Below are 72,089 nucleotides of genomic sequence, written 5' to 3'. Positions count from 1 at the left end.
ACATACACACACACACCGACAACACACACACACACACACACACCGACAACACACCCACTTGGATGGGGTGAGGTAGAGTTCCACCTGTGTAACCACTCCTATATGATTCCTTCTGTCCACGGCTTCAAGTTGTAGTGTAGACCTTTAACCTCCTTCCACAGTTTCTCATTGAGCAGTGTGTAGGATGACCCGGTGTCCAGGATGGCTCCTCCTGTCCATGGCCCTATGGACAGGGGTAACACCAATTGGTGCGGTATTAACTGAAAGGAAGGGGATGTCGATGGGGCGGCGTAGGCAGTGACACTTGGGGTTTCATCTCTGGTCAAAGCACCCAGAGTAGGATGGTCGTTCCTGCGAAGGGAGTTAGGTGTGTTTGCCTGTTGTGATTTGTGGTTTCTGGAAGGGTTTACTTGATATGGTCTTGGACATGTAGCTGAAGAATGTCCCTTTTGGCTACATCTCCAACAGAACATGGGAGGGGTTTTGGCTGGAGACTGTGGCTGTTGTTGATGGTCTGGCTTGGGTAACGGTTTGGGTGTCTGTTTCTTTCTCTGTTCATATTGCTGTTGGCATTCTCTGTCCTTCTCGAACTGCTGTCCCAGGCGAACCAGTCCATCAACAGTGGTGACTCTTTCTCTGAGTTGACTGGCTAGTAGTGGGTTGATGTTCTTCAAGATCAATTTAATGACCTCTTCCTCCTCAATACCAGGTTTCCACCTTCTGCACAGGGAGTGGTAACCGTATGCAAAGTCACGGATACTCTCCTTCTCTCTTTGCACTCGATTAAAGACTCTGTCTGCCAGCTCATCTGTGTAGTCCTCAGACAGAAATGCAGAGGAAAACTTGGCCTCAAAGTCAGCCCAGGAGGTAGTGGTGAGACGTGCCACATCCCAACAGTCTCGAGCTGTACCATGCAACACATTCCTCAATGTGGCAAGGAGTTCTTCGTCAGCCAGGGGATTGAGGGCAAGAAAGTCACGACATCTTTCCAGATACATTAGCGGATCAGGACTGTCATCTTTTTTCCCAAAGGTGGGAAATTGCAATTTAATGGGCATCGCCCCCACATGACGTCTACTCAAATCACCATGAACAAAAGAGCTAGGAGGGATTGAGGAAGTAGAGGGTGAGGGAGTTATCGGACCATGAAAATGAACACCAGGATGCATGGTGGATTGCATCCTGTAAGGGGTGGCTGCAGCATGGCCTTGTCTTAGCTGTTCTGAGGTGCCAGCTTGGCCCTCAGTGGTCTGAACAGAAGTGGACACCAGAGAAGCTCTGTGCAAGGAGTTGTGCCTAATGGAGGCCATGTCAACAGACACGTCAGCCAACATTTTAACACAATTAGAAAGCTCTTTTTGCAAGTGGTCTACAGTGTTAACCAGAGGAGAAAAAACTGAATTAACGTCCTTGAGAACCTCAGTGTGATGATGTTGCAAGCGCCACTGGAGAGTGGCAGTGAGTTGGGTTTGTTGGTAGTCAAACTGCCTGTCCATGGCACCAGTAACATCCCGTCTTCCACTCTCACTGAGCTCTGTCAGTGTGTGGGTTAGAGTGCTCAGTGAGTTTCTGAATTCCATGGCACTCTGTTGTTGCTCTTCACTCAGACATTTGAATTTATGGTGGATTAGAGTTTGGAGATGTTGTTGAGTCCGACGAATATCAAGGATGTCACCTTGAAGTTGTAAGACTACAACCTCTGGAGATAAACCAGACAATGGAGGAAGGTTGGGCGTCAGAGGGAAGGCTAGCTCAGTACTTCCACACAGATCCATGTCAATAAGGGAGTAGCTGGTTAGACCTCCTGTGGCCTGTGGTCCAGACCGAGCCTTCAGATTCCCAGGGCTCTGGCCCAAATCAACTCCATTGACATTATGATTTGTATTGTCGGCTCGATGGTCAGACTGGCCCTGTGTATTCCCATTGACAGGTATGATATGGATGAGCACATTTTCTTGGGGTGAATCCATTGTTTTAATTCCACACAAAAGATTTGCTTTGGTTATTTCTCAATGTTGAGGTCCCATCTGGGGTGCCATTTTTTATGTAACGGTTTTGACTTGAGGTTATAATTTATAGGGGTGCCAGGTAGGTTGTGCCTACCAGAGAAAATATTAGTTTCTCCTTTTAGTTTGATAGGGAATGAGTCCCATCTGGTCCGTCAAGTCTACACCAATACAAAGGACTCATGTAAAAGTCAGGATGGAAATACACTTTTCATAAACCCTTAAAACAATGGAAATAACTTCAAAACAACTGTATTCTTTTGCGTGGTTGTATTAACAACCTAAATGATCACACACACACACACACACACACACACACACACACACAACAATATAACAATAATGAGCTTTATAAACAGCTCTGGTTCCTCCAGAAATGTCCTGTACCTCAGGCCTAAAAAGAGTCCAGCCCGGTAAACAAGTTCAGGGAACTCAAGTGACCTTAGTCACGCAATGGTTGTCCGTTCATACAGTGTAGCGTAAACCCTGTGTCAATCATACAATGAAAAGAACAAATATTTTACCACACATTTCAATAAATCCTCAACTACAACTAACTACCTAAATCATCACAGTATACATCACACCAAAACAAATGAAATACCGTATACAAAAAAGGTTGTAGTCCGTCGGTCAGTCAGAGAAGCCAATCCGCCGACAGATCTCCAGCGGAGAAAGGCCACGAAAACCAACGGAGAGGTGTAGTCCACAGATGCAAGAGTGGAGCCGACCTTGGGTAGATTTTCTATTAGGCTACACAAAGCACACTTTTAAAGCAGCACAACAAACGGAAGAGAGACGCTTCAGAACTGAGGGTCGAACACATCCTCATTCATGTTTCCATCACAACTCCTCTTTTGCACAGCTGATGCTGGCTATTTAATTGGGAATTAAAGGGGAAGCGCCCTATTGGAAGAAGCAGTAATTAATTGAGAATTAAAGGGAAAGCGCCCTATTGGAAGGAGAAGCACTGAGACGGTTCAGAAACATTCAGGGCCGTCACAACGTGTAGGTGTCACAGAAAACAAACCTGGAATTTTCCGAATCAGACCAACCAGCTCTTTCCGCCCATCAACAGGTAGCTGAGTAAAAGGGCTATCCAAAATATCCAGTGTCTCTGAATTTTTCAATCTACCCTGCAGTATGCAATCATCGGGACCAGGAACATTTTCGTCCTCATGCACAGACCTAGTATTACAAGAACCAAGGGAAGTAACGGTATCAGCCAAACGAACAGTTTTACCATCCTCTGTAGACTCCCACTTTCTCATCAGAACATCCTCTTGGAGAAAATAACCATGTGCGACATCTCCCAACTGTTCCACAGGCACAATTTGGTCACGCAACTCTTCTAATGTGGGGTCAGTCCGTGGCGCATTGATTAGATCGGAGCGGAATACAGATAACGGGATAACAGGGAAAACAGTGAGAGACTTCTTTGTGGTATTCTCATTTACCGGAGCAGGGACCGGGTCACCATGGCTCATAGACCGCGTCACTGCACCCGCAGAGAACACCGCTGGGAAACTCTGCGCACTCTCATCAGGAATCCCTACAATTGACGGTTTAGTGGAAACCACTAGAGATGGAAACACGACAGGCCACACACGCTCACCAGCCAAGTTATTCCCAAGGATAACGTCGATACCCTCAATAGGCAACGAAGGACGCACCCCCACAACAACGTCACCTTTCACCAGTCCACAATCCAATATCAGTTTATGCAATGGAACTGACAGATTGTTCAAACCTATTCCCCTAATTAGAACACTATTCCCAGAATCAGTCTCAGCAGAGAAAGGTAACACAGATTCCAACACAAACGATTCCGAGGCACCTGTGTCTCGTAGGATCTTCACTGGCACTAGGTTCTTACTTCCTAACATAGACACAAAACCCTCCGTAATGAAAGGTAAATAGCCTGGGTCAATATGGACTTTCACATGCCCCTGGGCCTGAGACAATGTGTCAGGAGTAAACTGATGTGGAACAGACGCAGCTAACGCCGTAGGCCTAGATTTAACGTTAACCTGTTAGGGCTAGGGGGCAGTATTGACACGGCTGGATAAAAAAACATACCCGATTTAATCTGGTTACCACTCCTACCCAGTAACTAGAATATGCATATACTTATTACATATGGATAGAAAACACCCTAAATTTTCTAAAACTGTTTGAATGGTGTCTGAGTATAACAGAACTCAAATGGCAGGTCAAAACCTGAGAGATTCCTTTACAGGAAGTGGCCTGTCTGACCATTTCTTGAACTTCTTTTCCATCTCTATCATTTACTAAGGATCTCTGCTCTAACGTGACACTTCCCACGTCTTCCATAGGCTCTCAGAGCCCGGGAAAAAACAGAATGTCGTCATTCCAGCCCCAGGCTGAAACACATTATCGCCTTTCTCAAGTGGCCGATCAAGGGACACTGGGCTTATGCGCGTGACCCCGACCGCCCCCGCCTTTGGGATTTTTTCCTCTGTTTGCCGAAAAGGAGATTCCCTGTCGGAATATTATCGCTTTTCTACGAGAAAAATGTCGTAAAAATTGATTTTAAACAGCGGTTGACATGCTTCGAAGTACGGTAATGGAATATTTAGAATTTTATTGTCACGAATTGCGCCATGCGCGCGACACTTCTTTACTATTTCGGATAGTGTCTGGAACGCACGAACAAAACGCCGCTATTCGGATATAACGATGGATTATTTTGGACCAAACCAACATTTGTTATTGAAGTAGCAGTCCTGGGTGTGCATTCTGACGAAGACAACAAAAGGTAATCAAACTTTTATAATAGTAAATATGATTATGGTGAGTGCTAAACTTGCCGGGTGTCTAAATAGCGAGCCCGTGATGCCTGGGCTATGTACTTAGAATATTGCAAAATGTGCTTTCACCAAAAAGCTATTTTAAAATCGGACATATCGAGTGCATAGAGGAGGTCTGTATCTATAATTCTTAAAATAATTGTTATGCTTTTTGTGAACGTTTATCGTGAGTAATTTAGTAAAATGTTAGCGAATTCCCCGGAAGTTTGCGGGGGGTATGCTAGTTCTGAACGTCACATGCTAATGTAAAAAGCTGGTTTTTGATATAAATATGAACTTGATTGAACAAAACATGCATGTATTGTATAACATAATGTCCCAGGGTTGTCATCTGATGAAGATCATCAAAGGTGAGTGCTGCATTTAGCTGTCTTCTGGGTTTTGGTGACATTATATGCTGGCTTGAAAAATGGGTGTCTGATTATTTCTGGCTTGGTACTCTGCTGACATAATCTAATGTTTTGCTTTCGTTGTAAAGCCTTTTTGAAATCGGACAGTGTGGTTAGATTAACGAGAGTCTTGTCTTTAAATGGCTGTAAAATAGTCATATGTTTGAGAAATTGAAGTAATAGGATTTTTAAGGTTTTGAAAATCGCGCCACAGGATAGCAGTGGCTGTTACGTAGGTGGGACGAATTCGTCCCGCCTAGCCTAGAGAGGTTAACATACCGCCACGTTTTCTCCCAAACACAAGTTCAAGATCCCGGATGAGCCCCCACTTGTTACGAACCGGCTCTGAGTTCGCAACAAAAGGGAGACAACGTGGAGACAAGGAGTATCAAAATATATATTTATTAACTAAAATAACTAAATAATTAACAATGGCGTGTGTGTAATCAGTAATCAGTAGTGTAAGTGAGTGTTTTGCATACCTGAATGTAATAATGCAGGGTCTTGAAAGGTGCCAAAGGAAATAACCAAAAAGCCACAAAACTACACAACCAAAATCAACAAAGTGTCTGCATGGAGAGAGTCTTCTCAATAACTGTGGAAGAGGTCTCTTTATCCTGGGACACAGCTGGGCCCACGTGCTTCCCATTTAGCTGACGACCCTTCCAACTCCGCCCACCGGCATCCTAACAAGGAAACAAGAACAGAGAGAATACGGCAGACAGAGTGGGAGGGTCGTCACACACCCCCCCATAAATCTTTAAGAGATACCCAGACCGGACAAAGAAATATTACAACTATTAGAAATCAGCCTTACTAGCAATCACTTTTTATTTAACGATCACTATTACCTGCAGGTGGAGGGAACAGCTATGGGCAAAAAATTCGCACCTGCTTACGCCAACATATACATGGCTGAATGGGAGAGAGAGGCACTGGCCAAGTGTTCATATTTTTTATTACCGGTTTTTAGACGACATAATAGGAGCCTGGCCCCACGACATCCAATTATTCACAGACTTTATGAACATTCTCAACAGCCATCATTCATCAATTAAGGTTAAATACACAATTCATCCGCAAGAAGTCAACTTCTTAGACACAACAGTGTTTTTCAGTAATAACAATCAACCACAGAAAACACTACACACTAGAGTCTACTTCAAACCAACAGACACACATGCTTTACTTCATAAACACAGTTACCATCCTAAACATACATTTAAGGGAATAATAAAATCACAAATCATACGGTTCTACAGGATATCATCTTGCAAGCAAGACCTGGATTATGCAATAAATACACTATTCAATGCACTCAGAAGAAGAGGATATTCAAAACGATTTTTAAGAACCATTAAAAACAACACATTGGCAGCCCTCTCTCCCATTCATCCAACCCTCACAGACCACATCAAACCATCCACCTCTCTTAATCTCAACCTCAATCCTACTCCTAACCTTAACCTGTTGGGGCTACAGGTTAGCAATGAACCCCGAGCCTGTAGCTCAGTTGGTAGAGCATGGTGTTTGCAACACCAGGGTTGTGGGTTCGATTCCCACGGGGGGCCAGCACAGAAAAAAATGTATGAAATTGTATGAAATGTATGCATTCACTACTGTAAGTCGCTCTGGATAAGAGCGTCTGCTAAATGACTAAAATGTAAAAAAAAAAATGTAAAAATGATTGCTAACAAGGCTGGAAATTCAAAACATCAAAAATCTAATAATTTCAATTTCTCAAACAATCAACTATTTTACACAATTTAAATGATAAACATCTCCTTAATCTAACCACATTGTTCGATTTTCAAAGAGGCTTTACGGCAAAAGCATAAAGTTAGATTATGTTAGGACAGTACATAGCCACAAAAGTACAAACATCCATTTTCAATTCAAGGTCAGGCATCACCAAAAGCAGAAACCAGCTTGAATTATGCACTAACTTTTGTCAATCTCCATCAGATGACACTCCTAGGACATTATGTTATACAATACATGCATTTTTTGTTCCATCAAGTTCATATTTATATCCAAAAACAGCATTTTACAGTAGCGTGAAATTCAGATTTTTTTCTTCTCTGAAATGCTTCCGGTGAACATAACAAAATTACTATTCGAAAACATTGGTAAATTATAATATTGTCATTCAAAGAATAATATATTATCATCTCGTAATTGCTACCGAATGGCCAGATCTCAAAATAACTTTACTGGGAAATCACATTTTGCAATAAACGGGGTGCTATGCTAAGAACAACAGGCTATGCTATACAGTTAGCATCATCTAAAATCGATAATAACATTGTAAATACCCCCTTACCTTTGATTATCTCCATCAGAAGGCAGGATCCCAGGTCCGGAAGGCATTCCAGGTCCGGAACAAATGTGGTTTCTTTTGACAAAGTTCATAATTTATGTCCAAATAACACCAAGTACTTAGCGTTCATTATGCTCCCACAAAACGTGGTGTGGGGCTGGTAAAATCACGCCGAAAAGCTAAAAAAAACTAGTAAATTATCTATTTATGTTCGTTCAAACATGTCAAATGTTGTTTAGCATTAATCTTTTGGTCCATTTTTAACGTTAAACATCAGTAATATTTTCACACAACCTATCCTATGTCTAGATAAAAAATGATGACAAACTCACGTCTCTCAGATTTATGCGCAGGCGCAAAAAAATGAAGTGATGACATGTCAACTTCCTTGGATTCTAATTTGCTCTCTGTTTATCATAGACGCTTCAAACAACTTTATAAAGATCGTTGACATCTAGTGGAAGCCGTAGGTGTTGCGAAATGAATCCTTTCTCACTATGGTATCTATAAAACAATGACACTAAATAGTACAGTCACAAAATCCCAATTTTTTTGGATCTATTTTTCACAGGTTTTTGCCTGCAATATGAGTTTTGTTATACTTACAGACACCATTCAAACAGTTTTAGAAAATTCAGAGTGTTTTCTATCCGAATGTGTTAATAATATGCATATCCTAGCTTCTGAGTTGGTGTAGGAGGCAGTTAAAAATGGGCACATATTTTTTTCAAAATGTCTCAATACTGCCCCCGAGCCCCAACAGGTTAACATCTCCCCAAACCCCACGCCTAACCTTAACCTCTCCCCAAACCCCACGCCTAACCTTAACCTCTCCCCAAACCCCACGCCTAACCTTAACCTCTATGGGCTAGGTGGGACGCTAGCGTGCCACCCGTGGTGCACTCCATCAACAGCAGGTGCATTTCAAGAGCGGCAAATTTGAATCCAAATAAATGTCAAAATTCAATTTTTTTATAACAGAACTCATTTGGCAGGCAAAACCCTGAGACATTTTCTGACAGGAAGTGGATACCTGATGTGTTGTATTACCTTTAAACCTATCCCATTGAAAAACACAGGGGCTGAGGAATATTTTGGCACTTCCTATTGCTTCCACTAGATGTCACCAGCCTTTACAAAGTGTTTTGAGTCTTCTGGAGGGAGATCTGACCGAACAAGAGCCATGGAACGATGATGTCCCATTAGACACCTGGCGCGCGAGTTCATGTTGGGTACCCTCGTTCCAATACGTTATAAAAGAGTATGCATTCGTCCACCTTGAATATTATTCATGTTCTGGTTAAAAAAGGCCCTAATGATTTATGCTATACAACGTTTGACATGTTTGAACGAACGGAAATATATTTTTTCCCCTCGTTCATGACGAGAAGTCCGGCTGGCTTAGATCATGTGCTAACAAGACGGAGATTTTTGGACATAAATGAGCTTTTTTGAACAAAACTACATTCGTTATGGACCTGTGATACCTGGAAGTGACATCTGATGAAGAGAATCAAAGGTAATGGATTATTTACATAGTATTTTCGATTTTAGATCTCCCCAACATGACGTCCCATCTGTATCGCAACGCGTATTTTTCTGGGCGCAGTGCTCAGATTATTGCAAAGTGTGATTTCCCAGTAAGGTTATTTTTAAATCTGGCAAGTTGATTGCGTTCAAGAGATGTAAATCTATAATTCTTTAAATGACAATATAATATTTTACCAATGTTTTCTAATTTTAATTATTTAATTTGTGACGCTGACTTGACTGCCGGTTATTGGAGGGAAACGATTTCCTCAACATCAATGCCATAGTAAAACGCTGTTTTTGGATATAAATATGAACTTGATAGAACTAAAAATGCATGCATTGTCTAACATAATGTCCTAGGAGTGTCATCTGATGGAGATTGTAAAAGGTTAGTGCATCATTTTAGCTGGTTTTATGGTTTTGGTGACCCTGTCTTTGAATTGACAAAACATTACACACAACTCTTGTAAATGTACTGTCCTAACATACTCTAAATTTATGCTTTCGCCATAAAACCTTTTTGAAATCGTAAAACGTGGTTAGATTAAGGAGATGTTTATCTTTCAAAGGGTGTAAAATAGTTGTATTTTTGAAAAATTTGAATTTTGACATTTATTTGGATTCAAATTTGCCGCTCTTGAAATGCACCTGCTGTTGATGAGTGCACCACGGGTGGCACGCTAGCGTCCCACCTAGCCCATAGAGGTTAAGGAATACCTAGGATAGGATAAAGTAATCCTTCTAACCCCCCCCCCCCCCTTAAAATATTTAGATGCACTATTGTAAAGTGGTTGTTCCACTGGATATCATAAGGTGAATGCACCATTTTGTAAGTCGCTCTGGATAAGAGCGTCTGCTAAATGACTTAAATGTAATTGTAATGTAATCTGGAACAGTGTTGTATTTTCCTTTCCTGTATTCTACTGCAAAGGTGAACTCTTGCAACCGTAGAGCCCATCTGATAAGTCTGGTGCTTGGTTTGTTGGTCTTGAACACCCACACAAGGGAGGAATGGTCAGTGACCACAGTGAAGTGTCTTCCCTCCAGGTAGTACCTCCACTTTTCCAAAGCCCAGACAACTGCGAGGCACTCTTGCTCGGTTGTGGAGTAGTTCCGTTCTGCTCCATTCAATGTTCGACTGGCGAACGCTAGCACTTCTTCAATGCCAAGTCCAGTCTGTTGGACTAGAACAGCACCAAGTCCAACATCACTTGCATCAGTGTAAACAACAAAAGGGCAATCAAAGTTGGGATGACCCAAAATGGGAGGTGTGACGAGGTGTCGTTTCAGGGTTTCAAAAGAGGTCTGGCACTCTGCCGTCCATCGGAATTTCGCACCTTTTCGCTTCAATGCGTTGAGGGGTTCTGCCACCTGGGAGAAGTTCAACACAAACCGATGGTACCATCCAGCCATCCCAAGGAACCGTTGAAGGGCCTTGAGTGTGGTTGGGACAGGGAAATCTTGTACCGCCTTGGTCTTTTCGGGATCCACATGAGTGCCGTCAAAAGACACAATATGGCCAAGGAACTTCAGGGAGGTTTGGCAGAAGTTGCTCTTCTTCATGTTCAATGTCAGACCAGCTTCCCTTAGCTTGTCCAACACTGCTTGAAGATCTTGAAAATGTTGTTCTCTGGTCTGGGAGTAGATAATTATATCGTCCAGGTAGACGAAACAGATCTTCCCTTTGAGCTCACCTAACGCAATCTCCATGAGTCTTTGGAAAGTGGCAGGTGCATCCTTTAATCCAAAAGGCATCACCTTAAAGGAAAACAAGCCCTCAGCACAGACAAAAGCAGTCTTGTCCTTGCTTTCCTGGTCCATCTCAACCTGCCAATAGCCACTATTGAGGTCAAGGGTAGTGAACACAACCGCGCCAGACAATGACTCCAGGATCTCTTGGATGGTGGGAAGAGGATAGGCATCAGTCTGGGAAACCTTGTTGGTCTTCCTATAGTCCACACAAAATCTAAGACCACCGGTCTTTTTTGGGATGAGGACAACAGGAGCAGCCCAGGGAGAGGATGAACGTTCAATTATATTTTGTGTCAACATATCATTAATGAGTCCTTTTTGGATGATTAGCTTTGCTGGGGACAAACGATATGGCTTCTGCTTGATCGGCATTTCCTGTGTAAGGAATATTTTGTGCTTCAGGAGCCCGGTACGTCCCAGCTTTGAAGTACATACATCAGCGTTATTCTGCAGCTGTTCCAACAGCCTTAACTCCTCTGGCTGTTCCAGCTGAGCTCTTCTCACAGCCTGTAAAAGGAGATCATCAGAAGGATTATCGAGGGTTAGTGGTACCGGAGCAATGGCAGAGAAGACTGCCACATTTGGACCCCAATCATGTAACTTTGTAGCTTCTGACTGGAAGAAATGCTTCTTGCTCGGATTGTATGGAAACCAGTAGCAATTGTGTGCGATATCAATCTGGACACCACTGAAGTACATGAAATCAATTCCCAACACAACAGGAAAAGCAAGGTTCTTGGTTTGTAGGATAACAGAAGGAATCATATAGGAGTGGTTACACAGGTGGAACTCTACCTCACTCCATCCAAGTGGTCGTTTAGCCTCACCATCAGCCAGATAGAGTGGACCTTCTGTCCACGGCTTCAAGTTGTAGTGTAGACCTTTAACCTCCTTCCACAGTTTCTCATTGAGCAGTGTGTAGGATGACCCGGTGTCCAGGATGGCTCTTCCTGTCCATGGCCCTATGGACAGGGGTAACACCAATTGGTGCGGTATTAACTGAAAGGAAGGGGATGTCGATGGGGCGGCGTAGGCAGTGACACTTGGGGTTTCATCTCTGGTCAAAGCACCCAGAGTAGGATGGTCGTTCCTGCGAAGGGAGTTAGGTGTGTTTGCCTGTTGTGATTTGTGGTTTCTGGAAGGGTTTACTTGATATGGTCTTGGACATGTAGCTGAAGAATGTCCCTTTTGGCTACATCTCCAACAGAACATGGGAGGGGTTTTGGCTGGAGACTGTGGCTGTTGTTGATGGTCTGGCTTGGGTAACGGTTTGGGTGTCTGTTTCTTTCTCTGTTCATATTGCTGTTGGCATTCTCTGTCCTTCTCGAACTGCTGTCCCAGGCGAACCAGTCCATCAACAGTGGTGACTCTTTCTCTGAGTTGACTGGCTAGTAGTGGGTTGATGTTCTTCAAGATCAATTTAATGACCTCTTCCTCCTCAATACCAGGTTTCCACCTTCTGCACAGGGAGTGGTAACCGTATGCAAAGTCACGGATACTCTCCTTCTCTCTTTGCACTCGATTAAAGACTCTGTCTGCCAGCTCATCTGTGTAGTCCTCAGACAGAAATGCAGAGGAAAACTTGGCCTCAAAGTCAGCCCAGGAGGTAGTGGTGAGACGTGCCACATCCCACCAGTCTCGAGCTGTACCATGCAACACATTCCTCAATGTGGCAAGGAGTTCTTCGTCAGCCAGGGGATTGAGGGCAAGAAAGTCACGACATCTTTCCAGATACATTAGCGGATCAGGACTGTCATCTTTTTTCCCAAAGGTGGGAAATTGCAATTTAATGGGCATCGCCCCCACATGACGTCTACTCAAATCACCATGAACAAAAGAGCTAGGAGGGATTGAGGAAGTAGAGGGTGAGGGAGTTATCGGACCATGAAAATGAACACCAGGATGCATGGTGGATTGCATCCTGTAAGGGGTGGCTGCAGCATGGCCTTGTCTTAGCTGTTCTGAGGTGCCAGCTTGGCCCTCAGTGGTCTGAACAGAAGTGGACACCAGAGAAGCTCTGTGCAAGGAGTTGTGCCTAATGGAGGCCATGTCAACAGACACGTCAGCCAACATTTTAACACAATTAGAAAGCTCTTTCTGCAAGTGGTCTACAGTGTTAACCAGAGGAGAAAAAACTGAATTAACGTCCTTGAGAACCTCAGTGTGATGATGTTGCAAGCGCCACTGGAGAGTGGCAGTGAGTTGGGTTTGTTGGTAGTCAAACTGCCTGTCCATGGCACCAGTAACATCCCGTCTTCCACTCTCACTGAGCTCTGTCAGTGTGTGGGTTAGAGTGCTCAGTGAGTTTCTGAATTCCATGGCACTCTGTTGTTGCTCTTCACTCAGACATTTGAATTTATGGTGGATTAGAGTTTGGAGATGTTGTTGAGTCCGACGAATATCAAGGATGTCACCTTGAAGTTGTAAGACTACAACCTCTGGAGATAAACCAGACAATGGAGGAAGGTTGGGCGTCAGAGGGAAGGCTAGCTCAGTACTTCCACACAGATCCATGTCAATAAGGGAGTAGCTGGTTAGACCTCCTGTGGCCTGTGGTCCAGACCGAGCCTTCAGATTCCCAGGGCTCTGGCCCAAATCAACTCCATTGACATTATGATTTGTATTGTCGGCTCGATGGTCAGACTGGCCCTGTGTATTCCCATTGACAGGTATGATATGGATGAGCACATTTTCTTGGGGTGAATCCATTGTTTTAATTCCACACAAAAGATTTGCTTTGGTTATTTCTCAATGTTGAGGTCCCATCTGGGGTGCCATTTTTTATGTAACGGTTTTGACTTGAGGTTATAATTTATAGGGGTGCCAGGTAGGTTGTGCCTACCAGAGAAAATATTAGTTTCTCCTTTTAGTTTGATAGGGAATGAGTCCCATCTGGTCCGTCAAGTCTACACCAATACAAAGGACTCATGTAAAAGTCAGGATGGAAATACACTTTTCATAAACCCTTAAAACAATGGAAATAACTTCAAAACAACTATTCTTTTGCGTGGTTGTATTAACAACCTAAATGATCACACACACACACACACACACACACACACACACACACACACACACACACACACACAACAATATAACAATAATGAGCTTTATAAACAGCTCTGGTTCCTCCAGAAATGTCCTGTACCTCAGGCCTAAAAAGAGTCCAGCCCGGTAAACAAGTTCAGGGAACTCAAGTGACCTTAGTCACGCAATGGTTGTCCGTTCATACAGTGTAGCGTAAACCCTGTGTCAATCATACAATGAAAAGAACAAATATTTTACCACACATTTCAATAAATCCTCAACTACAACTAACTACCTAAATCATCACAGTATACATCACACCAAAACAAATGAAATACCGTATACAAAAAAGGTTGTAGTCCGTCGGTCAGTCAGAGAAGCCAATCCGCCGACAGATCTCCAGCGGAGAAAGGCCACGAAAACCAACGGAGAGGTGTAGTCCACAGATGCAAGAGTGGAGCCGACCTTGGGTAGATTTTCTATTAGGCTACACAAAGCACACTTTTAAAGCAGCACAACAAACGGAAGAGAGACGCTTCAGAACTGAGGGTCGAACACATCCTCATTCATGTTTCCATCACAACTCCTCTTTTGCACAGCTGATGCTGGCTATTTAATTGGGAATTAAAGGGGAAGCGCCCTATTGGAAGAAGCAGTAATTAATTGAGAATTAAAGGGAAAGTGCCCTATTGGAAGGAGAAGCACTGAGACGGTTCAGAAACATTCAGGGCCGTCACAACGTGTAGGTGTCACAGAAAACAAACCTGGAATTTTCCGAATCAGACCAACCAGCTCTTTCCGCCCATCAACAGGTAGCTGAGTAAAAGGGCTATCCAAAATATCCAGTGTCTCTGAATTTTTCAATCTACCCTGCAGTATGCAATCATCGGGACCAGGAACATTTTCGTCCTCATGCACAGACCTAGTATTACAAGAACCAAGGGAAGTAACGGTATCAGCCAAACGAACAGTTTTACCATCCTCTGTAGACTCCCACTTTCTCATCAGAACATCCTCTTGGAGAAAATAACCATGTGCGACATCTCCCAACTGTTCCACAGGCACAATTTGGTCACGCAACTCTTCTAATGTGGGGTCAGTCCGTGGCGCATTGATTAGATCGGAGCGGAATACAGATAACGGGATAACAGGGAAAACAGTGAGAGACTTCTTTGTGGTATTCTCATTTACCGGAGCAGGGACCGGGTCACCATGGCTCATAGACCGCGTCACTGCACCCGCAGAGAACACCGCTGGGAAACTCTGCGCACTCTCATCAGGAATCCCTACAATTGACGGTTTAGTGGAAACCACTAGAGATGGAAACACGACAGGCCACACACGCTCACCAGCCAAGTTATTCCCAAGGATAACGTCGATACCCTCAATAGGCAACGAAGGACGCACCCCCACAACAACGTCACCTTTCACCAGTCCACAATCCAATATCAGTTTATGCAATGGAACTGACAGATTGTTCAAACCTATTCCCCTAATTAGAACACTATTCCCAGAATCAGTCTCAGCAGAGAAAGGTAACACAGATTCCAACACAAACGATTCCGAGGCACCTGTGTCTCGTAGGATCTTCACTGGCACTAGGTTCTTACTTCCTAACATAGACACAAAACCCTCCGTAATGAAAGGTAAATAGCCTGGGTCAATATGGACTTTCACATGCCCCTGGGCCTGAGACAATGTGTCAGGAGTAAACTGATGTGGAACAGACGCAGCTAACGCCGTAGGCCTAGATTTAACGTTAACCTGTTAGGGCTAGGGGGCAGTATTGACACGGCTGGATAAAAAAACATACCCGATTTAATCTGGTTACCACTCCTACCCAGTAACTAGAATATGCATATACTTATTACATATGGATAGAAAACACCCTAAATTTTCTAAAACTGTTTGAATGGTGTCTGAGTATAACAGAACTCAAATGGCAGGTCAAAACCTGAGAGATTCCTTTACAGGAAGTGGCCTGTCTGACCATTTCTTGAACTTCTTTTCCATCTCTATCATTTACTAAGGATCTCTGCTCTAACGTGACACTTCCCACGTCTTCCATAGGCTCTCAGAGCCCGGGAAAAAACAGAATGTCGTCATTCCAGCCCCAGGCTGAAACACATTATCGCCTTTCTCAAGTGGCCGATCAAGGGACACTGGGCTTATGCGCGTGACCCCGACCGCCCCCGCCTTTGGGATTTTTTCCTCTGTTTGCCGAAAAGGAGATTCCCTGTCGGAATATTATCGCTTTTCTACGAGAAAAATGTCGTAAAAATTGATTTTAAACAGCGGTTGACATGCTTCGAAGTACGGTAATGGAATATTTAGAATTTTATTGTCACGAATTGCGCCATGCGCGCGACACTTCTTTACTATTTCGGATAGTGTCTGGAACGCACGAACAAAACGCCGCTATTCGGATATAACGATGGATTATTTTGGACCAAACCAACATTTGTTATTGAAGTAGCAGTCCTGGGTGTGCATTCTGACGAAGACAACAAAAGGTAATCAAACTTTTATAATAGTAAATATGATTATGGTGAGTGCTAAACTTGCCGGGTGTCTAAATAGCGAGCCCGTGATGCCTGGGCTATGTACTTAGAATATTGCAAAATGTGCTTTCACCAAAAAGCTATTTTAAAATCGGACATATCGAGTGCATAGAGGAGGTCTGTATCTATAATTCTTAAAATAATTGTTATGCTTTTTGTGAACGTTTATCGTGAGTAATTTAGTAAAATGTTAGCGAATTCCCCGGAAGTTTGCGGGGGGTATGCTAGTTCTGAACGTCACATGCTAATGTAAAAAGCTGGTTTTTGATATAAATATGAACTTGATTGAACAAAACATGCATGTATTGTATAACATAATGTCCTAGGGTTGTCATCTGATGAAGATCATCAAAGGTGAGTGCTGCATTTAGCTGTCTTCTGGGTTTTGGTGACATTATATGCTGGCTTGAAAAATGGGTGTCTGATTATTTCTGGCTTGGTACTCTGCTGACATAATCTAATGTTTTGCTTTCGTTGTAAAGCCTTTTTGAAATCGGACAGTGTGGTTAGATTAACGAGAGTCTTGTCTTTAAATGGCTGTAAAATAGTCATATGTTTGAGAAATTGAAGTAATAGGATTTTTAAGGTTTTGAAAATCGCGCCACAGGATAGCAGTGGCTGTTACGTAGGTGGGACGAATTCGTCCCGCCTAGCCTAGAGAGGTTAACATACCGCCACGTTTTCTCCCAAACACAAGTTCAAGATCCCGGATGAGCCCCCACTTGTTACGAACCGGCTCTGAGTTCGCAACAAAAGGGAGACAACGTGGAGACAAGGAGTATCAAAATATATATTTATTAACTAAAATAACTAAATAATTAACAATGGCGTGTGTGTAATCAGTAATCAGTAGTGTAAGTGAGTGTTTTGCATACCTGAATGTAATAATGCAGGGTCTTGAAAGGTGCCAAAGGAAATAACCAAAAAGCCACAAAACTACACAACCAAAATCAACAAAGTGTCTGCATGGAGAGAGTCTTCTCAATAACTGTGGAAGAGGTCTCTTTATCCTGGGACACAGCTGGGCCCACGTGCTTCCCATTTAGCTGACGACCCTTCCAACTCCGCCCACCGGCATCCTAACAAGGAAACAAGAACAGAGAGAATACGGCAGACAGAGTGGGAGGGTCGTCACACACCCCCCCATAAATCTTTAAGAGATACCCAGACCGGACAAAGAAATATTACAACTATTAGAAATCAGCCTTACTAGCAATCACTTTTTATTTAACGATCACTATTACCTGCAGGTGGAGGGAACAGCTATGGGCAAAAAATTCGCACCTGCTTACGCCAACATATACATGGCTGAATGGGAGAGAGAGGCACTGGCCAAGTGTTCATATTTTTTATTACCGGTTTTTAGACGACATAATAGGAGCCTGGCCCCACGACATCCAATTATTCACAGACTTTATGAACATTCTCAACAGCCATCATTCATCAATTAAGGTTAAATACACAATTCATCCGCAAGAAGTCAACTTCTTAGACACAACAGTGTTTTTCAGTAATAACAATCAACCACAGAAAACACTACACACTAGAGTCTACTTCAAACCAACAGACACACATGCTTTACTTCATAAACACAGTTACCATCCTAAACATACATTTAAGGGAATAATAAAATCACAAATCATACGGTTCTACAGGATATCATCTTGCAAGCAAGACCTGGATTATGCAATAAATACACTATTCAATGCACTCAGAAGAAGAGGATATTCAAAACGATTTTTAAGAACCATTAAAAACAACACATTGGCAGCCCTCTCTCCCATTCATCCAACCCTCACAGACCACATCAAACCATCCACCTCTCTTAATCTCAACCTCAATCCTACTCCTAACCTTAACCTGTTGGGGCTACAGGTTAGCAATGAACCCCGAGCCTGTAGCTCAGTTGGTAGAGCATGGTGTTTGCAACACCAGGGTTGTGGGTTCGATTCCCACGGGGGGCCAGCACAGAAAAAAATGTATGAAATTGTATGAAATGTATGCATTCACTACTGTAAGTCGCTCTGGATAAGAGCGTCTGCTAAATGACTAAAATGTAAAAAAAAAAATGTAAAAATGATTGCTAACAAGGCTGGAAATTCAAAACATCAAAAATCTAATAATTTCAATTTCTCAAACAATCAACTATTTTACACAATTTAAATGATAAACATCTCCTTAATCTAACCACATTGTTCGATTTTCAAAGAGGCTTTACGGCAAAAGCATAAAGTTAGATTATGTTAGGACAGTACATAGCCACAAAAGTACAAACATCCATTTTCAATTCAAGGTCAGGCATCACCAAAAGCAGAAACCAGCTTGAATTATGCACTAACTTTTGTCAATCTCCATCAGATGACACTCCTAGGACATTATGTTATACAATACATGCATTTTTTGTTCCATCAAGTTCATATTTATATCCAAAAACAGCATTTTACAGTAGCGTGAAATTCAGATTTTTTTCTTCTCTGAAATGCTTCCGGTGAACATAACAAAATTACTATTCGAAAACATTGGTAAATTATAATATTGTCATTCAAAGAATAATATATTATCATCTCGTAATTGCTACCGAATGGCCAGATCTCAAAATAACTTTACTGGGAAATCACATTTTGCAATAAACGGGGTGCTATGCTAAGAACAACAGGCTATGCTATACAGTTAGCATCATCTAAAATCGATAATAACATTGTAAATACCCCCTTACCTTTGATTATCTCCATCAGAAGGCAGGATCCCAGGTCCGGAAGGCATTCCAGGTCCGGAACAAATGTGGTTTCTTTTGACAAAGTTCATAATTTATGTCCAAATAACACCAAGTACTTAGCGTTCATTATGCTCCCACAAAACGTGGTGTGGGGCTGGTAAAATCACGCCGAAAAGCTAAAAAAAAACTAGTAAATTATCTATTTATGTTCGTTCAAACATGTCAAATGTTGTTTAGCATTAATCTTTTGGTCCATTTTTAACGTTAAACATCAGTAATATTTTCACACAACCTATCCTATGTCTAGATAAAAAATGATGACAAACTCACGTCTCTCAGATTTATGCGCAGGCGCAAAAAAATGAAGTGATGACATGTCAACTTCCTTGGATTCTAATTTGCTCTCTGTTTATCATAGACGCTTCAAACAACTTTATAAAGATCGTTGACATCTAGTGGAAGCCGTAGGTGTTGCGAAATGAATCCTTTCTCACTATGGTATCTATAAAACAATGACACTAAATAGTACAGTCACAAAATCCAAATTTTTTTGGATCTATTTTTCACAGGTTTTTGCCTGCAATATGAGTTTTGTTATACTTACAGACACCATTCAAACAGTTTTAGAAAATTCAGAGTGTTTTCTATCCGAATGTGTTAATAATATGCATATCCTAGCTTCTGAGTTGGTGTAGGAGGCAGTTAAAAATGGGCACATATTTTTTTCAAAATGTCTCAATACTGCCCCCGAGCCCCAACAGGTTAACATCTCCCCAAACCCCACGCCTAACCTTAACCTCTCCCCAAACCCCACGCCTAACCTTAACCTCTCCCCAAACCCCACGCCTAACCTTAACCTCTATGGGCTAGGTGGGACGCTAGCGTGCCACCCGTGGTGCACTCCATCAACAGCAGGTGCATTTCAAGAGCGGCAAATTTGAATCCAAATAAATGTCAAAATTCAATTTTTTTATAACAGAACTCATTTGGCAGGCAAAACCCTGAGACATTTTCTGACAGGAAGTGGATACCTGATGTGTTGTATTACCTTTAAACCTATCCCATTGAAAAACACAGGGGCTGAGGAATATTTTGGCACTTCCTATTGCTTCCACTAGATGTCACCAGCCTTTACAAAGTGTTTTGAGTCTTCTGGAGGGAGATCTGACCGAACAAGAGCCATGGAACGATGATGTCCCATTAGACACCTGGCGCGCGAGTTCATGTTGGGTACCCTCGTTCCAATACGTTATAAAAGAGTATGCATTCGTCCACCTTGAATATTATTCATGTTCTGGTTAAAAAAGGCCCTAATGATTTATGCTATACAACGTTTGACATGTTTGAACGAACGGAAATATATTTTTTCCCCTCGTTCATGACGAGAAGTCCGGCTGGCTTAGATCATGTGCTAACAAGACGGAGATTTTTGGACATAAATGAGCTTTTTTGAACAAAACTACATTCGTTATGGACCTGTGATACCTGGAAGTGACATCTGATGAAGAGAATCAAAGGTAATGGATTATTTACATAGTATTTTCGATTTTAGATCTCCCCAACATGACGTCCCATCTGTATCGCAACGCGTATTTTTCTGGGCGCAGTGCTCAGATTATTGCAAAGTGTGATTTCCCAGTAAGGTTATTTTTAAATCTGGCAAGTTGATTGCGTTCAAGAGATGTAAATCTATAATTCTTTAAATGACAATATAATATTTTACCAATGTTTTCTAATTTTAATTATTTAATTTGTGACGCTGACTTGACTGCCGGTTATTGGAGGGAAACGATTTCCTCAACATCAATGCCATAGTAAAACGCTGTTTTTGGATATAAATATGAACTTGATAGAACTAAAAATGCATGCATTGTCTAACATAATGTCCTAGGAGTGTCATCTGATGGAGATTGTAAAAGGTTAGTGCATCATTTTAGCTGGTTTTATGGTTTTGGTGACCCTGTCTTTGAATTGACAAAACATTACACACAACTCTTGTAAATGTACTGTCCTAACATACTCTAAATTTATGCTTTCGCCATAAAACCTTTTTGAAATCGTAAAACGTGGTTAGATTAAGGAGATGTTTATCTTTCAAAGGGTGTAAAATAGTTGTATTTTTGAAAAATTTGAATTTTGACATTTATTTGGATTCAAATTTGCCGCTCTTGAAATGCACCTGCTGTTGATGAGTGCACCACGGGTGGCACGCTAGCGTCCCACCTAGCCCATAGAGGTTAAGGAATACCTAGGATAGGATAAAGTAATCCTTCTAACCCCCCCCCCCCCCTTAAAATATTTAGATGCACTATTGTAAAGTGGTTGTTCCACTGGATATCATAAGGTGAATGCACCATTTTGTAAGTCGCTCTGGATAAGAGCGTCTGCTAAATGACTTAAATGTAATTGTAATGTAATCTGGAACAGTGTTGTATTTTCCTTTCCTGTATTCTACTGCAAAGGTGAACTCTTGCAACCGTAGAGCCCATCTGATAAGTCTGGTGCTTGGTTTGTTGGTCTTGAACACCCACACAAGGGAGGAATGGTCAGTGACCACAGTGAAGTGTCTTCCCTCCAGGTAGTACCTCCACTTTTCCAAAGCCCAGACAACTGCGAGGCACTCTTGCTCGGTTGTGGAGTAGTTCCGTTCTGCTCCATTCAATGTTCGACTGGCGAACGCTAGCACTTCTTCAATGCCAAGTCCAGTCTGTTGGACTAGAACAGCACCAAGTCCAACATCACTTGCATCAGTGTAAACAACAAAAGGGCAATCAAAGTTGGGATGACCCAAAATGGGAGGTGTGACGAGGTGTCGTTTCAGGGTTTCAAAAGAGGTCTGGCACTCTGCCGTCCATCGGAATTTCGCACCTTTTCGCTTCAATGCGTTGAGGGGTTCTGCCACCTGGGAGAAGTTCAACACAAACCGATGGTACCATCCAGCCATCCCAAGGAACCGTTGAAGGGCCTTGAGTGTGGTTGGGACAGGGAAATCTTGTACCGCCTTGGTCTTTTCGGGATCCACATGAGTGCCGTCAAAAGACACAATATGGCCAAGGAACTTCAGGGAGGTTTGGCAGAAGTTGCTCTTCTTCATGTTCAATGTCAGACCAGCTTCCCTTAGCTTGTCCAACACTGCTTGAAGATCTTGAAAATGTTGTTCTCTGGTCTGGGAGTAGATAATTATATCGTCCAGGTAGACGAAACAGATCTTCCCTTTGAGCTCACCTAACGCAATCTCCATGAGTCTTTGGAAAGTGGCAGGTGCATTCTTTAATCCAAAAGGCATCACCTTAAAGGAAAACAAGCCCTCAGCACAGACAAAAGCAGTCTTGTCCTTGCTTTCCTGGTCCATCTCAACCTGCCAATAGCCACTATTGAGGTCAAGGGTAGTGAACACAACCGCGCCAGACAATGACTCCAGGATCTCTTGGATGGTGGGAAGAGGATAGGCATCAGTCTGGGAAACCTTGTTGGTCTTCCTATAGTCCACACAAAATCTAAGACCACCGGTCTTTTTTGGGATGAGGACAACAGGAGCAGCCCAGGGAGAGGATGAACGTTCAATTATATTTTGTGTCAACATATCATTAATGAGTCCTTTTTGGATGATTAGCTTTGCTGGGGACAAACGATATGGCTTCTGCTTGATCGGCATTTCCTGTGTAAGGAATATTTTGTGCTTCAGGAGCCCGGTACGTCCCAGCTTTGAAGTACATACATCAGCGTTATTCTGCAGCTGTTCCAACAGCCTTAACTCCTCTGGCTGTTCCAGCTGAGCTCTTCTCACAGCCTGTAAAAGGAGATCATCAGAAGGATTATCGAGGGTTAGTGGTACCGGAGCAATGGCAGAGAAGACTGCCACATTTGGACCCCAATCATGTAACTTTGTAGCTTCTGACTGGAAGAAATGCTTCTTGCTCGGATTGTATGGAAACCAGTAGCAATTGTGTGCGATATCAATCTGGACACCACTGAAGTACATGAAATCAATTCCCAACACAACAGGAAAAGCAAGGTTCTTGGTTTGTAGGATAACAGAAGGAATCATATAGGAGTGGTTACACAGGTGGAACTCTACCTCACTCCATCCAAGTGGTCGTTTAGCCTCACCATCAGCCAGATAGAGTGGACCTTCTGTCCACGGCTTCAAGTTGTAGTGTAGACCTTTAACCTCCTTCCACAGTTTCTCATTGAGCAGTGTGTAGGATGACCCGGTGTCCAGGATGGCTCTTCCTGTCCATGGCCCTATGGACAGGGGTAACACCAATTGGTGCGGTATTAACTGAAAGGAAGGGGATGTCGATGGGGCGGCGTAGGCAGTGACACTTGGGGTTTCATCTCTGGTCAAAGCACCCAGAGTAGGATGGTCGTTCCTGCGAAGGGAGTTAGGTGTGTTTGCCTGTTGTGATTTGTGGTTTCTGGAAGGGTTTACTTGATATGGTCTTGGACATGTAGCTGAAGAATGTCCCTTTTGGCTACATCTCCAACAGAACATGGGAGGGGTTTTGGCTGGAGACTGTGGCTGTTGTTGATGGTCTGGCTTGGGTAACGGTTTGGGTGTCTGTTTCTTTCTCTGTTCATATTGCTGTTGGCATTCTCTGTCCTTCTCGAACTGCTGTCCCAGGCGAACCAGTCCATCAACAGTGGTGACTCTTTCTCTGAGTTGACTGGCTAGTAGTGGGTTGATGTTCTTCAAGATCAATTTAATGACCTCTTCCTCCTCAATACCAGGTTTCCACCTTCTGCACAGGGAGTGGTAACCGTATGCAAAGTCACGGATACTCTCCTTCTCTCTTTGCACTCGATTAAAGACTCTGTCTGCCAGCTCATCTGTGTAGTCCTCAGACAGAAATGCAGAGGAAAACTTGGCCTCAAAGTCAGCCCAGGAGGTAGTGGTGAGACGTGCCACATCCCACCAGTCTCGAGCTGTACCATGCAACACATTCCTCAATGTGGCAAGGAGTTCTTCGTCAGCCAGGGGATTGAGGGCAAGAAAGTCACGACATCTTTCCAGATACATTAGCGGATCAGGACTGTCATCTTTTTTCCCAAAGGTGGGAAATTGCAATTTAATGGGCATCGCCCCCACATGACGTCTACTCAAATCACCATGAACAAAAGAGCTAGGAGGGATTGAGGAAGTAGAGGGTGAGGGAGTTATCGGACCATGAAAATGAACACCAGGATGCATGGTGGATTGCATCCTGTAAGGGGTGGCTGCAGCATGGCCTTGTCTTAGCTGTTCTGAGGTGCCAGCTTGGCCCTCAGTGGTCTGAACAGAAGTGGACACCAGAGAAGCTCTGTGCAAGGAGTTGTGCCTAATGGAGGCCATGTCAACAGACACGTCAGCCAACATTTTAACACAATTAGAAAGCTCTTTCTGCAAGTGGTCTACAGTGTTAACCAGAGGAGAAAAAACTGAATTAACGTCCTTGAGAACCTCAGTGTGATGATGTTGCAAGCGCCACTGGAGAGTGGCAGTGAGTTGGGTTTGTTGGTAGTCAAACTGCCTGTCCATGGCACCAGTAACATCCCGTCTTCCACTCTCACTGAGCTCTGTCAGTGTGTGGGTTAGAGTGCTCAGTGAGTTTCTGAATTCCATGGCACTCTGTTGTTGCTCTTCACTCAGACATTTGAATTTATGGTGGATTAGAGTTTGGAGATGTTGTTGAGTCCGACGAATATCAAGGATGTCACCTTGAAGTTGTAAGACTACAACCTCTGGAGATAAACCAGACAATGGAGGAAGGTTGGGCGTCAGAGGGAAGGCTAGCTCAGTACTTCCACACAGATCCATGTCAATAAGGGAGTAGCTGGTTAGACCTCCTGTGGCCTGTGGTCCAGACCGAGCCTTCAGATTCCCAGGGCTCTGGCCCAAATCAACTCCATTGACATTATGATTTGTATTGTCGGCTCGATGGTCAGACTGGCCCTGTGTATTCCCATTGACAGGTATGATATGGATGAGCACATTTTCTTGGGGTGAATCCATTGTTTTAATTCCACACAAAAGATTTGCTTTGGTTATTTCTCAATGTTGAGGTCCCATCTGGGGTGCCATTTTTTATGTAACGGTTTTGACTTGAGGTTATAATTTATAGGGGTGCCAGGTAGGTTGTGCCTACCAGAGAAAATATTAGTTTCTCCTTTTAGTTTGATAGGGAATGAGTCCCATCTGGTCCGTCAAGTCTACACCAATACAAAGGACTCATGTAAAAGTCAGGATGGAAATACACTTTTCATAAACCCTTAAAACAATGGAAATAACTTCAAAACAACTGTATTCTTTTGCGTGGTTGTATTAACAACCTAAATGATCACACACACACACACACACACACACACAACAATATAACAATAATGAGCTTTAAACAGCTCTGGTTCCTCCAGAAATGTCCTGTACCTCAGGCCTAAAAAGAGTCCAGCCCGGTAAACAAGTTCAGGGAACTCAAGTGACCTTAGTCACGCAATGGTTGTCCGTTCATACAGTGTAGCGTAAACCCTGTGTCAATCATACAATGAAAAGAACAAATATTTTACCACACATTTCAATAAATCCTCAACTACAACTAACTACCTAAATCATCACAGTATACATCACACCAAAACAAATGAAATACCGTATACAAAAAAGGTTGTAGTCCGTCGGTCAGTCAGAGAAGCCAATCCGCCGACAGATCTCCAGCGGAGAAAGGCCACGAAAACCAACGGAGAGGTGTAGTCCACAGATGCAAGAGTGGAGCCGACCTTGGGTAGATTTTCTATTAGGCTACACAAAGCACACTTTTAAAGCAGCACAACAAACGGAAGAGAGACGCTTCAGAACTGAGGGTCGAACACATCCTCATTCATGTTTCCATCACAACTCCTCTTTTGCACAGCTGATGCTGGCTATTTAATTGGGAATTAAAGGGGAAGCGCCCTATTGGAAGAAGCAGTAATTAATTGAGAATTAAAGGGAAAGCGCCCTATTGGAAGGAGAAGCACTGAGACGGTTCAGAAACATTCAGGGCCGTCACAACGTGTAGGTGTCACAGAAAACAAACCTGGAATTTTCCGAATCAGACCAACCAGCTCTTTCCGCCCATCAACAGGTAGCTGAGTAAAAGGGCTATCCAAAATATCCAGTGTCTCTGAATTTTTCAATCTACCCTGCAGTATGCAATCATCGGGACCAGGAACATTTTCGTCCTCATGCACAGACCTAGTATTACAAGAACCAAGGGAAGTAACGGTATCAGCCAAACGAACAGTTTTACCATCCTCTGTAGACTCCCACTTTCTCATCAGAACATCCTCTTGGAGAAAATAACCATGTGCGACATCTCCCAACTGTTCCACAGGCACAATTTGGTCACGCAACTCTTCTAATGTGGGGTCAGTCCGTGGCGCATTGATTAGATCGGAGCGGAATACAGATAACGGGATAACAGGGAAAACAGTGAGAGACTTCTTTGTGGTATTCTCATTTACCGGAGCAGGGACCGGGTCACCATGGCTCATAGACCGCGTCACTGCACCCGCAGAGAACACCGCTGGGAAACTCTGCGCACTCTCATCAGGAATCCCTACAATTGACGGTTTAGTGGAAACCACTAGAGATGGAAACACGACAGGCCACACACGCTCACCAGCCAAGTTATTCCCAAGGATAACGTCGATACCCTCAATAGGCAACGAAGGACGCACCCCCACAACAACGTCACCTTTCACCAGTCCACAATCCAATATCAGTTTATGCAATGGAACTGACAGATTGTTCAAACCTATTCCCCTAATTAGAACACTATTCCCAGAATCAGTCTCAGCAGAGAAAGGTAACACAGATTCCAACACAAACGATTCCGAGGCACCTGTGTCTCGTAGGATCTTCACTGGCACTAGGTTCTTACTTCCTAACATAGACACAAAACCCTCCGTAATGAAAGGTAAATAGCCTGGGTCAATATGGACTTTCACATGCCCCTGGGCCTGAGACAATGTGTCAGGAGTAAACTGATGTGGAACAGACGCAGCTAACGCCGTAGGCCTAGATTTAACGTTAACCTGTTAGGGCTAGGGGGCAGTATTGACACGGCTGGATAAAAAAACATACCCGATTTAATCTGGTTACCACTCCTACCCAGTAACTAGAATATGCATATACTTATTACATATGGATAGAAAACACCCTAAATTTTCTAAAACTGTTTGAATGGTGTCTGAGTATAACAGAACTCAAATGGCAGGTCAAAACCTGAGTGATTCCTTTACAGGAAGTGGCCTGTCTGACCATTTCTTGAACTTCTTTTCCATCTCTATCATTTACTAAGGATCTCTGCTCTAACGTGACACTTCCCACGTCTTCCATAGGCTCTCAGAGCCCGGGAAAAAACAGAATGTCGTCATTCCAGCCCCAGGCTGAAACACATTATCGCCTTTCTCAAGTGGCCGATCAAGGGACACTGGGCTTATGCGCGTGACCCCGACCGCCCCCGCCTTTGGGATTTTTTTCCTCTGTTTGCCGAAAAGGAGATTCCCTGTCGGAATATTATCGCTTTTCTACGAGAAAAATGTCGTAAAAATTGATTTTAAACAGCGGTTGACATGCTTCGAAGTACGGTAATGGAATATTTAGAATTTTATTGTCACGAATTGCGCCATGCGCGCGACACTTCTTTACTATTTCGGATAGTGTCTGGAACGCACGAACAAAACGCCGCTATTCGGATATAACGATGGATTATTTTGGACCAAACCAACATTTGTTATTGAAGTAGCAGTCCTGGGTGTGCATTCTGACGAAGACAACAAAAGGTAATCAAACTTTTATAATAGTAAATATGATTATGGTGAGTGCTAAACTTGCCGGGTGTCTAAATAGCGAGCCCGTGATGCCTGGGCTATGTACTTAGAATATTGCAAAATGTGCTTTCACCAAAAAGCTATTTTAAAATCGGACATATCGAGTGCATAGAGGAGGTCTGTATCTATAATTCTTAAAATAATTGTTATGCTTTTTGTGAACGTTTATCGTGAGTAATTTAGTAAAATGTTAGCGAATTCCCCGGAAGTTTGCGGGGGGGTATGCTAGTTCTGAACGTCACATGCTAATGTAAAAAGCTGGTTTTTGATATAAATATGAACTTGATTGAACAAAACATGCATGTATTGTATAACATAATGTCCTAGGGTTGTCATCTGATGAAGATCATCAAAGGTGAGTGCTGCATTTAGCTGTCTTCTGGGTTTTGGTGACATTATATGCTGGCTTGAAAAATGGGTGTCTGATTATTTCTGGCTTGGTACTCTGCTGACATAATCTAATGTTTTGCTTTCGTTGTAAAGCCTTTTTGAAATCGGACAGTGTGGTTAGATTAACGAGAGTCTTGTCTTTAAATGGCTGTAAAATAGTCATATGTTTGAGAAATTGAAGTAATAGGATTTTTAAGGTTTTGAAAATCGCGCCACAGGATAGCAGTGGCTGTTACGTAGGTGGGACGAATTCGTCCCGCCTAGCCTAGAGAGGTTAACATACCGCCACGTTTTCTCCCAAACACAAGTTCAAGATCCCGGATGAGCCCCCACTTGTTACGAACCGGCTCTGAGTTCGCAACAAAAGGGAGACAACGTGGAGACAAGGAGTATCAAAATATATATTTATTAACTAAAATAACTAAATAATTAACAATGGCGTGTGTGTAATCAGTAATCAGTAGTGTAAGTGAGTGTTTTGCATACCTGAATGTAATAATGCAGGGTCTTGAAAGGTGCCAAAGGAAATAACCAAAAAGCCACAAAACTACACAACCAAAATCAACAAAGTGTCTGCATGGAGAGAGTCTTCTCAATAACTGTGGAAGAGGTCTCTTTATCCTGGGACACAGCTGGGCCCACGTGCTTCCCATTTAGCTGACGACCCTTCCAACTCCGCCCACCGGCATCCTAACAAGGAAACAAGAACAGAGAGAATACGGCAGACAGAGTGGGAGGGTCGTCACACACCCCCCCATAAATCTTTAAGAGATACCCAGACCGGACAAAGAAATATTACAACTATTAGAAATCAGCCTTACTAGCAATCACTTTTTATTTAACGATCACTATTACCTGCAGGTGGAGGGAACAGCTATGGGCAAAAAATTCGCACCTGCTTACGCCAACATATACATGGCTGAATGGGAGAGAGAGGCACTGGCCAAGTGTTCATATCAACCCACTTTTTATTACCGGTTTTTAGACGACATAATAGGAGCCTGGCCCCACGACATCCAATTATTCACAGACTTTATGAACATTCTCAACAGCCATCATTCATCAATTAAGGTTAAATACACAATTCATCCGCAAGAAGTCAACTTCTTAGACACAACAGTGTTTTTCAGTAATAACAATCAACCACAGAAAACACTACACACTAGAGTCTACTTCAAACCAACAGACACACATGCTTTACTTCATAAACACAGTTACCATCTTAAGGGAATAATAAAATCACAAATCATACGGTTCTACAGGATATCATCTTGCAAGCAAGACCTGGATTATGCAATAAATACACTATTCAATGCACTCAGAAGAAGAGGATATTCAAAACGATTTTTAAGAACCATTAAAAACAACACATTGGCAGCCCTCTCTCCCATTCATCCAACCCTCAGACCACATCAAACCATCCACCTCTCTTAATCTCAACCTCAATCCTACTCCTAACCTTAACCTGTTGGGGCTACAGGTTAGCAATGAACCCCGAGCCTGTAGCTCAGTTAGTAGAGCATGGTGTTTGCAACACCAGGGTTGTGGGTTCGATTCCCACGGGGGGCCAGCACAGAAAAAAATGTATGAAATTGTATGAAATGTATGCATTCACTACTGTAAGTCGCTCTGGATAAGAGCGTCTGCTAAATGACTAAAATGTAAAAATGATTGCTAACAAGGCTGGAAATTCAAAACATCAAAAATCTAATAATTTCAATTTCTCAAACAATCAACTATTTTACACAATTTAAATGATAAACATCTCCTTAATCTAACCACATTGTTCGATTTTCAAAGAGGCTTTACGGCAAAAGCATAAAGTTAGATTATGTTAGGACAGTACATAGCCACAAAAGTACAAACATCCATTTTCAATTCAAGGTCAGGCATCACCAAAAGCAGAAACCAGCTTGAATTATGCACTAACTTTTGTCAATCTCCATCAGATGACACTCCTAGGACATTATGTTATACAATACATGCATTTTTTGTTCCATCAAGTTCATATTTATATCCAAAAACAGCATTTTACAGTAGCGTGAAATTCAGATTTTTTTCTTCTCTGAAATGCTTCCGGTGAACATAACAAAATTACTATTCGAAAACATTGGTAAATTATAATATTGTCATTCAAAGAATAATATATTATCATCTCGTAATTGCTACCGAATGGCCAGATCTCAAAATAACTTTACTGGGAAATCACATTTTGCAATAAACGGGGTGCTATGCTAAGAACAACAGGCTATGCTATACAGTTAGCATCATCTAAAATCGATAATAACATTGTAAATACCCCCTTACCTTTGATTATCTCCATCAGAAGGCAGGATCCCAGGTCCGGAAGGCATTCCAGGTCCGGAACAAATGTGGTTTCTTTTGACAAAGTTCATAATTTATGTCCAAATAACACCAAGTACTTAGCGTTCATTATGCTCCCACAAAACGTGGTGTGGGGCTGGTAAAATCACGCCGAAAAGCTAAAAAAAACTAGTAAATTATCTATTTATGTTCGTTCAAACATGTCAAATGTTGTTTAGCATTAATCTTTTGGTCCATTTTTAACGTTAAACATCAGTAATATTTTCACACAACCTATCCTATGTCTAGATAAAAAATGATGACAAACTCACGTCTCTCAGATTTATGCGCAGGCGCAAAAAAATGAAGTGATGACATGTCAACTTCCTTGGATTCTAATTTGCTCTCTGTTTATCATAGACGCTTCAAACAACTTTATAAAGATCGTTGACATCTAGTGGAAGCCGTAGGTGTTGCGAAATGAATCCTTTCTCACTATGGTATCTATAAAACAATGACACTAAATAGTACAGTCACAAAATCCAAATTTTTTTGGATCTATTTTTCACAGGTTTTTGCCTGCAATATGAGTTTTGTTATACTTACAGACACCATTCAAACAGTTTTAGAAAATTCAGAGTGTTTTCTATCCGAATGTGTTAATAATATGCATATCCTAGCTTCTGAGTTGGTGTAGGAGGCAGTTAAAAATGGGCACATATTTTTTTCAAAATGTCTCAATACTGCCCCCGAGCCCCAACAGGTTAACCTCTCCCCAAACCCCACGCCTAACCTTAACCCCACGCCTAACCTTAACCTCTATGGGCTAGGTGGGACGCTAGCGTGCCACCCGTGGTGCACTCCATCAACAGCAGGTGCATTTCAAGAGCGGCAAATTTGAATCCAAATAAATGTCAAAATTCAAATTTTTTATAACAGAACTCATTTGGCAGGCAAAACCCTGAGACATTTTCTGACAGGAAGTGGATACCTGATGTGTTGTATTGACTTTAAACCTATCCCATTGAAAAACACAGGGGCTTAGGAATATTTTGGCACTTCCTATTGCTTCCACTAGATGTCACCAGCCTTTACAAAGTGTTTTGAGTCTTCTGGAGGGAGATCTGACCGAACAAGAGCCATGGAACGATGATGTCCCATTAGACACCTGGCGCGCGAGTTCATGTTGGGTACCCTCGTTCCAATACGTTATAAAAGAGTATGCATTCGTCCACCTTGAATATTATTCATGTTCTGGTTAAAAAAGGCCCTAATGATTTATGCTATACAACGTTTGACATGTTTGAACGAACGGAAATATATTTTTTCCCCTCGTTCATGACGAGAAGTCCGGCTGGCTTAGATCATGTGCTAACAAGACGGAGATTTTTGGACATAAATGATGAGCTTTTTTGAACAAAACTACATTCGTTATGGACCTGTGATACCTGGAAGTGACATCTGATGAAGAGAATCAAAGGTAATGGATTATTTACATAGTATTTTCGATTTTAGATCTCCCCAACATGACGTCTAGTCTGTATCGCAACGCGTATTTTTCTGGGCGCAGTGCTCAGATTATTGCAAAGTGTGATTTCCCAGTAAGGTTATTTTTAAATCTGGCATGTTGATTGCGTTCAAGAGATGTAAATCTATAATTCTTTAAATGACAATATAATATTTTACCAATGTTTTCTAATTTTAATTATTTAATTTGTGACGCTGACTTGACTGCCGGTTATTGGAGGGAAACGATTTCCTCAACATCAATGCCATAGTAAAACGCTGTTTTTGGATATAAATATGAACTTGATAGAACTAAAAATGCATGCATTGTCTAACATAATGTCCTAGGAGTGTCATCTGATGGAGATTGTAAAAGGTTAGTGCATCATTTTAGCTGGTTTTATGGTTTTGGTGACCCTGTCTTTGAATTGACAAAACATTACACACAACTCTTGTAAATGTCCTAACATACTCTAAATTTATGCTTTCGCCGTAAAACCTTTTTGAAATCGTAAAACGTGGTTAGATTAAGGAGATGTTCATCTTTCAAAGGGTGTAAAATAGTTGTATTTTTGAAAAATTTGAATTTTGACATTTATTTGGATTCAAATTTGCCGCTCTTGAAATGCACCTGCTGTTGATGGAGTGCACCACGGGTGGCACGCTAGCGTCCCACCTAGCCCATAGAGGTTAAGGAATACCTAGGATAGGATAAAGTAATCCTTCTAACCCCCCCCCCCCCTTAAAATATTTAGATGCACTATTGTAAAGTGGTTGTTCCACTGGATATCATAAGGTGAATGCACCATTTTGTAAGTCGCTCTGGATAAGAGCGTCTGCTAAATGACTTAAATGTAATTGTAATGTAATCTGGAACAGTGTTGTATTTTCCTTTCCTGTATTCTACTGCAAAGGTGAACTCTTGCAACCGTAGAGCCCATCTGATAAGTCTGGTGCTTGGTTTGTTGGTCTTGAACACCCACACAAGGGAGGAATGGTCAGTGACCACAGTGAAGTGTCTTCCCTCCAGGTAGTACCTCCACTTTTCCAAAGCCCAGACAACTGCGAGGCACTCTTGCTCGGTTGTGGAGTAGTTCCGTTCTGCTCCATTCAATGTTCGACTGGCGAACGCTAGCACTTCTTCAATGCCAAGTCCAGTCTGTTGGACTAGAACAGCACCAAGTCCAACATCACTTGCATCAGTGTAAACAACAAAAGGGCAATCAAAGTTGGGATGACCCAAAATGGGAGGTGTGACGAGGTGTCGTTTCAGGGTTTCAAAAGAGGTCTGGCACTCTGCCGTCCATCGGAATTTCGCACCTTTTCGCTTCAATGCGTTGAGGGGTTCTGCCACCTGGGAGAAGTTCAACACAAACCGATGGTACCATCCAGCCATCCCAAGGAACCGTTGAAGGGCCTTGAGTGTGGTTGGGACAGGGAAATCTTGTACCGCCTTGGTCTTTTCGGGATCCACATGAGTGCCGTCAAAAGACACAATATGGCCAAGGAACTTCAGGGAGGTTTGGCAGAAGTTGCTCTTCTTCATGTTCAATGTCAGACCAGCTTCCCTTAGCTTGTCCAACACTGCTTGAAGATCTTGAAAATGTTGTTCTCTGGTCTGGGAGTAGATAATTATATCGTCCAGGTAGACGAAACAGATCTTCCCTTTGAGCTCACCTAACGCAATCTCCATGAGTCTTTGGAAAGTGGCAGGTGCATTCTTTAATCCAAAAGGCATCACCTTAAAGGAAAACAAGCCCTCAGCACAGACAAAAGCAGTCTTGTCCTTGCTTTCCTGGTCCATCTCAACCTGCCAATAGCCACTATTGAGGTCAAGGGTAGTGAACACAACCGCGCCAGACAATGACTCCAGGATCTCTTGGATGGTGGGAAGAGGATAGGCATCAGTCTGGGAAACCTTGTTGGTCTTCCTATAGTCCACACAAAATCTAAGACCACCGGTCTTTTTTGGGATGAGGACAACAGGAGCAGCCCAGGGAGAGGATGAACGTTCAATTATATTTTGTGTCAACATATCATTAATGAGTCCTTTTTGGATGATTAGCTTTGCTGGGGACAAACGATATGGCTTCTGCTTGATCGGCATTTCCTGTGTAAGGAATATTTTGTGCTTCAGGAGCCCGGTACGTCCCAGCTTTGAAGTACATACATCAGCGTTATTCTGCAGCTGTTCCAACAGCCTTAACTCCTCTGGCTGTTCCAGCTGAGCTCTTCTCACAGCCTGTAAAAGGAGATCATCAGAAGGATTATCGAGGGTTAGTGGTACCGGAGCAATGGCAGAGAAGACTGCCACATTTGGACCCCAATCATGTAACTTTGTAGCTTCTGACTGGAAGAAATGCTTCTTGCTCGGATTGTATGGAAACCAGTAGCAATTGTGTGCGATATCAATCTGGACACCACTGAAGTACATGAAATCAATTCCCAACACAACAGGAAAAGCAAGGTTCTTGGTTTGTAGGATAACAGAAGGAATCATATAGGAGTGGTTACACAGGTGGAACTCTACCTCACTCCATCCAAGTGGTCGTTTAGCCTCACCATCAGCCAGATAGAGTGGACCTTCTGTCCACGGCTTCAAGTTGTAGTGTAGACCTTTAACCTCCTTCCACAGTTTCTCATTGAGCAGTGTGTAGGATGACCCGGTGTCCAGGATGGCTCTTCCTGTCCATGGCCCTATGGACAGGGGTAACACCAATTGGTGCGGTATTAACTGAAAGGAAGGGGATGTCGATGGGGCGGCGTAGGCAGTGACACTTGGGGTTTCATCTCTGGTCAAAGCACCCAGAGTAGGATGGTCGTTCCTGCGAAGGGAGTTAGGTGTGTTTGCCTGTTGTGATTTGTGGTTTCTGGAAGGGTTTACTTGATATGGTCTTGGACATGTAGCTGAAGAATGTCCCTTTTGGCTACATCTCCAACAGAACATGGGAGGGGTTTTGGCTGGAGACTGTGGCTGTTGTTGATGGTCTGGCTTGGGTAACGGTTTGGGTGTCTGTTTCTTTCTCTGTTCATATTGCTGTTGGCATTCTCTGTCCTTCTCGAACTGCTGTCCCAGGCGAACCAGTCCATCAACAGTGGTGACTCTTTCTCTGAGTTGACTGGCTAGTAGTGGGTTGATGTTCTTCAAGATCAATTTAATGACCTCTTCCTCCTCAATACCAGGTTTCCACCTTCTGCACAGGGAGTGGTAACCGTATGCAAAGTCACGGATACTCTCCTTCTCTCTTTGCACTCGATTAAAGACTCTGTCTGCCAGCTCATCTGTGTAGTCCTCAGACAGAAATGCAGAGGAAAACTTGGCCTCAAAGTCAGCCCAGGAGGTAGTGGTGAGACGTGCCACATCCCACCAGTCTCGAGCTGTACCATGCAACACATTCCTCAATGTGGCAAGGAGTTCTTCGTCAGCCAGGGGATTGAGGGCAAGAAAGTCACGACATCTTTCCAGATACATTAGCGGATCAGGACTGTCATCTTTTTTCCCAAAGGTGGGAAATTGCAATTTAATGGGCATCGCCCCCACATGACGTCTACTCAAATCACCATGAACAAAAGAGCTAGGAGGGATTGAGGAAGTAGAGGGTGAGGGAGTTATCGGACCATGAAAATGAACACCAGGATGCATGGTGGATTGCATCCTGTAAGGGGTGGCTGCAGCATGGCCTTGTCTTAGCTGTTCTGAGGTGCCAGCTTGGCCCTCAGTGGTCTGAACAGAAGTGGACACCAGAGAAGCTCTGTGCAAGGAGTTGTGCCTAATGGAGGCCATGTCAACAGACACGTCAGCCAACATTTTAACACAATTAGAAAGCTCTTTCTGCAAGTGGTCTACAGTGTTAACCAGAGGAGAAAAAACTGAATTAACGTCCTTGAGAACCTCAGTGTGATGATGTTGCAAGCGCCACTGGAGAGTGGCAGTGAGTTGGGTTTGTTGGTAGTCAAACTGCCTGTCCATGGCACCAGTAACATCCCGTCTTCCACTCTCACTGAGCTCTGTCAGTGTGTGGGTTAGAGTGCTCAGTGAGTTTCTGAATTCCATGGCACTCTGTTGTTGCTCTTCACTCAGACATTTGAATTTATGGTGGATTAGAGTTTGGAGATGTTGTTGAGTCCGACGAATATCAAGGATGTCACCTTGAAGTTGTAAGACTACAACCTCTGGAGATAAACCAGACAATGGAGGAAGGTTGGGCGTCAGAGGGAAGGCTAGCTCAGTACTTCCACACAGATCCATGTCAATAAGGGAGTAGCTGGTTAGACCTCCTGTGGCCTGTGGTCCAGACCGAGCCTTCAGATTCCCAGGGCTCTGGCCCAAATCAACTCCATTGACATTATGATTTGTATTGTCGGCTCGATGGTCAGACTGGCCCTGTGTATTCCCATTGACAGGTATGATATGGATGAGCACATTTTCTTGGGGTGAATCCATTGTTTTAATTCCACACAAAAGATTTGCTTTGGTTATTTCTCAATGTTGAGGTCCCATCTGGGGTGCCATTTTTTATGTAACGGTTTTGACTTGAGGTTATAATTTATAGGGGTGCCAGGTAGGTTGTGCCTACCAGAGAAAATATTAGTTTCTCCTTTTAGTTTGATAGGGAATGAGTCCCATCTGGTCCGTCAAGTCTACACCAATACAAAGGACTCATGTAAAAGTCAGGATGGAAATACACTTTTCATAAACCCTTAAAACAATGGAAATAACTTCAAAACAACTGTATTCTTTTGCGTGGTTGTATTAACAACCTAAATGATCACACACACACACACACACACACACACACACACACACACACAACAATATAACAATAATGAGCTTTAAACAGCTCTGGTTCCTCCAGAAATGTCCTGTACCTCAGGCCTAAAAAGAGTCCAGCCCGGTAAACAAGTTCAGGGAACTCAAGTGACCTTAGTCACGCAATGGTTGTCCGTTCATACAGTGTAGCGTAAACCCTGTGTCAATCATACAATGAAAAGAACAAATATTTTACCACACATTTCAATAAATCCTCAACTACAACTAACTACCTAAATCATCACAGTATACATCACACCAAAACAAATGAAATACCGTATACAAAAAAGGTTGTAGTCCGTCGGTCAGTCAGAGAAGCCAATCCGCCGACAGATCTCCAGCGGAGAAAGGCCACGAAAACCAACGGAGAGGTGTAGTCCACAGATGCAAGAGTGGAGCCGACCTTGGGTAGATTTTCTATTAGGCTACACAAAGCACACTTTTAAAGCAGCACAACAAACGGAAGAGAGACGCTTCAGAACTGAGGGTCGAACACATCCTCATTCATGTTTCCATCACAACTCCTCTTTTGCACAGCTGATGCTGGCTATTTAATTGGGAATTAAAGGGGAAGCGCCCTATTGGAAGAAGCAGTAATTAATTGAGAATTAAAGGGAAAGCGCCCTATTGGAAGGAGAAGCACTGAGACGGTTCAGAAACATTCAGGGCCGTCACAACGTGTAGGTGTCACAGAAAACAAACCTGGAATTTTCCGAATCAGACCAACCAGCTCTTTCCGCCCATCAACAGGTAGCTGAGTAAAAGGGCTATCCAAAATATCCAGTGTCTCTGAATTTTTCAATCTACCCTGCAGTATGCAATCATCGGGACCAGGAACATTTTCGTCCTCATGCACAGACCTAGTATTACAAGAACCAAGGGAAGTAACGGTATCAGCCAAACGAACAGTTTTACCATCCTCTGTAGACTCCCACTTTCTCATCAGAACATCCTCTTGGAGAAAATAACCATGTGCGACATCTCCCAACTGTTCCACAGGCACAATTTGGTCACGCAACTCTTCTAATGTGGGGTCAGTCCGTGGCGCATTGATTAGATCGGAGCGGAATACAGATAACGGGATAACAGGGAAAACAGTGAGAGACTTCTTTGTGGTATTCTCATTTACCGGAGCAGGGACCGGGTCACCATGGCTCATAGACCGCGTCACTGCACCCGCAGAGAACACCGCTGGGAAACTCTGCGCACTCTCATCAGGAATCCCTACAATTGACGGTTTAGTGGAAACCACTAGAGATGGAAACACGACAGGCCACACACGCTCACCAGCCAAGTTATTCCCAAGGATAACGTCGATACCCTCAATAGGCAACGAAGGACGCACCCCCACAACAACGTCACCTTTCACCAGTCCACAATCCAATATCAGTTTATGCAATGGAACTGACAGATTGTTCAAACCTATTCCCCTAATTAGAACACTATTCCCAGAATCAGTCTCAGCAGAGAAAGGTAACACAGATTCCAACACAAACGATTCCGAGGCACCTGTGTCTCGTAGGATCTTCACTGGCACTAGGTTCTTACTTCCTAACATAGACACAAAACCCTCCGTAATGAAAGGTAAATAGCCTGGGTCAATATGGACTTTCACATGCCCCTGGGCCTGAGACAATGTGTCAGGAGTAAGCTGATGTGGAACAGACGCAGCTAACGCCGTAGGCCTAGATTTAACGTTAACCTGTTAGGGCTAGGGGGCAGTATTGACACGGCTGGATAAAAAAACATACCCGATTTAATCTGGTTACCACTCCTACCCAGTAACTAGAATATGCATATACTTATTACATATGGATAGAAAACACCCTAAATTTTCTAAAACTGTTTGAATGGTGTCTGAGTATAACAGAACTCAAATGGCAGGTCAAAACCTGAGAGATTCCTTTACAGGAAGTGGCCTGTCTGACCATTTCTTGAACTTCTTTTCCATCTCTATCATTTACTAAGGATCTCTGCTCTAACGTGACACTTCCCACGTCTTCCATAGGCTCTCAGAGCCCGGGAAAAAACAGAATGTCGTCATTCCAGCCCCAGGCTGAAACACATTATCGCCTTTCTCAAGTGGCCGATCAAGGGACACTGGGCTTATGCGCGTGACCCCGACCGCCCCCGCCTTTGGGATTTTTTCCTCTGTTTGCCGAAAAGGAGATTCCCTGTCGGAATATTATCGCTTTTCTACGAGAAAAATGTCGTAAAAATTGATTTTAAACAGCGGTTGACATGCTTCGAAGTACGGTAATGGAATATTTAGAATTTTATTGTCACGAATTGCGCCATGCGCGCGACACTTCTTTACTATTTCGGATAGTGTCTGGAACGCACGAACAAAACGCCGCTATTCGGATATAACGATGGATTATTTTGGACCAAACCAACATTTGTTATTGAAGTAGCAGTCCTGGGTGTGCATTCTGACGAAGACAACAAAAGGTAATCAAACTTTTATAATAGTAAATATGATTATGGTGAGTGCTAAACTTGCCGGGTGTCTAAATAGCGAGCCCGTGATGCCTGGGCTATGTACTTAGAATATTGCAAAATGTGCTTTCACCAAAAAGCTATTTTAAAATCGGACATATCGAGTGCATAGAGGAGGTCTGTATCTATAATTCTTAAAATAATTGTTATGCTTTTTGTGAACGTTTATCGTGAGTAATTTAGTAAAATGTTAGCGAATTCCCCGGAAGTTTGCGGGGGGTATGCTAGTTCTGAACGTCACATGCTAATGTAAAAAGCTGGTTTTTGATATAAATATGAACTTGATTGAACAAAACATGCATGTATTGTATAACATAATGTCCTAGGGTTGTCATCTGATGAAGATCATCAAAGGTGAGTGCTGCATTTAGCTGTCTTCTGGGTTTTGGTGACATTATATGCTGGCTTGAAAAATGGGTGTCTGATTATTTCTGGCTTGGTACTCTGCTGACATAATCTAATGTTTTGCTTTCGTTGTAAAGCCTTTTTGAAATCGGACAGTGTGGTTAGATTAACGAGAGTCTTGTCTTTAAATGGCTGTAAAATAGTCATATGTTTGAGAAATTGAAGTAATAGGATTTTTAAGGTTTTGAAAATCGCGCCACAGGATAGCAGTGGCTGTTACGTAGGTGGGACGAATTCGTCCCGCCTAGCCTAGAGAGGTTAACATACCGCCACGTTTTCTCCCAAACACAAGTTCAAGATCCCGGATGAGCCCCCACTTGTTACGAACCGGCTCTGAGTTCGCAACAAAAGGGAGACAACGTGGAGACAAGGAGTATCAAAATATATATTTATTAACTAAAATAACTAAATAATTAACAATGGCGTGTGTGTAATCAGTAATCAGTAGTGTAAGTGAGTGTTTTGCATACCTGAATGTAATAATGCAGGGTCTTGAAAGGTGCCAAAGGAAATAACCAAAAAGCCACAAAACTACACAACCAAAATCAACAAAGTGTCTGCATGGAGAGAGTCTTCTCAATAACTGTGGAAGAGGTCTCTTTATCCTGGGACACAGCTGGGCCCACGTGCTTCCCATTTAGCTGACGACCCTTCCAACTCCGCCCACCGGCATCCTAACAAGGAAACAAGAACAGAGAGAATACGGCAGACAGAGTGGGAGGGTCGTCACACACCCCCCCATAAATCTTTAAGAGATACCCAGACCGGACAAAGAAATATTACAACTATTAGAAATCAGCCTTACTAGCAATCACTTTTTATTTAACGATCACTATTACCTGCAGGTGGAGGGAACAGCTATGGGCAAAAAATTCGCACCTGCTTACGCCAACATATACATGGCTGAATGGGAGAGAGAGGCACTGGCCAAGTGTTCATATCAACCCACTTTTTATTACCGGTTTTTAGACGACATAATAGGAGCCTGGCCCCACGACATCCAATTATTCACAGACTTTATGAACATTCTCAACAGCCATCATTCATCAATTAAGGTTAAATACACAATTCATCCGCAAGAAGTCAACTTCTTAGACACAACAGTGTTTTTCAGTAATAACAATCAACCACAGAAAACACTACACACTAGAGTCTACTTCAAACCAACAGACACACATGCTTTACTTCATAAACACAGTTACCATCCTAAACATACATTTAAGGGAATAATAAAATCACAAATCATACGGTTCTACAGGATATCATCTTGCAAGCAAGACCTGGATTATGCAATAAATACACTATTCAATGCACTCAGAAGAAGAGGATATTCAAAACGATTTTTAAGAACCATTAAAAACAACACATTGGCAGCCCTCTCTCCCATTCATCCAACCCTCACAGACCACATCAAACCATCCACCTCTCTTAATCTCAACCTCAATCCTACTCCTAACCTTAACCTGTTGGGGCTACAGGTTAGCAATGAACCCCGAGCCTGTAGCTCAGTTGGTAGAGCATGGTGTTTGCAACACCAGGGTTGTGGGTTCGATTCCCACGGGGGGCCAGCACAGAAAAAAATGTATGAAATTGTATGAAATGTATGCATTCACTACTGTAAGTCGCTCTGGATAAGAGCGTCTGCTAAATGACTAAAATGTAAAAAAAAAAATGTAAAAATGATTGCTAACAAGGCTGGAAATTCAAAACATCAAAAATCTAATAATTTCAATTTCTCAAACAATCAACTATTTTACACAATTTAAATGATAAACATCTCCTTAATCTAACCACATTGTTCGATTTTCAAAGAGGCTTTACGGCAAAAGCATAAAGTTAGATTATGTTAGGACAGTACATAGCCACAAAAGTACAAACATCCATTTTCAATTCAAGGTCAGGCATCACCAAAAGCAGAAACCAGCTTGAATTATGCACTAACTTTTGTCAATCTCCATCAGATGACACTCCTAGGACATTATGTTATACAATACATGCATTTTTTGTTCCATCAAGTTCATATTTATATCCAAAAACAGCATTTTACAGTAGCGTGAAATTCAGATTTTTTTCTTCTCTGAAATGCTTCCGGTGAACATAACAAAATTACTATTCGAAAACATTGGTAAATTATAATATTGTCATTCAAAGAATAATATATTATCATCTCGTAATTGCTACCGAATGGCCAGATCTCAAAATAACTTTACTGGGAAATCACATTTTGCAATAAACGGGGTGCTATGCTAAGAACAACAGGCTATGCTATACAGTTAGCATCATCTAAAATCGATAATAACATTGTAAATACCCCCTTACCTTTGATTATCTCCATCAGAAGGCAGGATCCCAGGTCCGGAAGGCATTCCAGGTCCGGAACAAATGTGGTTTCTTTTGACAAAGTTCATAATTTATGTCCAAATAACACCAAGTACTTAGCGTTCATTATGCTCCCACAAAACGTGGTGTGGGGCTGGTAAAATCACGCCGAAAAGCTAAAAAAAACTAGTAAATTATCTATTTATGTTCGTTCAAACATGTCAAATGTTGTTTAGCATTAATCTTTTGGTCCATTTTTAACGTTAAACATCAGTAATATTTTCACACAACCTATCCTATGTCTAGATAAAAAATGATGACAAACTCACGTCTCTCAGATTTATGCGCAGGCGCAAAAAAATGAAGTGATGACATGTCAACTTCCTTGGATTCTAATTTGCTCTCTGTTTATCATAGACGCTTCAAACAACTTTATAAAGATCGTTGACATCTAGTGGAAGCCGTAGGTGTTGCGAAATGAATCCTTTCTCACTATGGTATCTATAAAACAATGACACTAAATAGTACAGTCACAAAATCCAAATTTTTTTGGATCTATTTTTCACAGGTTTTTGCCTGCAATATGAGTTTTGTTATACTTACAGACACCATTCAAACAGTTTTAGAAAATTCAGAGTGTTTTCTATCCGAATGTGTTAATAATATGCATATCCTAGCTTCTGAGTTGGTGTAGGAGGCAGTTAAAAATGGGCACATATTTTTTTCAAAATGTCTCAATACTGCCCCCGAGCCCCAACAGGTTAACATCTCCCCAAACCCCACGCCTAACCTTAACCTCTCCCCAAACCCCACGCCTAACCTTAACCTCTCCCCAAACCCCACGCCTAACCTTAACCTCTATGGGCTAGGTGGGACGCTAGCGTGCCACCCGTGGTGCACTCCATCAACAGCAGGTGCATTTCAAGAGCGGCAAATTTGAATCCAAATAAATGTCAAAATTCAAATTTTTTATAACAGAACTCATTTGGCAGGCAAAACCCTGAGACATTTTCTGACAGGAAGTGGATACCTGATGTGTTGTATTACCTTTAAACCTATCCCATTGAAAAACACAGGGGCTGAGGAATATTTTGGCACTTCCTATTGCTTCCACTAGATGTCACCAGCCTTTACAAAGTGTTTTGAGTCTTCTGGAGGGAGATCTGACCGAACAAGAGCCATGGAACGATGATGTCCCATTAGACACCTGGCGCGCGAGTTCATGTTGGGTACCCTCGTTCCAATACGTTATAAAAGAGTATGCATTCGTCCACCTTGAATATTATTCATGTTCTGGTTAAAAAAGGCCCTAATGATTTATGCTATACAACGTTTGACATGTTTGAACGAACGGAAATATATTTTTTCCCCTCGTTCATGACGAGAAGTCCGGCTGGCTTAGATCATGTGCTAACAAGACGGAGATTTTTGGACATAAATGATGAGCTTTTTTGAACAAAACTACATTCGTTATGGACCTGTGATACCTGGAAGTGACATCTGATGAAGAGAATCAAAGGTAATGGATTATTTACATAGTATTTTCGATTTTAGATCTCCCCAACATGACGTCTAGTCTGTATCGCAACGCGTATTTTTCTGGGCGCAGTGCTCAGATTATTGCAAAGTGTGATTTCCCAGTAAGGTTATTTTTAAATCTGGCAAGTTGATTGCGTTCAAGAGATGTAAATCTATAATTCTTTAAATGACAATATAATATTTTACCAATGTTTTCTAATTTTAATTATTTAATTTGTGACGCTGACTTGACTGCCGGTTATTGGAGGGAAACGATTTCCTCAACATCAATGCCATAGTAAAACGCTGTTTTTGGATATAAATATGAACTTGATAGAACTAAAAATGCATGCATTGTCTAACATAATGTCCTAGGAGTGTCATCTGATGGAGATTGTAAAAGGTTAGTGCATCATTTTAGCTGGTTTTATGGTTTTGGTGACCCTGTCTTTGAATTGACAAAACATTACACACAACTCTTGTAAATGTACTGTCCTAACATACTCTAAATTTATGCTTTCGCCGTAAAACCTTTTTGAAATCGTAAAACGTGGTTAGATTAAGGAGATGTTTATCTTTCAAAGGGTGTAAAATAGTTGTATGTTTGAAAAATTTGAATTTTGACATTTATTTGGATTCAAATTTGCCGCTCTTGAAATGCACCTGCTGTTGATGGAGTGCACCACGGGTGGCACGCTAGCGTCCCACCTAGCCCATAGAGGTTAACAGAATAAAACAATAAAACCAACTAAATGCACAATATTGCTTTTATGTTCATATTTAACAACACTGGTGTAATGAATCTCTCACCACATCGGCTCCTGTACAGTCACCCAGAAAAAGGCATTTTAGAACTCATTTTAGTCTATTTATGATCTTAGGAGGACATCTACAGGCAATTTTAAGTACTACACCTAAATATAATAACATCATCAGAAGGAGAGGGATGAACAACAGATAGGCCTGCGCACCGTAAAACAAGCTAGCTGATATGAAACACAATTATATTCAAAACCTAACCCCTACCCCTAACCCCTAAACCCTAACCCTAACCCTATCCCCACCACAACCCCATCTTCAACTCCAACCACAGCCCAAACCCACACACCCTCCCCAAAAACCCTTCTATCACAAAGCTAGGCCGAATTATAAGGTGACAGATTGGAACATTGAAGGACACACACCAAAACTCATCATAGGAGACTCAAACCTCAACCGGATCCCACCATTCAATAACCCCAACATCCAAGTCGACAGTTATCCAGGGGCAACATTCTATCATTTCACAAAGGTACTGGAGAAAACCCCCATACATACAGACACGGCGACTGTTGTTATCTCGGTGGGTTTGAACAACAAGGATCACGACCCATTCCAAACATCATTAAAACAGTTGTCAGGTATGCACAAGGAGGCAAAGAAAACATTTCCAAACGCAACAATATACATTCCTGTCATCAGCCATTCACCTCTTCTTACTTCACAGCAGAAGAGAAACCTTAAGCTCATCAATGCTTACATTACCACTAACTTCCCAACCCTATTAGAGATTCCACAAGATACATTTCACATAACAACAGATCTCATACACTGGACATCCACCACAGCAGACCTCATCTTTCAACATTGGTGCAGACAGTTAAATTTACAGTTCAATTTACATTAACCACAAGCCACAGTCTGGATAGAAATAATCTTTCTTTCAATCTCTTTCCTTCCCGAATAACCGGTGCAGATCCTCCACCAGGGGGAGCAGCGGACCAGTCAACATCTAATATCATGAATCTTTCCAAATCCTTCATACCCACAGCAGCACAGGTAAAGCTCCTGGAGAGAGGGTTGACATTCATCCCTCGCCCAAACAAATTTGATTGGGAGGAACTTCAAAGGGACACTCACAAATATCATAGAAGACTTAAACTGTTGGACTACTTTGACTATAGCACAGACGACAACCACCAACCATTTACCTTACCATCTACCTGGGAACCTAAAACCTCCCAGATAGATGGTAGAATCAGGAGACTAATCAGAATAGACAAGAACACACTTCACAACCACCAGATTCACACGGATAGGGATGATAAACTCACACACGTAGAAAGACAGGCAATACAACAACTTAAAAATAACTCACACATAATCATCAAACCAGCAGATAAAGGTTCAAAATAGTAATATTGGATAAACATCAATACATGTATGAAGCCAACAGACAGCTATCAAACACCAAACATTATAAACCAATAGAAAATAGTATACAACCACAGACACAGACACAGTTAAAGACACACAGAGCCTGCAATGGCATTACCATTATCTCTAGGCTGAGACGAGTTCAACGAGATGCCCCGCTTGACCGTAACTCGCTCGGTCTGAGGGCAACGACCGTGAGAAAAACTAGGCCCAAATGAAGCCTGCCCCAAAATGTTGAGTGCTTTTGGGTGACAGTGAGAGAACCGTTAGGGTTAGAAGCACAAATCGACCTCAGGAGCGTTCCTGAGGTCCTCCCGATTCGTGCAAGCCTAACCTTGACCCTGTGGCATTAACCTTTCATAGTTTAATGAAGGTGTTTAGATCAAACAGTTTGCAATGACTTCTCTCCCCATAGGAATACATTGACTATTCTCCTAAATTCAACCTGAAGCCTATGTGGGTTATGAATGCCTTATGAACCTGTCTTCTATAACAATCCATCAGGCTACTGTGAGGTCTACCTGTGTCGATTCTAAGCTTCCTGGAGCAACTGGAAGTTATTAAAATCACCCTAAAGCTATTGTAATATAAACAAACTGCAGAATGTGAAAATCACGCAACTCAACCCTGTGTAATTCAGTCAATTCTTAAGGTAGAGACTTCATATTCAGGATTCTGTTTATGCCTACCCCAAAGACAACGTGTGTCGAGTATACGCTTCCTGTGACAACCGGAAGTGCCTTAAATAGGGGTCAGAGTAGCTGTTTTGAAGGGTTAGAAAAGTCACATCTTTCCAAAACTTCATATGTTTGACTAGGTAACCCTCATGAACTGTAAATCAGTCATTTATCCGATCAGATGTCAAAGAAAAGCTCTCACACACAAACACACACACACACACACACACACACACACACACACACACACACACACACACACACACACACACACACACACACACACAGCAAGGATGGAGTGACAGAATGCGGTGCTAAAAGACACACAGAGCCTTCAATGGCATTACCATTATCTCTAGGCTGAGACGAGTTCAACGAGATGCCCCGCTTGACCGTAGCTCGCTCGTTCTGAGCAAAACGACCGTGAGAAAAACTAAGCCCAAATGAAGCCTGCCCCAAAATGTTGAGTGCTTTTGGGTGACAGTGAGAGAAACGTTAGGGTTAGAAGCACAATTCGACCTCAAGAGGATCTCTCACCACATCGGCTCCTGTACTGTCACCCAGAAAAAGGCATTTTAGAACTCATTTTAGTCTATTTATGATCTTAGGATGTTTTCTATCCATATATAATAAGTATATGCATATTGTAGTTACTGGGTAGGATTAGTAACCAGATTAAATCGGGTACGTTTTTTTATCCAGCCGTGAAAATACTGCCCCCTAGCCCCAACAGGTTAAGGTTAGGCGTGGGGTTTAGAGAGATGTTAAGGTCAGGGGTGAGATTAGGCTTAGAACCCTGGTTAGGGTAATGGTAAAGGTTAAGGTTAGGCGTGGGGTTTGGGGAGAGGTTAACATATAGCTGTACTCAATTATCTATAGTTTATATACTCATTATTATAGCATCTGTGTTATATTATATAGGTTATGCAAACAAATTGTTATATTATATAGGATATGCACTCAAATAGTTGGTCAAACCCTAACAATTTCATTAGGCTTTTTTGGAGACGTTTACTGACACCGGTCATATTCAACATGTGTTGTACATGTCACGTTAGTTAACGAGCCAGCCAGCCAAAGTTAGCTAGTTAAACAATAAACAGTGGCAACAATGCCACAGTGCTGGGAGCTAACTAACCATTTTCAATGTTAGCGAGCTAACATTAGGCTCTAAATTGAACAGCACACGGCTCTGGGAAACGAATAATAACGTCAGCTAACGTTAGCTAGCTAGTTATCAGTACACTTTAGCTTAACCTGTTGGGTCTAGGGGGCAGCATTTGCACGTCTGGATAAAAAAAATGTACCCGATTTAATCTGGTTACTAATCCTACCCAGTAACTACAATATGCATATACTTATTATATATGGATAGAAAACACTCTAAAGTTTCCAAAACTGTTTGAATGGTGTCTGTGAGTATAACAGAACTCATTTGGCAGGCAAAACCCTGAGACATTTTCTGACAGGAAGTGGATACCTGATGTGTTGTATTGACTTTAAACCTATCCCATTGAAAAACACAGGGGTTTAGGAATATTTTGGCACTTCCTATTGCTTCCACTAGATGTCACCAGCCTTTACAAAGTGTTTTGAGTCTTCTGGAGGGAGATCTGACCGAACAAGAGCCATGGAACGATGATGTCCCATTAGACACCTGGCGCGCTACTTCATGTTGGGTACCCTCGTTCCAATACGTTATAAAAGAGTATGCATTCGTCCACCTTGAATATTATTCATGTTCTGGTTAAAAAAGGCCCTAATGATTTATGCTATACAACGTTTGACATGTTTGAACGAACGGAAATATATTTTTTCCCCTCGTTCATGACGAGAAGTCCGGCTGGCTTACATCATGTGCTAACGAGACGGAGATTTTTGGACATAAATGATGAGCTTTTTTGAACAAAACTACATTCGTTATGGACCTGTGATACCTGGAAGTGACATCTGATGAAGAGAATCAAAGGTAATGGATTATTTACATAGTATTTTCGATTTTAGATCTCCCCAACATGACGTCTAGTCTGTATCGCAACGCGTATTTTTCTGGGCACAGTGCTCAGATTATTGCAAAGTGTGATTTCCCAGTAAGGTTATTTTTAAATCTGGCAAGTTGATTGCGTTCAAAAGATGTAAATCTATAATTCTTTAAATGACAATATAATATTTTACCAATGTTTTCTAATTTTAATTATTTAATTTGTGACGCTGACTTGACTGCCGGTTATTGGAGGGAAACGATTTCCTCAACATCAATGCCATAGTAAAACGCTGTTTTTGGATATAAATATCAACTTGATAGAACTAAAAATGCATGCATTGTCTAACATAATGTCCTAGGAGTGTCATCTGATGGAGATTGTAAAAGGTTAGTGTATCATTTTAGCTGGTTTTATGGTTTTGGTGACCCTGTCTTTGACTTGACAAAACATTACACACAACTCTTGTAAATGTACTGTCCTAACATACTCTAAATTTATGCTTTCGCCGTAAAACCTTTTTGAAATCGTAAAACGTGGTTAGATTAAGGAGATGTTTATCTTTCAAATGGTGTAACATAGTTGTATTTTTGAAAAATTTGAATTTTGACATTTATTTGGATTCAAATTTGCCGCTCTTGAAATGCACCTGCTGTTGATGGAGTGCACCACGGGTGGCACGCTAGCGTCCCACCTAGCCCCAAGAGGTTAACAGAATAAAACAATAAAACCAACTAAATGCACAATGCACAATATTGCTTTTATGTTCATATTTAACAACACTGGTTGAATGAATCTCTCACCACATCGGCTCCTGTACTGTCACTCCTGGTAGGAGCGACCTGTCAGGTAGGACGCAATCCAAGCGTGGGCCGCGCCGGAGATGCCCAACTCGGAGAGGGTGGAGAGGAGGATCTGATGGTTCACAGTATCAAAGGCAGCAGATAGGTCTAGAAGGATGAGAGCAGAGGAGAGAGAGTTAGCTTTAGCAGTGCGGAGAGCCTCCGTGACACAGAGAAGAGCAGTCTCAGTTGAATGACCAGTCTTGAAACCTGACTGATTTGGATCAAGAAGGTCATTCTGAGAGAGATAGCAGGAGAGCTGGCCAAGGATGGCACGTTCAAGAGTTTTGGAGAGAAAAGAAAGAAAAGATACTGGTCTGTAGTTGTTGACATCGAAGGGATCAAGTGTAGGTTTTTTCAGAAGGGGTGCAACTCTCGCTCTCTTGAAGACGGAAGGGACGTAGCCAGCGGTCAAGGATGAGTTGATGAGCGAGGTGAGGTAAGGGAGAAGGTCTCCGGAAATGGTCTGGAGAAGAGAGGATAGGGTCAAGCGGGCAGGTTGTTGGGCGGCCGGCCGCCGTCACAAGACGCGAGATTTCATCTGGTGAGAGAGGGGAGAAAGAGGTAAAAGAACAGGGTAGGGCAGTGTGAGCAGGACCAGCGGTGTCGTTTGACTTAGCAAACGAGGATCGGATGTCGTCAACCTTCTTTTAAAAATGGTTGACGAAGTCATCCGCAGAGAGGGAGGGGGGTGGGGGGGGGGGGGGGATTCAGGAGGGAGTGTGTTGTCGGTGTGTGTGTGTGTGTGTTGTCGGTGTGTGTGTGTGTGTGTGTGTGTGTGTTGTCGGTGTGTGTGTGTGTGTTGTCGGTGTGTGTGTGTGTGTGTTGTCGGTGTGTGTGTGTTGTCGGTGTGTGTGTGTGTGTTGTCGGTGTGTGTGTGTGTGTTGTCGGTGTGTGTGTGTGTGTTGTGTGTGTGTGTGTTGTGTGTGTGTGTTGTCGGTGTGTGTGTGTGTGTGTTGTCGTTGTGTGTGTGTTGTCGGTGTGTGTGTGTGTTGTAGGTGTGTGTGTGTGTGTGTTGTCGGTGTGTGTGTGTGTGTGTTGTCGGTGTGTGTGTGTGTGTGTGTTGTCGGTGTGTGTGTGTGTGTGTTGTCGGTGTGTGTGTGTGTGTGTTGTCGGTGTGTGTGTGTGTGTGTTGCTGGTGTTTGTGTGTGTGTGTGTTGTCGGTGTGTGTGTGTGTGTGTGTGTGTGTGTGTTGTCGGTGTGTGTGTGTGTGTTGTCGGTGTGTGTGTGTGTGTTGTCGGTGTGTGTGTGTGTGTGTGTGTGTGTTGTCGGTGTGTGTGTGTGTGTTGTCGGTGTTGTTTGTGTGTGTGTTGTCGGGGTGTGTGTGTGTGTTGTCGGTGTGTGTGTGTGTGTGTTGTCGGTGTGTGTGTGTTGTCGGTGTGTGTGTGTGTGTGTGTGTGTTGTCGGTGTGTGTGTGTGTGTTGTCGGTGTGTGTGTGTGTGTTGTCGGTGTGTGTGTGTGTGTTGTCAGTGTGTGTGTGTGTTGTCGGTGTGTGTGTGTGTGTGTGTGTTGGCGGTGTGTGTGTGTGTGTGTGTGTTGGCGGTGTGTGTGTGTGTGTGTGTGTGTGTGTGTGTTGTCGGTGTGTGTGGGTGTGTTGTCAGTGTGTGTGTGTTGTCGGTGTGTGTGTGTGTGTGTGTTGTCGGTGTGTTTGTGTGTGTGTGTGTTGTCGGTGTGTGTGTGTGTTTTGTCGGTGTGTGTGTGTGTGTTGTGTGTGTGTGTGTTGTCGGTGTGTGTGTGTGTGTGTTGTCGGTGTGTGTGTGTGTGTGTTGTCGGTGTGTGTGTGTGTGTTGTGTGTGTGTGTGTTGTCGGTGTGTGTGTGTGTGTGTGTTGTCGGTGTGTGTGTGTGTGTGTGTTGTCGGTGTGTGTGTGTGTGTGTGTTGTCGGTGTGTGTGTGTGTGTGTTGTCTGTGTGTGTGTGTGTGTGTTGTCGGTGTGTGTGTGTGTGTGTGTGTTGTCGGTGTGTGTGTGTGTGTGTTGTCGGTGTGTGTGTGTGTGTGTTGTCGGTGTGTGTGTGTGTGTGTGTGTGTGTTGTCGGTGTGTGTGTTGTCGGTTTGTGTGTGTGTGTGTGTGTTGTCGGTGTGTGTGTGTGTGTGTTGTCGGTGTGTGTGTGTGTTGTCTGTGTGTGTGTGTGTGTTGTCGGTGTGTGTGTGTGTTGTCGGTGTGTGTGTATGAGTGTGTGTGTGTGTTGTCGGTGTGTGTGTGTGTTGTCGGTGTGTGTGTGTGTGTGTTGTCGGTGTGTGTGTGTGTGTGTTGTCGGTGTGTGTGTGTGTGTTGTCGGTGTGTGTGTGTGTGTTGTGTGTGTGTGTGTTGTCGGTGTGTGTGTGTGTGTGTGTTGTCGGTGTGTGTGTGTGTGTGTGTTGTCGGTGTGTGTGTGTGTGTGTGTTGTCGGTGTGTGTGTGTGTGTGTGTGTTGTCGGTGTGTGTGTGTGTGTGTGTGTGTTGTCGGTGTGTGTGTGTGTGTGTTGTCGGTGTGTGTGTGTGTGTGTTGTCGGTGTGTGTGTGTGTGTGTGTGTGTGTTGTCGGTGTGTGTGTTGTCGGTTTGTGTGTGTGTGTGTGTGTTGTCGGTGTGTGTGTGTGTGTGTTGTCGGTGTGTGTGTGTGTGTTGTCGGTGTGTGTGTGTGTTGTCGGTGTGTGTGTATGAGTGTGTGTGTGTGTTGTCGGTGTGTGTGTGTGTTGTCGGTGTGTGTGTGTGTGTGTTGTCGGTGTGTGTGTGTGTTGTCGGTGTGTGTGTGTTGTCGGTGTGTGTGTGTGTGTTGTCGGTGTGTGTGTGTGTGTGTGTGTTGTCGGTGTGTGTGTGTGTGTGTGTTGTCGGTGTGTGTGTGTGTGTGTTGTCGGTGTGTGTGTGTTGTCGGTGTGTGTGTGTTGTCGGTGTGTGTGTGTGTGTTGTCGGTGTGTGTGTGTGTGTGTGTGTTGTCGGTGTGTGTGTGTGTGTGTGTGTTGTCGGTGTGTGTGTGTGTGTGTTGTCGGTGTGTGTGTGTGTGTTGTCGGTGTGTGTGTGTGTGTGTGTGTGTGTTGTCGGTGTGTGTGTGTGTGTTGTCGGTGTGTGTGTGTGTTGTCTGTGTGTGTGTGTGTGTTGTCGGTGTGTGTGTGTGTTGTCGGTGTGTGTGTATGAGTGTGTGTGTGTGTTGTCGGTGTGTGTGTGTTGTCGGTGTGTGTGTGTGTGTGTTGTCGGTGTGTGTGTGTGTGTGTTGTCGGTGTGTGTGTGTGTGTGTTGTCGGTGTGTGTGTGTGTTGTCGGTGTGTGTGTGTGTGTGTGTGTGTGTGTGTTGTCGGTGTGTGTGTGTTGTCGGTGTGTGTGTGTGTGTTGTCGGTGTGTGTGTGTTTATGTGTTGTCGGTGTGTGTGTGTGTGTGTTGTCGGTGTGTGTGTGTGTGTTGTCGGTGTGTGTGTGTGTGTGTTGTCGGTGTGTGTGTGTGTGTGTTGTCGGTTTGTGTGTGTGTGTGTGTGTTGTCGGTGTGTGTGTGTGTGTTGTCGGTGTGTGTGTGTGTTGTCGGTGTGTGTGTGTGAGTGTGTGTGTGTGTTGTCGGTGTGTGTGTGTTGTCGGTGTGTGTGTGTGTGTGTGTTGTCGGTGTGTGTGTGTGTGTGTGTGTGTTGTCGGTGTGTGTGTGTGTGTTGTCGGTGTGTGTGTGTGTGTGTGTTGTCGGTGTGTATGTGTGTGTGTTGTCAGTGTGTGTGTGTGTGTGTTGTCGGTGTGTGTGTGTTTATGTGTTGTCGGTGTGTGTGTGTGTGTGTGTGTTGTCGGTGTGTGTGTGTGTGTGTGTTGTCGGTGTGTGTGTGTTGTCGGTGTGTGTGTGTGTTGTCGGTGTGTTGCTGGTGTTTGTGTGTGTGTGTGTTGTCGGTGTGTGTGTGTGTGTTGTCGGTGTGTGTGTGTGTGTGTGTGTGTGTGTGTGTGTGGTTGTCGGTGTGTGTGTGTGTGTTGTCGGTGTGTGTGTGTGTGTTGTCGGTGTGTGTGTGTGTGTGTGTGTGTGTGTGTGTTGTCGGTGTGTGTGTGTGTGTTGTCGGTGTTGTTTGTGTGTGTGTTGTCGGCGTGTGTGTGTGTGTTGTCGGTGTGTGTGTGTGTGTGTGTTGTCGGTGTGTGTGTGTTGTCGGTGTGTGTGTGTGTGTTGTCGGTGTGTGTGTGTGTGTTGTCGGTGTGTGTGTGTGTGTTGTCAGTGTGTGTGTGTGTGTGTGTGTTGTCAGTGTGTGTGTGTGTGTGTGTTGTCGGTGTGTGTGTGTGTGTGTTGTCGGTGTGTGTGTGTGTGTTGTCGGTGTGTGTGTGTGTGTGTGTGTTGGCGGTGTGTGTGTGTGTGTGTGTGTGTGTGTGTTGTCGGTGTGTGTGGGTGTGTTGTCAGTGTGTGTGTGTTGTCGGTGTGTGTGTGTGTGTGTGTGTTGTCGGTGTGTTTGTGTGTGTGTGTGTTGTCGGTGTGTGTGTGTGTTTTGTCGGTGTGTGTGTGTGTGTTGTGTGTGTGTGTGTTGTCGGTGTGTGTGTGTGTGTGTTGTCGGTGTGTGTGTGTGTGTTGTCGGTGTGTGTGTGTGTGTTGTGTGTGTGTGTGTTGTCGGTGTGTGTGTGTGTGTTGTCGGTGTGTGTGTGTGTGTTGTCTGTGTGTGTGTGTGTGTGTTGTCGGTGTGTGTGTGTGTGTGTGTTGTCGGTGTGTGTGTGTGTGTTGTCGGTGTGTGTGTGTGTGTGTGTGTTGTCGGTGTGTGTGTGTGTGTGTGTTGTCGGTGTGTGTGTGTGTGTGTGTGTTGTCGGTGTGTGTGTGTGTGTGTGTGTTGTCGGTGTGTTTGTGTGTGTGTGTGTTGTCGGTGTGTGTGTGTGTGTTGTGTGTGTGTGTGTTGTCGGTGTGTGTGTGTGTGTGTGTTGTCGGTGTGTGTGTGTGTGTGTGTTGTCGGTGTGTGTGTGTGTGTGTGTTGTCGGTGTGTGTGTGTGTGTGTGTGTTGTCGGTGTGTGTGTGTGTGTGTGTGTTGTCGGTGTGTGTGTGTGTGTGTTGTCGGTGTGTGTGTGTGTGTGTTGTCGGTGTGTGTGTGTGTGTGTGTGTGTGTTGTCGGTGTGTGTGTTGTCGGTTTGTGTGTGTGTGTGTGTGTTGTCGGTGTGTGTGTGTGTGTGTTGTCGGTGTGTGTGTGTGTGTTGTCGGTGTGTGTGTGTGTTGTCGGTGTGTGTGTATGAGTGTGTGTGTGTGTTGTCGGTGTGTGTGTGTGTTGTCGGTGTGTGTGTGTGTGTGTTGTCGGTGTGTGTGTGTGTTGTCGGTGTGTGTGTGTTGTCGGTGTGTGTGTGTGTGTTGTCGGTGTGTGTGTGTGTGTGTGTGTTGTCGGTGTGTGTGTGTGTGTGTGTTGTCGGTGTGTGTGTGTGTGTGTTGTCGGTGTGTGTGTGTTGTCGGTGTGTGTGTGTTGTCGGTGTGTGTGTGTGTGTTGTCGGTGTGTGTGTGTGTGTGTGTGTTGTCGGTGTGTGTGTGTGTGTGTGTGTTGTCGGTGTGTGTGTGTGTGTGTTGTCGGTGTGTGTGTGTGTGTTGTCGGTGTGTGTGTGTGTGTGTGTGTGTGTTGTCGGTGTGTGTGTGTGTGTTGTCGGTGTGTGTGTGTGTTGTCTGTGTGTGTGTGTGTGTTGTCGGTGTGTGTGTGTGTTGTCGGTGTGTGTGTATGAGTGTGTGTGTGTGTTGTCGGTGTGTGTGTGTTGTCGGTGTGTGTGTGTGTGTGTTGTCGGTGTGTGTGTGTGTGTGTTGTCGGTGTGTGTGTGTGTGTGTTGTCGGTGTGTGTGTGTGTTGTCGGTGTGTGTGTGTGTGTGTGTGTGTGTGTGTTGTCGGTGTGTGTGTGTTGTCGGTGTGTGTGTGTGTGTTGTCGGTGTGTGTGTGTTTATGTGTTGTCGGTGTGTGTGTGTGTGTGTTGTCGGTGTGTGTGTGTGTGTTGTCGGTGTGTGTGTGTGTGTGTTGTCGGTGTGTGTGTGTGTGTGTTGTCGGTTTGTGTGTGTGTGTGTGTGTTGTCGGTGTGTGTGTGTGTGTTGTCGGTGTGTGTGTGTGTTGTCGGTGTGTGTGTGTGAGTGTGTGTGTGTGTTGTCGGTGTGTGTGTGTTGTCGGTGTGTGTGTGTGTGTGTGTTGTCGGTGTGTGTGTGTGTGTGTGTGTGTTGTCGGTGTGTGTGTGTGTGTTGTCGGTGTGTGTGTGTGTGTGTGTTGTCGGTGTGTATGTGTGTGTGTTGTCAGTGTGTGTGTGTGTGTGTTGTCGGTGTGTGTGTGTTTATGTGTTGTCGGTGTGTGTGTGTGTGTGTGTGTTGTCGGTGTGTGTGTGTGTGTGTGTTGTCGGTGTGTGTGTGTTGTCGGTGTGTGTGTGTGTTGTCGGTGTGTTGCTGGTGTTTGTGTGTGTGTGTGTTGTCGGTGTGTGTGTGTGTGTTGTCGGTGTGTGTGTGTGTGTGTGTGTGTGTGTGTGTGTGTTGTCGGTGTGTGTGTGTGTGTTGTCGGTGTGTGTGTGTGTGTTGTCGGTGTGTGTGTGTGTGTGTGTGTGTGTGTGTGTTGTCGGTGTGTGTGTGTGTGTTGTCGGTGTTGTTTGTGTGTGTGTTGTCGGCGTGTGTGTGTGTGTTGTCGGTGTGTGTGTGTGTGTGTGTTGTCGGTGTGTGTGTGTTGTCGGTGTGTGTGTGTGTGTTGTCGGTGTGTGTGTGTGTGTTGTCGGTGTGTGTGTGTGTGTTGTCAGTGTGTGTGTGTGTGTGTGTGTTGTCAGTGTGTGTGTGTGTGTGTTGTCGGTGTGTGTGTGTGTGTGTTGTCGGTGTGTGTGTGTGTGTTGTCGGTGTGTGTGTGTGTGTGTGTGTTGGCGGTGTGTGTGTGTGTGTGTGTGTGTGTGTGTTGTCGGTGTGTGTGGGTGTGTTGTCAGTGTGTGTGTGTTGTCGGTGTGTGTGTGTGTGTGTGTGTTGTCGGTGTGTTTGTGTGTGTGTGTGTTGTCGGTGTGTGTGTGTGTTTTGTCGGTGTGTGTGTGTGTGTTGTGTGTGTGTGTGTTGTCGGTGTGTGTGTGTGTGTGTTGTCGGTGTGTGTGTGTGTGTTGTCGGTGTGTGTGTGTGTGTTGTGTGTGTGTGTGTTGTCGGTGTGTGTGTGTGTGTTGTCGGTGTGTGTGTGTGTGTTGTCTGTGTGTGTGTGTGTGTGTTGTCGGTGTGTGTGTGTGTGTGTGTTGTCGGTGTGTGTGTGTGTGTGTTGTCGGTGTGTGTGTGTGTGTGTGTGTTGTCGGTGTGTGTGTGTGTGTGTTGTCGGTGTGTGTGTGTGTGTGTGTGTTGTCGGTGTGTGTGTGTGTGTGTGTGTGTGTTGTCGGTGTGTGTGTTGTCGGTTTGTGTGTGTGTGTGTGTGTTGTCGGTGTGTGTGTGTGTGTTGTCGGTGTGTGTGTGTGTTGTCTGTGTGTGTGTGTGTGTTGTCGGTGTGTGTGTGTGTTTTCTGTGTGTGTGTGTGTGTGTTGTCGGTGTGTGTGTGTGTGTTGTCGGTGTGTGTGTGTGTGTGTTGTCGGTGTGTGTGTGTGTTGTCGGTGTGTGTGTGTGTGTGTGTGTGTGTGTTGTCGGTGTGTGTGTGTTGTCGGTGTGTGTGTGTGTGTTGTCGGTGTGTGTGTGTGTGTGTTGTCGGTTTGTGTGTGTGTGTGTGTGTTGTCGGTGTGTGTGTGTGTGTTGTCGGTGTGTGTGTGTGTTGTCGGTGTGTGTGTGTGAGTGTGTGTGTGTGTTGTCGGTGTGTGTGTGTTGTCGGTGTGTGTGTGTGTGTGTGTTGTCGGTGTGTGTGTGTGTGTGTGTGTGTTGTCGGTGTGTGTGTGTGTGTTGTCGGTGTGTGTGTGTGTGTGTGTTGTCGGTGTGTATGTGTGTGTGTTGTCTGTGTGTGTGTGTGTGTGTGTGTTGTCGGTTGTGTGTGTGTTTATGTGTTGTCGGTGTGTGTGTGTGTGTGTTGTCGGTGTGTGTGTGTGTGTTGTCGGTGTGTGTGTGTGTTGTCGGTGTGTGTGTGTGTTGTGTGTGTGTGTGTGTGTGTTGTCGGTGTGTGTGTGTGTGTGTTGTCGGTGTGTGTGTGTGTGTGTGTTGTCGGTGTGTGTGTGTGTTGTCGGTGTGTGTGTGTGTGTGTGTTGTCGGTGTGTGTGTGTGTGTGTTGTCGGTGTGTGTGTGTGTGTGTGTTGTCGGTGTGTGTGTGTGTGTTGTCGGTGTGTGTGTGTGTGTGTTGTCGGTGTGTGTGTGTGTGTTGTCGGTGTGTGTGTGTGTGTGTGTTGTCGGTGTGTGTGTGTTATCGGTGTGTGTGTGTGTGTGTGTTGTCGGTGTGTGTGTGTGTGTTGTCGGTGTGTGTGTGTGTGTGTTGTCGGTGTGTGTGTGTGTGTTGTCGGTGTGTGTGTGTTGTCGGTGTGTGTGTGTGTGTGTTGTGTGTGTGTTGTCGGTGTGTGTGTGTGTGTGTGTGTTGTCGGTGTGTGTGTGTGTGTGTGTTGTCGGTGTGTGTGTGTGTGTGTTGTCGGTGTGTGTGTGTGTGTGTGTGTTGTCGGTGTGTGTGTGTGTGTGTGTGTGTGTTGTCGGTGTGTGTGTTGTCGGTTTGTGTGTGTGTGTGTGTGTTGTCGGTGTGTGTGTGTGTTGTCTGTGTGTGTGTGTGTGTTGTCGGTGTGTGTGTGTGTGTTGTCGGTGTGTGTGTATGAGTGTGTGTGTGTGTTGTCGGTGTGTGTGTGTTGTCGGTGTGTGTGTGTGTGTGTTGTCGGTGTGTGTGTGTGTGTGTTGTCGGTGTGTGTGTGTGTGTGTTGTCGGTGTGTGTGTGTGTTGTCGGTGTGTGTGTGTGTGTGTGTGTGTGTGTGTGTTGTCGGTGTGTGTGTGTTGTCGGTGTGTGTGTGTGTGTTGTCGGTGTGTGTGTGTTATGTGTTGTCGGTGTGTGTGTGTGTGTGTTGTCGGTGTGTGTGTGTGTGTTGTCGGTGTGTGTGTGTGTGTTGTCGGTGTGTGTGTGTGTGTGTTGTCGGTTTGTGTGTGTGTGTGTGTGTTGTCGGTGTGTGTGTGTGTGTTGTCGGTGTGTGTGTGTGTTGTCGGTGTGTGTGTGTGAGTGTGTGTGTGTGTTGTCGGTGTGTGTGTGTTGTCGGTGTGTGTGTGTGTGTGTGTTGTCGGTGTGTGTGTGTGTGTGTGTGTGTTGTCGGTGTGTGTGTGTGTGTTGTCGGTGTGTGTGTGTGTGTGTGTTGTCGGTGTGTATGTGTGTGTGTTGTCAGTGTGTGTGTGTGTGTGTTGTCGGTGTGTGTGTGTTTATGTGTTGTCGGTGTGTGTGTGTGTGTGTGTTGTCGGTGTGTGTGTGTGTGTGTGTTGTCGGTGTGTGTGTGTGTGTGTGTTGTCGGTGTGTGTGTGTTGTCGGTGTGTGTGTGTGTTGTCGGTGTGTTGCTGGTGTTTGTGTGTGTGTGTGTTGTCGGTGTGTGTGTGTGTGTTGTCGGTGTGTGTGTGTGTGTGTGTGTGTGTGTGTGTTGTCGGTGTGTGTGTGTGTGTTGTCGGTGTGTGTGTGTGTGTTGTCGGTGTGTGTGTGTGTGTGTGTGTGTGTGTGTTGTCGGTGTGTGTGTGTGTGTTGTCGGTGTTGTTTGTGTGTGTGTTGTCGGCGTGTGTGTGTGTGTTGTCGGTGTGTGTGTGTGTGTGTGTTGTCGGTGTGTGTGTGTTGTCGGTGTGTGTGTGTGTGTTGTCGGTGTGTGTGTGTGTGTTGTCGGTGTGTGTGTGTGTGTTGTCAGTGTGTGTGTGTGTGTGTGTGTTGTCAGTGTGTGTGTGTGTGTGTTGTCGGTGTGTGTGTGTGTGTGTTGTCGGTGTGTGTGTGTGTGTTGTCGGTGTGTGTGTGTGTGTGTGTGTTGGCGGTGTGTGTGTGTGTGTGTGTGTGTGTGTGTGTTGTCGGTGTGTGTGGGTGTGTTGTCAGTGTGTGTGTGTTGTCGGTGTGTGTGTGTGTGTGTGTTGTCGGTGTGTTTGTGTGTGTGTGTGTTGTCGGTGTGTGTGTGTGTTTTGTCGGTGTGTGTGTGTGTGTTGTGTGTGTGTGTGTTGTCGGTGTGTGTGTGTGTGTGTTGTCGGTGTGTGTGTGTGTGTGTTGTCGGTGTGTGTGTGTGTGTTGTCGGTGTGTGTGTGTGTGTTGTGTGTGTGTGTGTTGTCGGTGTGTGTGTGTGTGTTGTCGGTGTGTGTGTGTGTGTTGTCTGTGTGTGTGTGTGTGTGTTGTCGGTGTGTGTGTGTGTGTGTGTTGTCGGTGTGTGTGTGTGTGTGTTGTCGGTGTGTGTGTGTGTGTGTGTGTTGTCGGTGTGTGTGTGTGTGTGTTGTCGGTGTGTGTGTGTGTGTGTGTGTTGTCGGTGTGTGTGTGTGTGTGTGTGTGTGTTGTCGGTGTGTGTGTTGTCGGTTTGTGTGTGTGTGTGTGTGTTGTCGGTGTGTGTGTGTGTGTTGTCGGTGTGTGTGTGTGTTGTCTGTGTGTGTGTGTGTGTTGTCGGTGTGTGTGTGTGTTTTCTGTGTGTGTGTGTGTGTGTTGTCGGTGTGTGTGTGTGTGTGTTGTCGGTGTGTGTGTGTGTGTGTGTGTGTGTTGTCGGTGTGTGTGTGTGTGTGTGTGTGTGTGTGTGTTGTCGGTGTGTGTGTGTTGTCGGTGTGTGTGTGTGTGTTGTCGGTGTGTGTGTGTGTGTGTTGTCGGTTTGTGTGTGTGTGTGTGTGTTGTCGGTGTGTGTGTGTGTGTTGTCGGTGTGTGTGTGTGTTGTCGGTGTGTGTGTGTGAGTGTGTGTGTGTGTTGTCGGTGTGTGTGTGTTGTCGGTGTGTGTGTGTGTGTGTGTTGTCGGTGTGTGTGTGTGTGTGTGTGTGTGTTGTCGGTGTGTGTGTGTGTGTTGTCGGTGTGTGTGTGTGTGTGTGTTGTCGGTGTGTATGTGTGTGTGTTGTCAGTGTGTGTGTGTGTGTGTGTTGTCGGTTGTGTGTGTGTTTATGTGTTGTCGGTGTGTGTGTGTGTGTGTTGTCGGTGTGTGTGTGTGTGTTGTCGGTGTGTGTGTGTGTTGTCGGTGTGTGTGTGTGTTGTGTGTGTGTGTGTGTGTGTTGTCGGTGTGTGTGTGTGTGTGTTGTCGGTGTGTGTGTGTGTGTGTGTTGTCGGTGTGTGTGTGTGTTGTCGGTGTGTGTGTGTGTGTGTGTTGTCGGTGTGTGTGTGTGTTGTCGGTGTGTGTGTGTGTGTGTGTTGTCGGTGTGTGTGTGTGTGTTGTCGGTGTGTGTGTGTGTGTGTTGTCGGTGTGTGTGTGTGTGTTGTCGGTGTGTGTGTGTGTGTGTGTTGTCGGTGTGTGTGTGTTATCGGTGTGTGTGTGTGTGTTGTCGGTGTGTGTGTGTGTGTTGTCGGTGTGTGTGTGTGTGTGTTGTCGGTGTGTGTGTGTGTGTTGTCGGTGTGTGTGTGTTGTCGGTGTGTGTGTGTGTGTGTTGTGGGTGTGTTGTCGGTGTGTGTGTGTGTGTGTGTTGTCGGTGTGTGCGTGTGTGTTTTGTCGGTGTGTGTGTGTGTGTGTGTTGTCGGTGTGTGTGTGTTGTGTGTGTGTGTGTTGTCCGTGTGTGTGTGTGTTGTCGGTGTGTGTGTGTGTGTTGTCGGTGTGTGTGTGTTGTCGGTGTGTGTGTGTGTGTTGTCGGTGTGTGTGTGTGTGATTTGTCGGTGTGTGTGTGTGTGTGTTGTCAGTGTGTGTGTGTGTGTGTGTTGTCAGTGTGTGTGTGTGTGTGTGTTGTCGGTGTGTGTGTGTGTGTGTGTTGTCGGTGTGTGTGTGTGTGTGTGTTGTCGGTGTGTGTGTGTGTGTTGTCGGTGTGTGTGTGTGTGTGTTGTCAGTGTGTGTGTGTGTTGCTGGTGTTTGTGTGTGTGTGTGTTGTCGGTGTGTGTGTGTGTGTTGTCGGTGTGTGTGTGTGTGTTGTCGGTGTGTGTGTGTGTGTGTGTGTGTGTGTGTGTGTTGTCGGTGTGTGTGTGTGTGTTGTCGGTGTGTGTGTGTGTGTTGTCGGTGTGTGTGTGTTGTCGGTGTGTTTGTGTGTGTGTGTTGTCGCTGTGTGTGTGTGTTGTCGGTGTGTGTGTGTGTGTGTTGTGTGTGTGTGTGTTGTCGGTGTGTGTGTGTGTGTTGTCGGTGTGTGTGTGTGTATGTGTTGTCGGTGTGTGTGTGTGTGTGTGTGTTGTCGGTGTGTGTGTGTGTGTGTTGTCGGTGTGTGTGTGTGTCAAATCAAATCAAATCAAATTTATTTTTATATAGCCCTTCGTACATCAGCTGATATTCTCAAAGTGCTGTACAGAAACCCAGCCTAAAACCCCAAACAGCAAGCAAAGCATGTGAAAGAAGCACGGTGGCTAGGAAAAACTCCCTAGGAAAAACTCCCTAGAAAGGCCAAAAACCTAGGAAGAAACCTAGAGAGGAACCAGGCTATGAGGGGTGGCCAGTCCTCTTCTGGCTGTGCAGGGTGGATATTAAAACAGAACATGGTCAAAATGTTAAAATGTTAAAATGTTCATAAATGACCAGCATGGTCAAATAATAATAATCATAGTAGTTGTCGAGGGTGCAACAAGCACGTCCGGTGAACAGGTCAGGGTTCCATAGCCGCAGGCAGAACAGTTGAAACTGGAGCAGCAGCACGGCCAGGTGGACTGGGGACAGCAAGGAGTCATCATACCAGGTAGTCCTGAGGCATGGTCCTAGGGCTCAGGTCCTCCGAGAGAAAGACAGAAAGAGAGAAAGAGAGAATTAGAGAGAGCATATTTAAATACACACAGGACACCGGATAAGACAAGAGAAATACTCCAGATGTAACAGACTGACCCTAGCCCCCCGACACATAAACTACTGCAGCATAAATACTGGAGGCTGAGACAGGAGGGATCAGAAGACACTGTGGCCCCATCCGATGATACCCCCGGACAGGGCCAAACAGGCAGGATATAACCCCACCCACTTTGCCAAAGCACAGCCCCCACACCACTAGAGGGATGTCTCCAACCACCAACTTACCGTCCTAAGACAAGGCCGAGTATAGCCCACAACGATCTCCGCCATGGCACAACCCAAGGGGGGGGGGGGGGCGCCAACCCAGACAGGAAGACCACGTCAGTGACTCAACCCACTCAAGTGACGCACCCCTCCCATGGACGGCATGGAAGAACACCAGTAGGCCAGTGACTCAGCCTCTGTAAAAGGGTTAGAGGCAGAGAATCCCAGTGGAAAGAGGGGAACCGGCAAGGCAGAGACAGCAAGGGCGGTTCGTTGCTCCAGCCTTTCCGTTCACCTTCACACTCCTGGGCCAGACTATACTTAATCATAGGACCTACTGAAGAGATAAGTCTTCAGTAAAGACTTAAAGGTTGAGACTGAGTCTGCGTCTCTCACATTGGTAGGCAGACCATTCCATAAAAATGGAGCTCTATAGGAGAAAGCCCTACCTCCAGCCGTTTGCTTAGAAATTCTAGGGACAATTAGGAGGCCTGCGTCTTGTGACCGTAGCGTACGTGTAGGTATGTACGGCAGGACCAAATCGGAAAGATAGGTAGGAGCAAGCCCATGTAATGCTTTGTAGGTTAGCAGTAAAACCTTGAAATCAGCCCTTGCCTTAACAGGAAGCCAGTGTAGGGAGGCTAACACTGGAGTAATATGATCAAATTTTTTGGTTCTAGTCAGGATTCTAGCAGCCGTATTTAGCACTAACTGAAGTTTATTTAGTGCTTTATCCGGGTAGCCGGAAAGTAGAGCATTGCAGTAGTCCAGCCTAGAAGTAACAAAAGCATGGATTAATTTTTCTGCGTCATTTTTGGACAGAAAATTTCTGATTTTTGCAATGTTACGTAGATGGAAAAAAGCTGTCCTTGAAACAGTCTTGATATGTTCTTCAAAAGAGAGATCAGGGTCCAGAGTAACGCCGAGGTCCTTCACAGTTTTATTTGAGACGACTGTACAACCATCCAGATTAATTGTCAGATTCAACAGAAGATCTCTTTGTTTCTTGGGACCTAGAACAAGCATCTCTGTTTTGTCCGAGTTTAAAAGTAGAAAGTTTGCAGCCATCCACTTCTTTATGTCTGAAACACAGGCTTCTAGCGAGGGCAATTTTGGGGCTTCACCATGTTTCATTGAAATGTACAGCTGTGTGTCGTCTGCATAGCAGTGAAATTTAACATTATGTTTTCGAATGACATCCCCAAGAGGTAAAATATATAGTGAAAACAATAGTGGTCCTAAAACGGAACCTTGAGGAACACCGAAATTTACAATTGATTTGTCAGAGGACAAACCATTCACAAAGACAAACTGATATCTTTCCGACAGATAAGATCTAAACCAGGCCAGAACTTGTCCATGTAGACCAATTTGGGTTTCCAATCTCTCCAAAAGAATGTGGTGATCGATGGTATCAAAAGCGGCACTAAGATCTAGGAGCACGAGGACAGATGCAGAGCCTCGGTCTGACGTCATTAAAAGGTCATTTACCACCTTCACAAGTGCAGTCTCAGTGCTATGATGGGGTCTAAAACCAGACTGAAGCGTTTCGTATACATTGTTTGTCTTCAGGAAGGCAGTCAGTTGCTGTGCAACAGCTTTTTCTAAAATTTTGGAGAGGAATGGAAGATTCGATATAGGCCGATAGTTTTTTATAATTTCTGGATCAAGATTCGGCTTTTTCAAGAGAGGCTTTATTACTGCCACTTTTAGTGAGCTTGGTACACATCCGGTGGATAGAGAGCCGTTTATTATGTTCAACATAGGAGGGCCAAGCACAGGAAGCAGCTCTTTCAGTAGTTTAGTTGGAATAGGGTCCAGTATGCAGCTTGAGGGTTTGGAGGCCATGATTATTTTCATCATTGCGTCAAGAGATATAGTACTAAAACACTTTAGTATCTCCCTTGATCCTAGGTCCTGGCAGAGTTGTGCAGACTCAGGACAATGGAGCTTTGGAGGAATACCCAGATTTAAAGAGGAGTCTGTAATTTGCTTTCTAATGATCATGATCTTTTCCTCAAAGAAGTTCATAAATGTATTACTGCTGAAGTGAAAGCCATCCTCCATTTGCGAAGGCTGCTTTTTAGTTAGCTTTGCGACAGTATCAAAAAGAAATTTCGGATTGTTCTTATTTTCCTCAATTAAGTTGGAAAAATAGGATGATCGAGCAGCAGTAAGGGCTCTTCGATACTGCACGGTACTGTCTTTCCAAGCTAGTCGGAAGACTTCCAGTTTGGTGTGGCGCCATTTCCGTTCCAATTTTCTGGAAGCTTGCTTCAGAGCTCGTGTATTTTCTGTATACCAGGGAGCTAGTTTCTTATGACAGATGTTTTTAGTTTTTAGGGGTGCAACTGCATCTAGGGTATTGCGCAAGGTTAAATTGAGTTCCTCGGTTAGGTGGTTAACTGATTTTTGTCCTCTGACGTCCTTGGGTAGGCAGAGGCAGTCTGGAAGGGCATCAAGGAATCTTTGGGTTGTCTGAGAATTTATAGCACGACTTTTAATGCTCCTTGGTTGGGGTCTGAGCAGATTATTTGTTGCAATTGCAAACGTAATAAAATGGTGGTCCGATAGTCCAGGATTATGAGGAAAAACATTTAGATCCACAACATTTATTCCATGGGACAAAACTAGGTCCAGAGTATGACTGTGGCAGTGAGTAGGTCCAGAGACATGTTGGACAAAACCCACTGAGTCGATGATGGCTCCGAAAGCCTTTTGGAGTGGGTCTGTGGACTTTTCCATGTGAATGTTAAAGTCACCAAAAATTAGAATATTATCTGCTATGACTACAAGATCCGATAGGAATTCAGGGAACTCAGTGAGGAACACTGCATATGGCCCAGGAGGCCTATAAACAGTAGCTATAAAAAGTGAGTGAGTAGGCTGCATAGATTTCATGACTAGAAGCTCAAAAGACGAAAACGTCATTGTTGTTTTTTTTTTTGTAAATTGAAATTTGCTATCGTAAATGTTAGCAACACCTCCGCCTTTGCCGGATGCACGGGGGGTATGGTCACTAATGTAACCTGGGGGTGAGGCCTCATTTAACACAGTAAATTCATCAGGCTTAAGCCATGTTTCAGTCAGGCCAATCACATCAAGATTATTATCAGTGATTAGTTCATTGACTATAACTGCCTTGGAAGTGAGGGATCTAACATTAAGTAACCCAATTTTGAGATGTGAGGTATCACAATCTCTTTCAATAATGGCAGGAATGGAGGAGGTCTTTATACTAGTGAGATTGCTAAAGCGAACACCGCCATTTTTAATTTTGCCCAACCTAGATCGAGGCACAGACACGGTCTCAATAGGGGAAGCTGAGCTGACTACACTGACTGTGCTAGTGGCAGACTCCACTAAGCTGGCAGGCTGGCTAACAGCCTGCTGCCTGGCCTGCACCCTATTTCATTGTGGAGCTAGAGGAGTTAGAGCCCTGTCTATGTTCGTAGATAAGATGAGAGCACCCCTCCAGCTAGGATGGAGTCCGTCACTCCTCAACAGGCCAGGCTTGGTCCTGTTTGTGGGTGAGTCCCAGAAAGAGGGCCAATTATCTACAAATTCTATCTTTTGGGAGGGGCAGAAAACAGTTTTCAACCAGCGATTGAGTTGTGAGACTCTGCTGTAGAGCTCATCACTCCCCCTAACTGGGAGGGGGCCAGAGACAATTAATCGATGCCGACACATCTTTCTAGCTGATTTACACGCTGAAGCTATGTTGCGCTTGGTGACCTCTGACTGTTTCATCCTAACATCGTTGGTGCCGACGTGGATAACAATATCTCTATACTCTCTACACTCGCCAGTTTTAGCTTTAGCCAGCACCGTCTTTAGATTAGCCTTAACGTCGGTAGCCCTGCCCCCTGGTAAACAGTGTATGATCGCTGGATGATTAGTTTTAAGTCTAATACTGCGGGTAATGGAGTCGCCAATGACTAGGGTTTTCAATTTGTCAGAGCTAATGGTGGGAGCCGTCGGCGTCTCAGACCCCACAACGGGAGGAGTAGAGACCAGAGAAGTCTCGGCCTCCGACTCCGACTCGCTTAATGGGGAGAACCGGTTGAAAGTTTCTGTCGGCTGAATAAGCGACACCGGTTGAGCATTCCTACAGCGTTTCCCTCCAGAAGCCATGAGAAAGATGTCCGGCTGCGGGGACCGTGCGAGGGGGTTTATACTAACGTTACTATCTGTACTTACTGGTGGCACAGACGCTGTTTCATCCTTTCCTACACTGAAATTACCCTTGCCTAACGATCGCGTCTGAAGCTGGGCTTGCAGCACAGCTATCCTTGCCGTAAGGCGATCGTTCTCCTGTATATTATAAGTACAACGACTGCAATTAGAAGGCATCATGTTAATGTTACTTAGCTTCGGCTGTTTGAAGTCCTGACGAACCATGTCCAGATAAAACCTCCGGGGATGAATGAAAAAAGTTGAGTGAGGAAAAAAGTTGAGTGAGGGAAAAAGTAAAAATATACGGTAATGAAAAAGTAAAAAACCGTCAGGTATCAAAGTAAGATCGGCAACAAAAACGCACAGCAGCGTAAACAAGTCTGCAAGTTGTGTGTGTGTGTGTGTTGTCGGTATGTGTGTGTGTGTTGCTGGTGTTTGTGTGTGTGTGTGTTGTCGGTGTGTGTGTGTGTGTTGTCGGTGTGTGTGTGTGTGTGTGTGTGTGTTGTCGGTGTGTGTGTGTGTGTTGTCGGTGTGTGTGTGTGTTGTCGGGGTGTGTGTGTGTGTGTTGTCGGTGTGTGTGTGTGTGTTGTCGGTGTGTTTGTGTGTGTGTGTGGTCGGTGTGTGTGTTTGTTGTCGGTGTGTGTGTGTGTGTTGTGTGTTTGTGTGTTGTCGGTGTGTGTGTGTGTTGTCGGTGTGTGTGTGTGTGTGTGTTGTCGGTGTGTGTGTGTGTGTGTGTTGTCGGTGTGTGTGTGTGTGTTTGTGTTGTCGGTGTGTGTGTGTGTGTGTTGTGTGTGTGTGTGTTGTCGGTGTGTGTGTGTTTGTCGGTGTGTGTGTGTGTGTGTTGTCGGTGTGTGTGTGTGTGTGTTGTCGGTGTGTGTGTGTGTGTGTTGTCGGTGTGTGTGTGTGTGTGTGTGTGTGTTGTCGGTGTGTGTGTGTGTGTTGTCGGTGTGTGTGTGTGTGTTGTCGGTGTGTGTGTGTGTGTGTGTGTGTGTGTGTGTTGTAGGTGTGTGTGTGTGTGTGTTGTGTGTGTGTGTGTGTGTTGTCGGTGTGTGTGTGTGTGTGTTGTCGGTGTGTGTGTGTGTGTGTGTTGTCGGTGTGTGTGTGTGTGTGTTGTCGGTGTGTGTGTGTGTTGTCGGTGTGTGTGTGTGTGTGTTGTCGGTGTGTGTGTGTGTGTTTTGTCGGTGTGTGTGTGTGTGTGTTGTCGGTGTGTGTGTGTGTGTTGTGTGTGTGTGTGTTGTCGGTGTGTGTGTGTGTTCTCGGTGTGTGTGTTGTCGGTGTGTGTGTGTGTGTGTGTTGTCGTGTGTGTGTGTGTGTTGTCGGTGTGTGTGTGTGTGTGTTGTCGGTGTGTGTGTGTGTTGTCAGTGTGTGTGTGTGTGTGTTGTCGTGTGTGTGTGTGTGTTGTCGGTGTGTGTGTGTGTGTGTTGTCGGTGTGTGTGTGTGTTGTCAGTGTGTGTGTGTGTGTGTTGTCGGTGTGTGTGTGTGTGTGTTGTCGGTGTGTGTGTTGTCGGTGTGTGTGTGTGTGTTGTCGGTGTGTGTGTGTGTGTTGTCGGTGTGTGTGTGTGTGTGTTTGTGTTGTCGGTGTGTGTGTGTGTGTGTTGTGTGTGTGTGTGTTGTCGGTGTGTGTGTGTGTTGTCGGTGTGTGTGTGTGTGTGTTGTCGGTGTGTGTGTGTGTGTTGTCGGTGTGTGTGTGTTGTCGGTGTGTGTGTGTGTGTGTGTGTGTGTGTTGTCGGTGTGTGTGTGTGTGTTGTCGGTGTGTGTGTGTGTGTTGTCGGTGTGTTTGTGTGTGTGTGTTGTCGCTGTGTGTGTGTGTGTGTTGTCGGTGTGTGTGTGTGTGTGTTGTGTGTGTGTGTGTTGTCGGTGTGTGTGTGTGTGTGTTGTCGGTGTGTGTGTGTGTGTGTTGTCGGTATGTGTGTGTGTGTTGCTGGTGTTTGTGTGTGTGTGTGTTGTCGGTGTGTGTGTGTGTGTTGTCGGTGTGTGTGTGTGTGTGTGTGTGTGTGTGTGTGTGTTGTCGGTGTGTGTGTATGTTTTGTCGGTGTGTGTGTGTGTGTGTGTTGTCGGGGTGTGTGTGTGTGTGTTGTCGGTGTGTGTGTGTGTGTGTGTTGTCGGTGTGTTTGTGTGTGTGTGTGGTCGGTGTGTGTGTGTGTGTGTTGTCGGTGTGTGTGTGTGTGTTGTGTGTGTGTGTGTTGTCGGTGTGTGTGTGTGTGTTGTCGGTGTGTGTGTGTGTGTTCTCGGTGTCTTTGTGTGTGTGTGTGGTCGGTGTGTGTGTGTGTGTGTTGTCGGTGTGTGTGTGTGTGTTGTGTGTGTGTGTGTTGTCGGTGTGTGTGTGTGTGTTGTCGGTGTGTGTGTGTGTGTGTGTTGTCGGTGTGTGTGTGTGTGTGTTTGTGTTGTCGGTGTGTGTGTGTGTGTGTTGTGTGTGTGTGTGTTGTCGGTGTGTGTGTGTGTTGTCGGTGTGTGTGTGTGTGTGTTGTCGGTGTGTGTGTGTGTGTGTTGTCGGTGTGTGTGTGTGTTGTCGGTGTGTGTGTGTGTGTGTGTGTGTTGTCGGTGTGTGTGTGTGTGTTGTCGGTGTGTGTGTGTGTGTTGTCGGTGTGTGTGTGTGTGTGTTGTCGGTGTGTATGTGTGTGTGTTGTCAGTGTGTATGTGTGTGTGTTGTCAGTGTGTGTGTGTGTGTGTTGTCGGTTTGTGTGTGTGTGTGTGTGTTGTCGGTGTGTGTGTGTTGTCGGTGTGTGTGTGTGTGTTGTCGGTGTGTGTGTGTGTGTGTTGTCGGTGTGTGTGTGTGTGTGTTGTCGGTGTGTGTGTGTGTGTGTGTTGTCGGTATGTGTGTGTGTGTTGCTGGTGTTTGTGTGTGTGTGTGTTGTCGGTGTGTGTGTGTGTGTTGTCGGTGTGTGTGTGTGTGTGTGTGTGTGTGTGTGTGTTGTCGGTGTGTGTGTGTGTGTTGTCGGGGTGTGTGTGTGTTGTCGGTGTGTGTGTGTGTGTTGTCGGTGTGTTTGTGTGTGTGTGTGGTCGGTGTGTGTGTGTGTGTGTTGTCGGTGTGTGTGTGTGTGTTGTGTGTGTGTGTGTTGTCGGTGTGTGTGTGTGTGTTGTCGGTGTGTGTGTGTGTGTTGTCGGTGTGTGTGTGTGTGTGTGTTGTCGGTGTGTGTGTGTGTGTGTTTGTGTTGTCGGTGTGTGTGTGTGTGTGTTGTGTGTGTGTGTGTTGTCGGTGTGTGTGTGTGTGTTGTCGGTGTGTGTGTGTGTGTTGTCGGTGTGTGTGTGTTGTCGGTGTGTGTGTGTGTGTTGTCGGTGTGTGTGTGTGTGTTGTCGGTGTGTGTGTGTGTGTGTTGTGTGTGTGTGTGTGTGTTGTCGGTGTGTGTGTGTGTGTGTTGTCGTTGTGTGTGTGTGTGTGTGTTGTCGGTGTGTGTGTGTGTGTGTTGTCGGTGTGTGTGTGTGTTGTCGGTGTGTGTGTGTGTGTGTGTTGTCGGTGTGTGTGTGTGTGTGTTGTCGGTGTGTGTGTGTGTGTTGTCGGTGTGTGTGTGTGTTGTCGGTGTGTGTGTGTGTGTGTGTGTTGTCGGTGTGTGTGTGTTATCGGTGTGTGTGTGTGTTGTCGGTGTGTGTGTGTGTGTGTGTGTTGTCGGTGTGTGTGTGTGTGTTGTCGGTGTGTGTGTGTGTGTGTTGTGGGTGTGTTGTCGGTGTGTGTGTGTGTGTGTTGTCGGTGTGTGCGTGTGTGTTTTGTCGGTGTGTGTGTGTGTGTGTGTTGTCGGTGTGTGTGTGTGTGTTGTGTGTGTGTGTGTTGTCGGTGTGTGTGTGTGTTGTCGGTGTGTGTGTTGTCGGTGTGTGTGTGTGTGTGTGTGTGTGTGTTGTCGGTGTGTGTGTTTGTGTTGATGGTGTGTGTGTGTGTTGTCAGTGTGTGTGTGTGTGTGTTGTCAGTGTGTGTGTGTGTGTGTGTTGTCGGTGTGTGTGTGTGTGTGTGTTGTCGGTGTGTGTGTGTGTGTGTGTGTTGTCGGTGTGTGTGTGTGTGTGTGTTGTCGGTGTGTGTGTGTGTGTGTTGTCAGTGTGTGTGTGTGTTGCTGGTGTTTGTGTGTGTGTGTGTTGTCGGTGTGTGTGTGTGTGTGTGTGTGTGTTGTCAGTGTGTGTGTGTGTGTTGTCGGTGTGTGTGTGTGTGTTGTCGGTGTGTTTGTGTGTGTGTGTTGTCGCTGTGTGTGTGTGTGTTGTCGGTTTGTGTGTGTGTGTGTTGTGTGTGTGTGTGTTGTCGGTGTGTGTGTGTGTGTTGTCGGTGTGTGTGTGTATGTGTTGTCGGTGTGTGTGTGTGTGTGTTGTCGGTGTGTGTGTGTGTGTGTTTTCGGTGTGTGTGTGTGTTGTCGGTGTGTGTGTGTGTGTGTTGTCGGTGTGTGTGTGTGTGTGTGTTGTCGGGGTGTGTGTGTGTGTGTTGTCGGTGTGTGTGTGTGTGTTGTCGGTGTGTTTGTGTGTGTGTTTGGTCGGTGTGTGTGTGTGTGTGTTGTCGGTGTGTGTGTGTGTGTGTTGTCGGTGTGTGTGTGTGTTGTCGGTATGTGTGTGTGTGTTGCTGGTGTTTGTGTGTGTGTGTGTTGTCGGTGTGTGTGTGTGTGTTGTCGGTGTGTGTGTGTGTGTGTGTGTGTGTGTGTGTGTGTTGTCGGTGTGTGTGTGTGTGTGTTGTCGGTGTGTGTGTGTGTGTGTGTTGTCGGGGTGTGTGTGTGTGTGTTGTCGGTGTGTGTGTGTGTGTTGTCGGTGTGTTTGTGTGTGTGTTTGGTCGGTGTGTGTGTGTGTTGTCGGTGTGTGTGTGTGTGTGTTGTGTGTGTGTGTGTTGTCGGTGTGTGTGTGTGTGTTGTCGGTGTGTGTGTGTGTGTTCTCGGTGTGTTTGTGTGTGTGTGTGGTCGGTGTGTGTGTGTGTGTGTTGTAGGTGTGTGTGTGTGTGTGTTGTGTGTGTGTGTGTTGTCGGTGTGTGTGTGTGTGTTGTCGGTGTGTGTGTGTGTGTGTGTTGTCGGTGTGTGTGTGTGTGTGTGTGTTGTCGGTGTGTGTGTTTGTGTTGTAGGTGTGTGTGTGTGTGTTGTCGGTGTGTGTGTGTGTTGTCGGTGTGTGTGTGTGTGTGTGTGTGTGTGTGTTGTCGGTGTGTGTGTGTGTGTTGTCGGTGTGTGTGTGTTGTCGGTGTGTGTGTGTGTGTGTGTTGTCGGTGTGTATGTGTGTGTGTTGTCAGTGTGTGTGTGTGTGTGTTGTCTGTGTTTGTGTTTATGTGTTGTCGGTGTGTGTGTGTGTGTGTTGTCGGTGTGTGTGTGTGTTGTCGGTGTGTGTGTGTGTGTGTTGTCGGTTTGTGTGTGTGTGTGTGTGTTGTCGGTGTGTGTGTGTGTGTTGTCGGTGTGTGTGTGTGTTGTCGGTGTGTGTGTGTTTGTTGTCGGTGTGTGTGTGTGTTGTCGGTGTGTGTGTGTGTGAGTGTTGTGAGTGTGTTGTCGGTGTGTGTGTGTGTGTGTTGTCGGTGTGTGCGTGTGTGTTTTGTCGGTGTGTGTGTGTGTGTGTTGTCGGTGTGTGTGTGTGTGTTGTGTGTGTGTGTGTTGTCGGTGTGTGTGTGTTTATGTGTTGTCGGTGTGTGTGTGTGTGTTGTCGGTGTGTGTGTGTGTGTTGTCGGTGTGTGTGTGTGTTGTCGGTG

Source organism: Salmo salar, unplaced genomic scaffold, assembly GCF_965601325.2.
Source record: "Salmo salar unplaced genomic scaffold, fSalSal1 ptg000379l, whole genome shotgun sequence".
NCBI classification, from domain to species: Eukaryota; Metazoa; Chordata; class Actinopteri; order Salmoniformes; family Salmonidae; genus Salmo; species Salmo salar.
The sequence above is the reverse complement of the archived record's forward strand: the minus strand, read 5'-3'. Positions refer to the sequence as shown.